Raw genomic sequence first — 60,948 nt, 5'->3', positions numbered from 1 at the left:
CAAAATCAGTGAAACACGATGTTTCTAGACGTATGACACACTGCAGCACTCATGCGTATCTGACTGCCTCGACAGATGAATTTGCTTTTTTCACAATGATTTGAATGCGGTTCTATACAACTGAAAACGACGGCAGACAATTATTTTTGCCTTAGCCGACTGAATCACAAGACAGTTTATTTCCTCGGGGGTCCAGCCGCTCAGAAATGTGAACATTTACACAGAAAATCCAGCATCTGAGAGGAGCGGTCAAACTGAAGCTTTTTTTTTTTTTTGCTTTTTTTTTTTTTTGTTTAAACCACTGTTGTTGAAGTAGCAGCAAAGTGGACAATAACAGGAGAAGACACAGCTCCATAGTGTTTTCTATTAGCACAGTGGCTGAGCGATCTTAACGCACATCAACACTGACTGTGTCCTCCTCCGCTGATGACGGGACTTCAACAAAAGAACCAGTGGTTTGGCACATTGAGTTTGACTCAGAGGGGAAAGTCACAGAGGCACAGAGTGATGCTCACAGTGGTGAAACTGTTACCGCTTGTAGTTTGTGGAACATTTGCACTGTTGTGAATTCCTGATGTCTTGACACCATGGGGGTGGGAGGTCAAAGGTCAGAAGTAGCCGGCTGGAGAGGAACCATCGCTCGTTTCTCCTCACTAGAGAACAAAAAAAGATGACTTTTTCCTTTTGGTTAGGTAACAAAGGACGACAGCTGGAGTTAAGAGGTAAACTAGTAAAGGCTTGAACATTGACAGCGCAGACACACATGGATTACTGAAGGGGCCTACTGGGCACATGACCAGAGACTGCTTACAGTGACTGACATTATTATTAATTCTCTTTGGAAAGTCAAACAATTCTGGCAAAAGTGTCCTGATCACATTTCCCGCCCCCCTCCCAACCCTTTGATACTGAGTTATCGGCCTGTTAGCGGTCACCTGTCTCCTATCTACCAGCGGTATCTACTGGCTGGTAGATAGGAAGGGGAGCTTTTTCCTGTCTGTGCCCAGGAGCCCATTGTCTCATAATCCATGCATCCATTATTATGTACTTTAATAATCATGTTTGTCTTGTTTAAGTTCCATATTGTAATCCATAGAGTTTTTACATTATTTCCATAAATGACCATACCACTGTTTTTGCATAGAATTTTTTTCAAAGCAAAGAAAGTGGACAGTGAGCACAGGATAATGCATGCAAGGGAAAAAGAGAGGTAGTCCTCACTGAAACTCAAGTCAGGTTCGGTTTTCAAATGTAGTTTAACAGAGAGACGTCTTTCTCTTTCTCTTGACTGTTTCACTCTGTGTCATGTATTGCAAACGGTCAACAACCCACACATACACGCTCATGCACACACATTATATCATGGGGTTGGGTCTTGAGATGAGGGTACAGGCTGGACCCTGAGTATCAGATGACCCCAATGACCTACGACACATTAGTCTCAATGCTGCCTTTGAGACCTAAATTTTAAGGAGGCAACATTTCAACCACCAAAGTCTCTTAAATCCATGAAGGAAAAACAAGCCATGCTGTATATACACACAATAGCAAAAATGATAAATAATAGATAACATAATATCATCTCCTTTACCCATTTTGATGAGATGGTGCTAAACACTGTACATATCTCACTGTATGTCCTCAATGGGCTTCATCTTACCTGAGGAGGGTATGTTTTAATGTAATCAGTGGATTACTTTTGGGATAATGAGTTTTTTTTTTTATATTATGTGAGCTCCTAATCGTAGGTAGAACTGGCAGCGTATTGTTAAGCCTGTTTTTCCTTCAAATGGATGTTTGTCTGATGAAGACCTTGTCAAAATGCTGGCTTTTTTTTTTACTTTTGGAAGCTTGATACATTCAGTGTTTGGACCCCCTCACTATATCCTCAGCCAATATCCTCAGCCAGTGTGAATCCTTAAAACCATGAAGTATGAACCCTTCTGTCCACATAATCTAGACTGAACCTGAATGTTCAGATCATCTCTCCGACCAGTGAAAGATGAGAGTCAAGAAGACAAATGGCTGTCAGGTGCGTTCAAGGCCTCGGTTTCCCTTCTGCCCTCACAATAGTTTTTGAATCACGCTTTCTTCTGTTGGAGGCTCGGAGAGTAGATTAAATCAGACATCTGCAGGCTTCCCACAGAGCCTGAGTACAACTGCTTAATGTGGGCTGAAGAACGGCTTCACATAAGCCTGAATGAGGATTTGATGGTTACGTAAGAAAAGTGCTGTGGAAGAGGGGATTCATGGAGGTTTCTCTGGCTGACACAGACGCAAGGACTGAGGGGGGAGTGCAGGGCACGGGACTCAGTTGAGTAATCAAAAAGATGCTGAACAGCTGATTCACACCATTATTTCATGCTGACTTGATTACTGTAACGCACAATTTACTGGCCTCTAAAAAACACTGAGAGACTTCAGGTTATTCAAAACTTAACGAGAACCAAGAGGAGAGAGCTTCCTGTAGAATTCCTTTTATACAAAGCCCTTAATGGACAACGACCAAGCTACATCGCTAACTCCCTTGTTCACTATTTGCCTTCAAGACCACTGTGATCATCTGCTGCTGGTTTAAAACATTTATTTTACTCCTTTTATTCAGTAATTTTATTTTCCATCTTATGTATTCTCTGTATACTATTTTAATTCTTATTCTTTTTATTTTTATTCTCTTACTGTGGGTTTTATTCTCCTTCTTCTTCTTCAATCTTATTTTATGTGATGGCAAATTGTGCTATTTTTACTATTATTTTCAAGTGGGCTTTATTTTACATCTTATTTTCCATTAATTTGAGCTTCTTGTATGAAAGGTGCTATACAAATGAAGTTGATTGTTATTAATATAGTATTATTATTATTAAACACAATGCGAGACGCCAGTGGGGCCTCAACCTAGAGCTACCACCACTGGAGAAAAAAAAAGAAATTGGTAATATGTGACAAATTGCTTGTTGGAATAGCGGCAAATGGCAGGCAGGAAGGTGTAAGCATGTATGGACAGTCAGGTCTCTTGGATCAAGGATTCACTTTTAGGTCATTCACACAAGTTTCATAATAAAATCAATAGAATAGTCTCTGGATGTCATTGGCTGCTTACAGTTTATGGATGCTGGGGCACAAACAACTGAGCAGCTCCAGCTGGGTCGTCTGAGACTGTGTGACACTGAAAATGCAGAAACACCCAGTGACCCCTGGATTCATCATGACTGATGTTCCCAAATTCACCCGTACAGCAAAGGCCCACTGCTTCCTTTGTTTTGGTTTTGAGAAAGAGTCATAAACAGGCCGAGTACAGATGTAGTTTTTAGAGAAAAAAAAAAAAACTGTCATAGTTCAAGAATATTGTTGTAATGAAGTTGACTCTTTTGCTTTTACATGCAGGCCTGTCTTTGTTTATCCATGTGGTGAGGCCTCAACAGAAATCAGAGGGACTGAAACAGTGTTTTAGCATTTTCACGGGATTTGTTTGACAATTAGATAAATAGAGAATCACTGCAGCCTCGACCTTTAACTCCCTGTACCTGAAAAAGGTTTTTATGCAGTTTCATACCAAGTAGACGTCCAGTTCAGAGTCTGATTGGCTCCTGCTGAGAGACGACAGAGGATCATCCAGAGCAATCGTTGAACTGGAGGCTCGTCGTTCTTCACTGCAGCATATAAAGACAAAGAAGCACGGTGTGAACACGTATTGACAGCTTGAACCAGTAGCTAATATTTTTCTGGCTTACACCTGAATTTCACACACATAAAGTACCTGTTTTCAAGGTCCTCGTCATCATTTCTGCTGGATTCCAAACAAACAGCAGAAGTTGGCAGGAGATCTGGTTGCTTGGAGGAACTGTAAACTGCAAAAAGCGGTTCCTACATCAGAAATATGAACTGGCACAAAACCTCTCCTCAAACTTCAAAAACGTTGGCCTTACATCACGTCAAATGCATTCCTTAAAGCTTACAGTTTCCCTCCAGGTTGTCCATGCTCTGGGCCTTCTTCCCCTCCTTCTTCTCCTCCTTCTGTGGGGACAGAAACTCCTGAGAGGCCGACTTTACGGCGTAGACAGAACCCTTCTTCCTCTTTGAAGATGCTCCTCTTAAAGCTGAGAGATGCAAAGAAAGAAAGTGTTAAAATAATTAAAATATGCAGAATATGGAATGTAGGAGATGCTGGATGTTAGAACGCCAACTTACGATGAATCTTTTTAAACACAGTCGAGCTCATGAACTTTAGAAATCTGTCCGCGTAAAAACTGGGCCTGTGAACTGACACCGTGTCCTGAAAGGCAAAGAATGCTGTCAGATACACACACACACACACACACACACACACACACACACACACACACACACACACACACACACACACACAAACAGGCATTCACTTGTGCAGAGACATACTGTGTGCATGTGGTCAGACATGCAGGTAAGGGGGATGATGTGAAGGTACATACCCCATCATGTACAAGAGCTTTCCAGGAGTGTTCCACCTTCTTAATAAACCTAAATAAAAATTAAAAACACGTCACTTATTGCTTATTTAGTTATAGTAATCATACTGTATGTCTATGGAGCACGGTGTGAGCCAACAGAATGATGCTACACTTTAAATTAGAATTGCTGCATTTCCAGTACATGTTAAAGCAGGAGACAAGAAACTGAGATGGATGATGGCAGGCAAACACAGAAGTAAGGAGAATAGAATAACAAAATGTAAAGCTTTGTTAAACTTATTCAGCGGTTCCACTTTAAAATATTATTTCTAGAAAAATAAATTAAGCAAAAGTAAATGCATTTTAGTCTAAGTTTTTAACATCATTTCATTGTCTGTTTCACAATTGGTTTTAAAAATGTATTCAGTTGGTAATTGATAATAATCCAACTCAAAAACAAGAAGTTCCTCTCTGATAAGCTCAGACACATTAGAGAGGAACTGCATGTTTCTGTGTTATATAGTGTGCTCACCTGTAGGACTGAAGGATGTCGATGAGTCCTAAAAAGATGAGAAGGTTCTCATCTTTATGTTTGGCAGGAATTCCACCCAATCTGAAAACGAAGATGTGTTAAAGGTCCAGTGTGGAGGATTTAGCGGCCCCTACCAGTGAGGTTGCAGACAGCAACCAGCTGAATACCCCTCGCCTCACCTCTTGCTTTCAAAGCGTGTTGGAGAACCTACAGTGGACCTGTTCCCTACCAGTTTATGAAGGGTTCCTTCTAAGCTAATGACCTGTGGCAATGACCTACTCTAAAACTAAAAATAAAAACCAAAACTCTGAAATGTAATGTTAAAAAAGTGGATTTTTCCATGTTACATTACAGACCCAACAAAGCCAAGAAAGGCAGGCGAGTAAAGTTTCCAAAGAAAAATAAAAAAAAGTGAAAAAATATTCTCACGTGTCGTCATCAGCCACCGGTTCAGGGTCCTTCACGCTCCCCTGGATCGACTCGAGGGCCGTGGAGTAGAGGACTTTCTGTCCTCTCCTGCTGTCACATCGGCTTCCTCTGCTCAGCGGCTTCCGGTCCAAAACGTGAATCCCCAGCAGCAGACTGTAGTCCATGATCTTAAAGCTCTCCAGGACCTGACAAGAGATGGAAACTGAATGGAAGCAACTCCTAGACACTGAAATGTGTGAAATGTCTTTTCAGCTACTAAATGGGTGGCCATGAAATTTGGTACACACATTCTAGCAACATCAGCAGGTCAGAACTTTAATTTGTCCAGTACTTTTGTTAATGAACAACAAGCTGACGTTCCCATCAGCCTCGGATGTACTTTTAATGCTTATTAGCAAATGTTCACACAGGCACCAAACCTGGATCTGCAAACCAACAGTGCACTGCAACATACATACTCAATTCCTCTGACTTAACACTGATGTCATGAGGTAACTCCTCCAAAGGGGTCAGTACAAAGAGGCCCAGTAAGAGCACATTACAGCCAGACGGGCCAGTCTGTGCTCCAGAGTCCAGCTGCTCAGCCTGATCATGAGTCAGGTGCTTCAGTCTGCTGGGTGTTAATCCTCCATCAAGTGGCCTCTGTTTCACACTAATGAAACAACAGGCAGGCGCTAATGAGGTCATCATAACAGCTCAAGACTGAGCAGAGGGAGCGTCATGGTTGCATAATGTTATCGGGGTGGTGATAACTGGCTAAATTCAGTTCAGGATGTGATGAGGAAAGATTTAAAGGCACTGTGAGAGGGCTTAGTGAAAAATCATCAACAGCAATTTTGGATTATTTATTTATTGCTTAAAGGCCCCCTCCAGTGAAAATCAAGTTTTAACCTTGTTAACATGTTCAGCTCAAGTTTTTCATATAGTACAAGTCATATCAAAGTGAAATAAGGACTCCTTTTGAGTTAAATGGCCCTATGACCATACCTCTAGCACCACTCTCAGGTCGCATTTTTCCAAAATTCTCCAAGATATCATCCAGACCATCAGCTATTAGGCTATTTTTTGCTGGGTCTTTATGTGTGAATATTTTATCTTTTAGACTTTTTCTCTTGTTGAACAAATTTTAGAAATGTGAAATTTCATTATGTAAGATTTTGCTTGTGAAATGAGGCACCACAGAATGATAAAATGTTGAATGACCTCTCAAGCAGTATATTACCCAGATTACCAACACCATGGCCATGAACATACCCGACAGTCCCTCTGCAGGGTCTTCATCAGGGCGTTGTAGGTGTCCAAGTCGAAGTGCAGGCCCTCGTGCATCTCATGGAAGTCCAGGTCTTTGAACGTGGGCGAGGGCTTGCTGCGCTCTTTCCGTGAGGCTCGACGTTTGTACGAAGAGCCTTTCAGGTCATACTTGTAGTGCATCTTCATGGCGCGCGGCAGCACATTGTTCATCACCACCACACGGATGGTGACGCCGGCGCACTGGATGCAGTAAAGGCCGTAGAACTTTGGCAGCAACGTCCTCGGATTCTGATTCAGATTCTACAATGACAGAGACAAAGCAGATGTTTTTCTTGAGGAGAAAATCTTAATACTATGTGCAGTCTATCTGAAAATGCAACTTTAGGGCAGTAAATGGAAATGTGTGGTCTGATTCATGGCCACATCCAGATGTTTCTCAGTAACTTCGGCCTAAATGATAATAAGAAATACACTAAGGAATGCTCTCAAAAAGCAACTTGAGTTGTTAAAGTTCATTTTGCTTTGCAGACATTTAGTAAATTAAATGCACATTTAGGTAAATAACCTACAAAAGTCAAAATACATGTGATGCTGTCTTTAATGTGAATGTTCCACCTGTTGAGGGGTGAATGAAATGACTATTTCTGATCATGAAATTACACTGTACATAGTTATGACAAGGGAAATGACCACTTGGCTTGGATTTGCAAACATTTTAAGAGGAAGAAACTGAGCGTAAACATAATAAGCAAACTCCACACACGACCTTTATGTCCAGACTTTCACTATGTGTACGAGTACGTGCGCTGGTGTGCATGTCAGTGCAGTGAGAGTTCGAGGAAGGGACTTACCATGTAGTAACCAGGAAGCAGCTTTTGCAGGAACTCGGCCTCTTTATGCTGCACTGTCTTAATGATGAACTCATCATCACTGGTGAGGTAGAACCAGGAACTGCTGGCACCGGGGTTGGACAGCTCGATCAGAGGCTCGTTACAGATGGAGTACTGAAATTCAGAATCATGCAACAGTCTTAGCGTGAGCAAGTGTGGCAATTAAATCAACTTCAGAAAGATGATTATGTGAATCTTCACACTGACCAGATAGTCGTCTGGTTTGATGCCAAACAGCTCTCTGAAGTAGCGGAAGGCCAGCGGCGCATACGTTTTCAGACGGAAATCAGGGAAGTGATGTGCTGGTGTCAGGTTGCTGCCCTCACTGGAGAACATGTTTAAGTTAGATTAAGAAAACAATGAATGTACAAAAACAAAACAGCTGCTGTCTGAAACATGCTATAAGCCTTTTTCACAGAAGACAGAAGCACAGGTGTAAAAATAATTCAATGAATGATGGTTGAATTCCATTTAACAGCTTCACTTTCATGTTGGTCACACTGTCGTGATGTACTGGGACTCTTAAATAGAACAGAGCGTTCATGTGACTATAACAAGTCAAAAATGTCTGCTGAGAAAAAAGACTGTCAAAGGAATGAGGTTGTACATTTCCACAAGTGACAACTTAGGCAACCAAGTTGGCTCACTTGTGTAGCATTTTAATCTTTGGGATAACCTGTGTTGACCAGGTGCTTGGATCATTGAACAAAATGTGCCCTGTATAATCATAAATGTGTAGAAATGAGAATACCTGGGCAGGAAAACGCTCTCCACCACTGAGAAGTCCTGCATGAGAACATCTCTGTCTGGTTTGGAGCTGAGATTACCCACAGCGTAACCGATGCCCAGCTGGATGGCTCCTTTCAGGACAGACGCTGTGGGCTAACAAACCATGACAGGGAAGAAGAAAACACATTTGTTTAAAAAAGAAACCAGCTAGTTACCAAAGGCTACTACCCTTTCAAAAAATTCTATTGAAACTGCTTTATTTTCTCCACCATGAAGGTTCAGTTTACTGTCTGTTAGCGTCATATCTGAACAGATATGAGTCTACAGCCATGCCAGCACCTCAGAAAGGCTGTGCAGCACCTATGCACACGGTGCTTTGAGTTACATGGAAACATCGGCATGCTAACTTGTTCAAAGTCTCAATGCTAACATGCTGTTGATTAACGCTAACCAGGTTCACCATTACCACCTTGCATGAGACTATGGATTCACTCCACCTACTGTGTACAAAGATGGAAGAAAGCTTTGAAACTTGTTAGCATGCTAACATTTGCTAATTAGCAGGGATTTTTTACTGACGATGGCGGTAGAATAAAAGATAAGACAGAAAATATCAACCTCATGGTGGAAAAATCAGGGAATGACCAAAATAATTAGGATTCATTGAATGTACAATTTCATGGTAACCCATCCATAAAGTACATACATAAAGTACACCATGGAGACATTCTGACTAAAGCATGAAGGCACCTAATGTAGCATTAATCCTTAAAATAAATCCCTGGAGTAGAAGAAAAACATGTCATTTTTCATTGAGCCTGTGAAGGAATTTTCCTCCAGCAAACTGAACTGCAGGGAAGCAGCCAAAAACTGAAGCTGATCAACCTAATCACCATTCTGCTCCCTTCATCACAAACAGCTCTGTTATGCAACACAGCTGACGAACAAAAAACACATTTAGCTTCACTTATCACATGGCTCTTTGTTTGACTGGAACTGAAATATTATCTGTTTACTGTCATTGTGAAGAACTTTTATGACGCCTTAGATTTTCACGTGTAAACGCAGAGCTTTTATTCATTAGAATTCGGCATTAGTACGCAAAGTATGTGTTTAAAGGATATGATTCCAGTCTAATAACCTTGGATTTTGTTCTATATGTTTGAATGCCTTTACACAATCGCTTACAGTTTTGATATCTGCAATTATATTACAACAGTGAATATCACTGTTTTCCAAAAAGAGGATGTTTTCCTTCCTGGAAAAGACTTTGATGATGAATAATGATGCCTGCTTACCTTTTTATGATCCTTTGACCCTTTAGAGGCTTTGGTTCCTCTTCCTATAGTGTCGGTTGACATCTTTTGGACAGAGAGAACTTGATCAGAGGGAAGCTCGGTTGTCCTTCCTCCCACTGAGGCTGACTGTCTTCCTTTTTTCCCCTCACCGATGATTGACCAGACGCAGTGATTTACCTTGAATGGCTTTCACTGAAACTGCATTCTCCAGGTGCGCCGCTCCTGTTGACAGAAATGGAGTTAGATGGTTTGCGGCATTTGCATTAATGTCAGTGCAAAGCAGAAGTTAGCGGGAGAGAAGCTGCACAGCTATGAGCGATTTCAGGACTTAGAACAATCTCTTCCACAGTTTGTCTAGCTCAAATGCTCCTCACTCCGTGAACGTCTTTCATATGGCTTACAGAAGGCGCAGACCTTTCTGTCCGGGGTGCTGCTGGTTGTGAGGGACCACCAGTGTTTGTCAGAGTCTTTAGCTCCAGAATCCCTCACAACAACCCTTAATCCTAATTAAGAAGGATTGGAAAACCATTACATACCAAATTCTTCTGTTTCATAACAGTACGCAAAGGACGCTCAGTACTTTCCTGCTTTATGTGGCTCTCAACTCCCGAAAAAAGTGAGAATGATGATCAAAAGAGAAAATAAACACATTCACTGCTAGGGTGCTTCATTCAGGAGCAGCTGTGGTGATTTTCCAACATTTCCCTTTTCGTATATTTGCAGTGGGATTGATTAAATAATATTCATGACACTCATGAGACTCAATTGTAACCTATTGGAAGCATGGGAGCAGCTCCATAAAGGTTTATTTTATTACAAAACAGAACACTACAAAAATGGGCTGTAATCAGCAGCATTTGTCTGCTCCAAAAAAAAAACAAAAAACAAAAAACTGGCAATCAGCACTTTAATGATAACAACCGAGAAGCTCTGCAGAGCTCTGCCAGTGGATGAGTCATAAAAACTGTTAAATTATTTAGAATGACAATCTAGCAAATTGATAACCTGCATCCATAGAGAAACAATTCAAATATTGAAGCATTCTTCGCTACAGATGTTCAATTAGTTCATGACTTCAACAGAAATACAATGGTTGTCCAGGCACGAGTCCTGATGCTTTGTTTCTTAAACATGCAGATTCGTTTCAAAGCATTGGATCCTTTCAGGTTGTTTTTGACCTTATATATGATTTGTCCTGTCTTAAAATCTACTCATTTTACACTGTGTTGCAATAGATTTTAGACATTTTTGCTTTGACAGAATTCAATATTTCAATTTCACTTTCAATTTCAACATCACCAACCACTATAAGCTTTCTTATAGTTGCCAGAAATGATGAACTCGGTCTTAAATCCAGAGATAGTTTGTTAGTTTGATAGTCTGATAGATCAGACCAAATCTTTAGTTTCAGTTACTTTTGCACAGTATCATTCACTTCTTTCATATTGTTCAAAGAACAAAATTAATTTGTTTATCTGCAAATAAAAATACATTCACCATTTATGTACAAAATAAACAATAACGGGCCCTCCTAACACTGAGCCTTGAGGAACTCCACATGTTCTCTTCAATCAAAATGTCTTTCTGTGTATGAAGTGAACTTGCAAACTCTAGCACATATCCTATCAGACAAACCCCTGTTTATTTTAAGTACTGCCTCAGGATGTGGTATTGTGGTCTGACTTGAGGGGAATGAAACAGTTTCATAATCATCATGATGCCAGAGCTCGTTTCTCAAGGATTTGCCTTGCAGTTCTCCAGGTCGTTTGCATAAAATTTAATTGGAGGCTGGAGAGATCAAGAAAGCTGCTAAAGATTATTCCTTTTTCTAAACAGACTTTGTGATTAGTGGTTCGAGTAGTGAATGGGGTTAATTATATGTACATAGAGTCTTTGACAGGGCATTTCAGATTTCCTCTGTAGCACTTTACACATTGAAAACAGAGTGTTGTAACAGCACAACATGGGTGCAGCATGCTGGATTAAGCATTCGTACTGTAAGTGCATTAGTTTGCATTCTGCATAGTTAGAAGGATTAGATGCATGACTTTCCATTCAAAACAATGGCTGAATTAAATTCTTAGTCTGCCTAATTGCATATTAAAAACACTTATAATACACCAGATAGCAAAATAATAAAGAAAATACAATAAAAGCATTTGACTGTGAATGTAAAACAGGTAATGTTGTGTCGTTTGACTGTGGACCTAAAAGGTTAGAGTTCAACTCCCACCTGGAACAACTGTAATAAATATGGACCTGCAAGGTGTTTTGTCAGAAATTGTCCAAACACTGACAAATATTGAAATATTTCTATTTAACATAGACCACTAACTTGAACTATTCTACATAAACCATTCATTTTCGTGTGTGTGTGTGTGTGTGTGTGTGTGTGTGTGTGTGTGATGTGCAATCTTCATAGTTTTTGTTTTTTTTGTGATACTGATACTTCACAACTGACACTGAAAACCATGAGGAGGTCTGATTAAAGGTTTTTAACACTGTCATCATGTAATTCTGTGCTTTCTGCACTTAAAATGACAGCTGCACATATGTCTGCGCCTATATGTATTGCCTGGATTAAATCTTAATCATGTGTAAACGTTTCTATTTAAGTTTCTATCATCATGGCAATCCACCCAATAATTCACTCAAATCCAAAAATGCCAACTTCGAGGTGGCATTAGAGGAAAAGTCATTAGGATTCATCCTCTGGGAACCATGTGTGCTGCCAGTCCATCTAGTAGATGTTGAGATATTTCAGTGCATAAGTAGAAATTTGACCTACTGGTGGAGCTATAGGAAAGGATCACCAACGTAATTAGCATTCATCCTCTGAGCACCATGACGGTGTGAGCCTAATTTCATGACAATCCATTCACTGAAATAGTTCACAAAAAGCCAAGTATGTCAACCTCATGGTGATGCTATAGGAAAAGTCAGAGGATTGCCACTGTCAGTAGGATTCATCCTCGTACATAGCAATCCGTGACATAGGTGTTGAGATATTTGGTCCATTTATGTGGTCCAGAGTGGAGGACCAACCAACAGCCTTCCTAGAGTCGTGCCACTAGCATGAGTAGTTAGTAGTTAATAATAGCTTATAGTATAGTAAATAGTGAACAGTCGGTCAATTAAGATAGGCTAAGTATATATATAAATATCAAACGCAGCACATACAGCCTCCAAACTGACCATTAAGTTCAATCAACATCTCTTGAAAACACGGCTTCAACACTGATCATTGAAACCTCCAGTACAGTGTAAAGTTAAGGCGTACAGGCTGGCAGGTGTTATGTAACTCAGGTGAACTCAGATGAACATTTCCACCTGCACGCTCTCGCACAGCATGCACGCTGCAGCTCTTTTGCATGCATGTAAATGGTGACAACCCCATCCAGCTTACTGCAGGCATTTTACTTTCTGTCACTGACTGAAGGGAAGTGGAGCTGATTTCCTCTTGTGATACCATCACCAGCTCATCTTCCTCTTGAGCGCCACACAAATGGCCCATACAAGCTGCGTGACACTTATTATTACTATTAATAATAATTCACAACAGAAGATAAACAACTACAAAGCGACAGCTGAGATGTAATTCATGAGGAAACAGAAATAAAAGTTAAACAAGTGGCTCAATCCTCACTTAATCATAAAGCTGACAGGAAGTGAAGGCTCTGTGTGTTCTTACCTGAACAGGCATGGTCGTATGAAGATGGTGGTAAACGCAGGTCAGTGAAACACTGATGCTGTGTAATGTAAAGTCTGTAGCAGACTGACTGACTGTGGTGAGATGAGGAGCAGAGTGCTGCAGCAACGAGAGCATCCTTACCACTTCCCCCTCTCGCTCTCTCTCTCTCTCTCTCGCTGTGTGTGTGTGTGTGTCTTTCCACCCACCTGGTGTGTTATTCCCTCGCACCGATGAGTCAGACTGAGCTGTTGTTTTTGATATTGCATTTAGAAGTCTGGGGGAGAACAATGTTGTGAGATCAACAAGCTATCGGCTTATAGAAGTCGATGCATTGCTAAAGATGGACTCAGTGGTTCCCATCTTTTCTGGCTTGTGAGCCTTTGCAAAAAAAAAAAAAAAAAAAAAAAAAAAGCCAGATACAAATATTTTCACTCCACCACAGAGACATTTCCCCACTAAACTTCTCAAGTGGTTCATTTACATAATTGTAAGGCCCAAAGACGTCACATGACCCATTATTTCACAAAAAAGCAAAGATACCAAAATCTGAATACAGACTTGTGTTGTTTTTTCTTCTTGCCTCAGTCATTAGTCATCTCACGACCCCGCAGATGTAACTCGCTAACTGCATGTGAAGTGGTTAAAGCTAGCTCCACCTTGAACAGCTGCAACACTAAAATGCTGTTTTTATAAACTGATGCATCAGTATTAAAAATCTACAAACTGTATAATAATATGTGAGCCATTTTCTGTAGAATGAGAACTTTTACTTTTCATACTTCCTGATTCTCAGGTGGCCACAAAAAACTTGTGCAGCATGTGACACTTGCCAAAGGGGGTGTTACTATATTTTTACAGTTTTATTGACTGCTGCAGTATTTTTACTTGTTGTTGTGGCTCTTTTGCGACTTTATTATTTGCTTATTTTTGCTCTATGAAGGCCCATACAGGTCCAAACTTGCCTGATTCAGCCGGATAAAGTTTGGGAGCTACAATCCAGTGTGTAGATACTCTTTTCCTTCCATCGCTGAATTTGCTATTCTCCTGAATGTAGGGTGTGATACACAAACAGCCATGTCTGTATAGATTCTTATTTACCTGGGTCATAATATTTCTATGTACTTCATAAAGGCAACTGAACTTGCTTAAGGTTCGAGAACAGTTAGAAGCACAAATATGTTCTAACTTGACCTTTGGAAGGCTTATAGTATATCACTGTATTTTATGATGAATGCTATGATTGGCAGTTCCTCCTTCTCTCCTTCTCTTCTATTTCCCCTGTTTGCTCTCTTTCTGTCTTTTTTCCCACAGTATGCCTATATATAGTGCATCTCTCTCTTCCTCTTTCTCTCACTTGAGCTCATTTTCATTCAAATGAGCTTCAATGACATAATTAACATATTGTATATTGTACAAATACTGCTCGCTGTGAAAACATAAAAATGTGGACTAGAACAAGAGAGAGATATTAGACCTGTACTTAGAATTCGCAGCTCTAATGACACATCTGTGGACAGTGGTGGGAGATGCTGATCAGATCAGTTCCAGGCTGCTCATTAGCCTCCTTATTTTACCCCCAAATGGTGGCAAAGCAGGAACATTTTCACAGGAGATCCCAGGCTGAGACCATTGCTCACTTTGGGGAGGCACAGTCACGTCGTGAGCTCCAAACAAACTGACACAGAAAAGGGGAAGAGACACACTGCTGTTATAGGATATGTAAGGAGCTTAACAAGACCTGAGAGTACATTGAATGGACATGTGCATCAGCTGCAGCCTGGCCTAAAAATGACTTCCAGATACAACATCAGTGTTTGCCTCTGAGCTCTGGGGGGTGCTGTTGCAGCTCTGGCATTATTGCTAAACCCTCCAGTTCTATTGGGATCACTTCATCTTCTCACTCACTGCTCTACGGTAATAATGTGTGCTCATCTGAGCTGTTGTGCACTATGTTCCTGTTGATTGTCTGAGAATTCACATTTTTCTTCCCCCACTTTGTTGCCTTTGTTGTTCAAGTTCCTCATTTTTTATGCACTCAATTTGGCATCACTGTTTATTCCTGAGAACAAATCTCTATTTCTCAGCCTTGGTCTCACCATCTCTTTCTGCGTCTTTTTTCCTCCTCAGCTATTTGTCGTTTTTCCTTTAAGTGTGCCAGAGTTCGAGTCGTTGGAGGTTTGTTTGGGAACACCAGAGGGGACAGGCTGCCTGCAAGTCGGCTGTCATGATGACTTGAGGCCATCAGATATCAGCTCAGTCCTCCACACGCAACCTTTGTCATATTTGGCTGCAATGTGAGGGTGCAGAGCTGCTGGTTTGGGTTTGCTGCTGCAAGATTTCCTGTTTCTCCCCACATCTACGTACTCCGCTGGGCATAGAACACTGTCAGGGCTTCTCAATGCAAATCCCCAAGGGATCAAAGAATGGAAGCATTTGTCATTATGTGAGACCGTGGCTCTCAATCCTTTAGACTTCAAAGCTAATGAGCAAGCTGAATACACGCACTGTATATACAGTTTTAAAAGTTGCTCCAGTGTTTTTTCTGTTGATCCCAGTCTAGTTATTTTTTTCATGTGAAAAAAATACACTGTTTTAATTTTTATTCTAATGCTTGAAATGCATTTTGTAACGCTTTTGAGTTGCCTTTTTGTTTAAAATGTGCTGTTCAAATTAACAGTAAAATTAGTGTGGCAAGTTAAAAATGTTTTGATAGACAAATAACTCTGAAATCAGCATTGCAGCTTTCCTTTAATCAGCTCTATAGTATTTTATTTAAGACTGAAGTGGAGTGTGGGGGTTACAAAATATTTACTTAACATATTTCCTTAAAAGAGTACTTCATTGATTTAGCCTTGCACTGCTTTAACATCATGTCAGATTCATGATGGACACTGGGAAACATGGAAACAAAACTCCATGTTCTTCCTCTTCTTTTTCAAAACCTGGCACCTACGTTACCCATAATGCAATTCAACCACCAACAGTTCAGCCAGAGATCCAGTGTGTTGTGCTGGTCATGGCTAATGTAACCTACGAGCTGCTAGCCTCAAGCACAGATGAGGAGCGGCCTTCAGAGGTCTGCTAAGCTAGCTTGTAGTTTCCACAACTGACTCTGACTCAAGTGACATCACTTGAGGAAATTTTTAAAGGTTTTACACAGCTCCCTCTGGAGCCCCAAAAGACTTTGTACAACATTTTTCACATATACTGTACTACTGCCCCAAACCTGTAAACTGACTTTGATGTATACAAAATTGGTTCCTCTTTAAAATCTGTGGTATGAATGTGCAAACAGAGGGAAATAAAGTCACTTGATTTAAAGGAATACATCAATCTGCTCTGAGGATTGTGTGGATTTAAGTGTAATTTCTAGAAAACTCATGAAACAGCTATGAGAACAAGAGAATCTTTCTATTGTCATGTATTTTTCTCGTTTTCTGAAAACTATCATTTTAAGGTGAATCTTACATTCAATGACTTGCAAAAATCTTCAGTGTACAACCAAATCTAATGACCAATAAGGCCTTTTACATAAAAGTGTCAAAAAAGTGAGGTTATGCCATTGTTACGCCACATTATGTCACGTCACAGCAAGTTGACTGCGAACAACATGAACCACTTGTATAAACACAGAATATATTTTCAGTGTTATCATAACCCACTGAAAGCATCTCCCACTGCCTTTAATGGACATGACTCAACATTTTGACAACTTTCATAGCTCATATTAACTGTGTTCTTTCCTGGCGTGTACAGTATATCCTGAGTGCAACCCATCCAGCTGAATCCATTGCACCGAAAGGCATAAACAAGCTTAAACTCAGTAATCATGATTTATTTTTAGATGATGAAACTCTCAGCTGTGTGTGTTGTTTGTCTGAAGGTTTCTCGGACTGGAGTGCAGGTCTGTTTATTTGGGTGTGCGTGAGCAAAGTATCTTCACGAGGCGTTTTACCACCATCGTCAATCACAATATTGTGGAAGTCAGAGCCACAACATGATGACTCAAGCAGAGGACAGTTTCCTATCTGAACCACTTTTAAACAGAGGTCATATTTTCGACACCACCGAGGATACATTTGTTTGTTGCAAGCGACAGGCTGCGTTGGGGAGTGTATCTAAAGTACATGTGTTGATTGTGGCACATCCTTCAGTGAGTTTCAGCGCAGTTTATTTTCTGAACTTTTCAGTCTCATTGAGAGAGGATTGCTTCAGAGTGGCTGTGTTGATGCAGCTGTGCTCATCAGACGCAGTCAGAATCAGAATCTGCCCTCAGTGCTGCAGGGAGCCTCCCAGACACCTAAAGCAAACAGAGACAGGGCACAAATAAATGAGTGCAACCAGGGAAAACTGTGAGACCGATGTGCAGCATGGCCTGACCGTCAGGCTGTTCTGAGTATCATTACTCTGCAGTCCTCACAAAAGAATCCAGTGCACATATCACCACCACTAAAAGAGCTGGAGTTTGAATTTAAGGTGCTTCTTCTCATCATTTACTTAAACACATAGAACATGTTACCTCACCTATGCTAATAATAATGATAATAATAATTTGTGTAAGAATTTCCTTTAACAAATGTTCTGTGGCTCCATGTAAATAGATTAAACACTGCAATTACACTTCTTTAGTCAGAGAATAAGATGTAAGCATCCAAACCAGAGGTACCTGTTTCTCTAGGCGGTCAATGTGCTGCAGGTGTCTGTCGATCAGTCTGTCTCGGGCCGAGACCTCTGAGGTCAGACTGGCGAGCCGTCGGGCCTGCTTATCAATGATAAGCTACAACACAACAAAAATATCAGACGGCGACAACAGTTAAATCTGTCCCGTCTACTGACTACAAAGCAGAAACTACAAATAAATAAATAAAGTTTCTGAAACAAAAGCATTTTTTGGCTTCTTTTCCTGTTCTGCATCAGCCCCCTTTGCTCCAATAACATTGAATCTTAATGCTTTATAATATTTTAAGCAACTTAAGCAAAATGAATCCAGCTCAGAATCAGAAGCCTTTACATGCCTTTATTATGGCCTTTTATTATGGCCTCACCAAGACGAATGCCTGTTTGTTTCTCTCTGTTTGTTTTTGCGTTTTTGTTTACCTTCACAGAGCTGACGTCGAGCTGACTTTGACCCCCTGACCTCGCCTCGGTCAGGCTCTTCATTCTCTGGAGGACCCGGTTCATCCGGTGCTGTGTGGTTCCCTGCTCCGTCTGCAGATCCTCCAGCCCCTTCTGCAGATCTTTGACCACCTTCCACAGCCTGTCCCCTCTGGCTCTCAGTATCTGCTGGTCCTTCCTCACCTGCAGAACACGACATCATATCACATTATTCACATTTTTTAATGATTTTCAATCAACTTTCAGAAGCTGACATATTCATTTTCATATTCATTTTATCCCTTTAATGCATTTTTTCCCTTTTTCTGTAATGTGTCTTAATTCTTGTTCATTTCATCTTCTCTGTCTGACGATGATGTTGATTGCACTCAATTTAATCGGAATATGTCGTAATTGTGCAAGCAAATAAACATTTTCAATTAGAACTGTAGTTACACAGCTGAGCATTCTTCAAACCAACAGAGATCTATTTCAATCTACAATGTCATGGTACAGGCATTAAAATCATGGTCTCATCAATCAATCTATCAATCACTACCTTTAATACAGGTTATTTTATAGGTCAGTTTATAAATAAAGAGGTTTAAAAAGAGAATATCAATAAAAGATTCAAATCCAATAATATCTAAGTTTCCACTTAAAGATATCAACACTTTCAGTATAACAGCATCAATGCATCAACAAATTAAGTAGAACTGATTTGAATATTTTACTCGTAGTGCATGAAGAGTACAGACCTACACAAAGTACTCAAACAAGATATACAGATATAATATGTTAGATTGTTCTTTGGAGAAATGTTGTTTGACTTTGAACCTCTTGGTTCACAGGGAGAATTGATCTTATAGGTTTAGGTTAATTGATTACTAGATCATAATTGGCAGATTTGATAAAGAAATCAATGTTCAGTTCAACATGCAAAAATGAAGGAAATGCTGTGGGCCTGTCGGTGACAAACCAGGGCTAAGTTGCTCATTTCAGTGGATGTTCTTTGTAAAATGCTTCTTCCTCACCTGCTTGTGAGTCCGTCCTGCCTGAAAACTCTGCTTACGGAGGATCTCCAGGCTCTTTGTGGCCCCGTCCAGCTCTACTGCCACCTGCTCTCCCTGTTGCTCCAGCCGCTTGGCATTCTCCTCCACCCCCTGCAGTAGGTGAGCCAGTCCTAGCGAGAGCATCCTCAGCTGGGACCTCGGGACCGCACCTGCCTCCTCTGATGTGGAGGGATCACCTGGTGGACTGGTAGTGTGGGCCTGACAGAGTCCCACCAGCAAAACAGACAGCTGCAGCACGTGGCTCACCCTCATAATCCAGGATTTCATCAGGTGGAAACTCTAAGTCCCTTTCTTCAGGTCTAAAGACAGGCTTTAGACAGTGTCCGCTTAAAAGTTTCCTGATGTGCATCAGATGTTCCCTGAGGAGGTCTTAAGAGTGCAGAAGGATAGAGGGATGAGAAGGAGGAGAGGCAGAGGAGACGAGGGGGGAGTTCCCAGACTGACGCAGAACTATAAAATTTAAACCGGAGCTCTGAATAATCTATTTAAAATCAAACATTGGTCCCACATCACATGCACAAAAGGCATTATTTAAAGATTCTTGTATGAAGGATTTACAGAATTCTCTGTTGCTCATAAATGCTCATGAAGTGCAGAATTTGAATTGAAAGCAGCAGGTTTACAGTTGTCACTGGACACTTTTCTCCTGATACAAATGAGCCTGTGTTGGATTTATACATGAAAGTAAAGCAAGAGAGACATCTGCTGGCTGTTTGAGGAGCTGCAATGAGCTTCTGTCTTGTTCTGTGAAGGGTGCTGTGGGTATAAGACGTCTCGTTCTCCAGCCATTAATTAATCATAGGTTACTTTTTCATTATCCTGACAGTGTTTGCAATGTTGCTATTATCTCTAAATAAACAGATTAATGGATGGATGTACTTTAATTACTCTGACATCAGGAAAACCCCCTGCCCGTCACATTCCTAACCTACAACCAATCATTTGTGGTCAGTTTTCGCTACCAGTTTTTCAGATTAGTAACAGCACATCGCATGAAGACTTGCATGTTAAAGGGGTAATTATCACGCAGCTCATTGTGTTGTTGTTGTTGTTGTTGCTGTGCAGTTGTATTCTTTTAGTCGACTATCAGCACTCCCTTGTTTTTAGGCAATTTTTTCAACAAAAACACTCTGAAAAACCTCAGTATTTTACCAGTCAAGTACCAAATGGCAGACAAAGTTACCAGCTAACTGATAAACATATATAACTGGAACATTTAGCAGGTAAGGAACATGATATTTCCCTCAGGAGTTGGTGGAGACCAAAACAGAACAAAAAGCAGAACACTTATTGACCTTATATTCATCTGGTGGACACAAACACAACACCAAATGAATGCTAATGTTGCATCAGTGCTGGATGTGTAAATAGGCAACAAGTTTGCCATGTCAAGTTAAGTGATGGTGTGTTGGTGCTGTGTTATTGCTGGTTTAAGTTTGACCAAAATTAGTCAAAGACTATTTAGTCAAACTTAACTTGGACTTGACAAAAACGGGCCGAAAATGTCCATGTTATCATCAATTAAAACTGACTAAGGACGCTTCAGTTAATTAAATATGACGAAAACTCGCATTGACTGTTGATCTTAGGAAAATTAAAAATAGCTGAAAAAACAGTATCTTTTCTGTCCATAGGCTTGTTTACTGCAGTGCCCAGATGGATACACAAATAAGAGAATATATATCCTGCTTTAGCTGCTAGATGCTCCATTTTCTTCAGTAGCTTGTCACCAACTTTGTCTGAACTAGTTTTCCTAATGAAGGTTGATCTATGAACTCAAAGAGGCTAAAAAGCTCTCTAGAGCTGCAGAGTTGGCGATCTATCTATCTATCTATCTATCTATCTATCTATCTATCTATCTATCTATTTTTTTTTCATTATTTTTTTTTTTATATTATTAGCCTATTCATTGTATTTACTGTTTACCAGCATGTTTTTTCACCAAACTGTCCTGCCAATAAAGCTTTTTAGAACTGAATTGGATTGGGACAAAACATGACTTCCTCCACTCAGACTGAGGCTGAAAGAGCTGCTTGTGCCAACGAGGGACAGACCAACAAACTGTTCTTTGAATTGTTTTGGAGTTGGGGCAGGCCTAATGCACAAACGACACTATGTCAGCTCATAAAGCCTGATTTATAAAGGAGAGAAAGACGTCAGTCTCAGCCCACTCCTTCCTCCTGACATTCAGGATACGCAGGAAAGCTGCATGGAGCCAGAGTCACTAAGCAACTGCATGAGTGAGGCTGTGGACCACAGTAGACTATACAGTAAGTCAACATGGTTTCATCATTTTAAAGGACATTTGAATAATTTCTGATAGTGATTAGTGGAGTTACGAAAAGAAAAGGGATAAAAGAAATGCATAAGGCTACTAAAGTCACTGTTGTCAGATGATAATTTTGCAAAATATTACCTTCTCAAGACAGGCAGCTTTCTTCTAATTTCACAGACTACTTTGCATTGTTTTCTGTGTTTCCAGTCCATATTGCAGATGTTTCTGCAAACTGTTCCATCATAGAAATTTCTTAATCTCTGGAGCTGCTTGTAATCTTTCTACTTAAAATGTACGACTAAACCTAAGAACACTAAAAGATGAAATGATGGAATATAAAAGACAGAAGCATGAAAAGTGACAAGATCTAAGTGCACTAAAGAAACAAATGCTTGTACTCTTGAAGAAAGCAGGGTTAAAATATTTTTAAAAATCATCACGAGCTGAGCAACACAGAGGCTATGATAAAAAGCTTTTAGGCCTGGTTACAGCTCGGACATGAGAAAACTCAACCTTGCTTTCATCTGCACCAAATTTTACAAATGCATCTCTTAGTTTAAAAGAATACTTCAACGTTGTGGGACATGTACTTATTTGCTGTCTTTCCAAGAGTTAGATGAGAAGATGGATACCACTTTAATGTCTGTGCTTTAAGTATGGGGCTGGAGCCAGCAGGCGATTAGCATAGCTTAGCATAATGACTGGAAGCAAGTGGAAAACAGCTAACCTGGAGTCTGTCCAAGGGGAAACATGTACCTATGAACACCTCTCAAACTCACCAATGAACATATTGAATCTATATGCAAACAAAAACGTAAAAATGAGAATTTGTGGTTTTGGGGGACTTGCTGTGGTACAGTAGCTATTTCTTGGGGTCAGGCTGGCTCTTTCCCCTACCAAATTAGGCTAATTGCCTCCTGGTCCCAGCGACGCACAGACTAGGACCAACTATTCCAGTCCGGAAGATCCTCTGAATGGTCTTAGTTCATCTGGAATAATCCAGGACAGTTGTTTTCTCTACTTTAAAAACAATCTGACAGATGCACTTGTTGAATCTAGGAGGCACAGCTATGCTAACTCAGACTGTGCCAGACGATGCGAGCCAGGCTACTTCTAGCTTCTGAAATCACAAAAAATATCTGTTTGGGCTCCATAATCTCAGGAAATGTTGCAGGATTTGGATCTGATGCTTCAAATGCATAACAAAAATTTATTTCCCGTTAGCAGGGTGTTACTTCTCAGTTGGGATCTGGAGAGGACTGCCAGACGTCTACAAAGATGATCATTCTGTTTACCTGAAGCTAAAGCAGGCAAAGACGGGACTAATGTGTTGTAGACTCAAGTGTCACATCATTCACAACTACCATCAAAACAGAAATGAGACATTTTCTTATTTTAAGTATGGACACATGCATGACTGCTGCTGCTGTTTGAGCACACAAACATCTTGTGTGTTCATACATGAACGCCTACATCTGTGTGTGATGTCTGAATATATAGAAATATATGCATTTGCCTTTGTAAGAGTGTTTGTGTGTGTGTGTGTGTCTGAGTGAGATGGAGTGCAGAGCAGTGGGGCTGATCAAAGCTCTGTCACATGATCTGATGACGCCCACAGGGCCCTCGTGGTGGCTGCAGGGTAGCTGGCATCCTGCACTCAGGTTGGAGCTTTTAGTATTGGTGGAGAACGACAAACACAAGAGAAGACCATAGTTATTTAAAGTTAATGTTAACTTGTGCTCACATTCAGTTTTCTTCAAGCAGTTGTCCGGAGCAATCAGCCAGTCATTTCCAGCAAACCTAGAGCCAACACAAGATGAGTGTGTTGCTCTTTCAGTTTATCTTTCAGCTGGTCAGCCACAAGATTTTTTTTATTAGTTTGTGTTTGACAAGTTACAGTCTGTTCAAGGGCTTCAGCCCTGCTGTGACACATTGTGTGCATTTTTGTGGGTTTTGTGACGTCAGGGTCGGTCCTCCGCTGAAATGAATGATGGTGAAAACAGGTGTGCATCATTAGGCGCTCTAAACAGTGAGGGAGAGAGGAGAAGGTAAAACTGTCTTGTAGTAAATGACTTTCTGTTACACTCATGGCTGTGCGCCTGTGCCCACACAAGAATTGGGATTGTCAGCAGTTTGAAAGAAACCCTGTATTAATGTTTGTTTGGTGTGCGCAGTGAAAGCTTTGTCGAGCTCAGCTTACGGTAACCCGAGCAGACCATGACTGCCACTGTCCTTGAACACATCACAATCCTTTCTTCTCTGCTCTGCTACTTGCATTGTTTCGCCAAGCAGCTATAAAACACACACAGACACACACACCCACCCACACACACACACACACACACACACACACACACACACACACACACAAAGCTAAATTAAAAAATCTGCTCTGGAGGTTTCTTGTAATCTTCATCAGCAGGTGGCGTTTCGCCAGTTTCTATTCTTCTTTGTTTTTTGATGTTTGATTGTCAGCTGGCAGGAACACGCATGCCCACACACACACACACACACACACACACACACACACACACAAATGTACTGTCAGGATAATAAAACAAGCTCTAAAATCCCAAATGAAAAACAGAGTAAATGGAGACACTGATAGACATTAATTAATTTATTTTTTTTACGTATTATGCTTCTTCATATATTCATATATTACCACTCTAGGGATTCAGGCTCATCTATTATGTTTATTTTAACAATAACTTTTCCCCACATATCTACCATTGTTGGTGCCATGTGCTGTGGGAATCCAGGAATTTAAACCTGTTCTTCCACCACGGTGCTCTAATGCTTCTAATACACCACCTCAGTCACCAGGTCTCCACCAAGTCAAGCATGATTTGACTTTGACTCCCAGGGGTTTGGAGGTCAGAGGCAGGGTGGCTGAACAGCTGGCGGGGGTCACATGCCGTGATCGTGCTTGGTATGTCATGCCTCTGTGGATCAAACATGTAAAAACTGAAACCCCAGCAAGCAGGATTGAGCGTGTTGTTGTAGTGTGATTCCCATTAAGTAAGCTCCAGCAGTCACAAGCACCACTAACCGCTTGGCGTATAGTTAAGCATGAGCCTCAGCATGTTGTGCTCACTTTTTAGCCTGGACAAGCTCAAACTCTGAACACAATGTCCCGTCAGGGATTGAGCAAGACGTAAGAATTTATCATGACAATCAGTTATGTGACATGAGAAACTGGGATGAGTGACGGGTTTAAGAGCCAGCAGTGGAGTGCTGCCATGAACCATAAATCAGACCTGATTGGGTGAGGACGGAGGAGATCATTTCTTCACTGCCGGCATCGTATTTCAATAAGCTTTACATCCAAGACAAAAACAGCCCAACAACAATCTGAACGTCAGCCTGCTGAGCTGATTATGTAAAACGCCTGACGTTCAGCTTCAGGCTCATGCTGATAAAAAGTGATTACAGCCTGAGAGCTCACTATCACGCCCGCAGGATCATCAGGATCATTTTCTGTCATGCAGGCGCATGCGGTGGTTTTTGATTGAAAACTAATTCAAACTCAAACAAACATCAGTTTGAAAATAAGGCATATTTTGTATTCACTTCTGAAAAATACCAAATTTTAGGGCAACAGCTCTCAAACAGCAGCCTGGATTTGTATGGAAGTGCCCTCATATGACAGTTATCGACTACTCTTCCTCCTCATCAGTTTCTTCTCTTACCCTTGCAGTGCACCCTGCAGTAACCTCCTGCCGGGGACATGTGTTGCCATGAGCAAACTTTTGCTTCTCATTAGGTGGTGCTCCCTTGCACCGTGAGTCCCCCGTCGGGACCAATAAAAGGCTGTTGTGGGAGCCAGGGCCTCGCTGACAGGTCACACTGCCTCTCTTCTCACTGCCGGAGGAGGCACAGATGGATGTGGCTTCATGATGAAACTCTGGAAGAATTGCTGGTATGTGGCAGCGGTATCATTTGGCATAACAATGCACCTTGTTCTGTTGTAACCCAGCACACTGTTCGATCATTTCCCAGCCCTTCACTTCATCGTCACTCCATATCTCATCATGACCAACACTCCAGTAGATTAATATACCTGTGTGTGTGTGTGTGTGTGTCATTGTGTGGCCAAGCTCAGCTCAGGTGTGAGGTCCTGATATTCACTCAGCCACTAATACTCACAGCCCTACACTATGTTTCCCCAGCACAAGACGACTACTAACCCCAACCCTACTCATAAATTCAGTGCCTAACTCCATTTAGGGCAATCTCTCCAATGAAAGGCTCAGGGAAGCAGCTGCGTGCTGCACTCTATGAGAGGTGGAGAAGTTAATCTGACGTACATTTTTCTTCTCCTCCTCTCACTGGTGAGACAAGCTGCAAGGGCTTACTGCCCTTGATCAGAGTCTGGATACCACCCTGACAAAAACTTAGAAATGATGATGTTCCGGTTCAGGTTCAGTCATGTCGGCTGGGCTGGCCTACTTGAAATGGTGATTTTGAGTGCTTTTGGTGAAAACACAGGCAGGGAAAGTATGCAGGAAGATCGACGGTTAGGCGGCATAGAATGGAAATCAGCCTTGCAGTGACATGTGGACAGAGCGTGCAAGATGAAGGCTGAACAATTGTGTGTCAGGGTAACACAAACTCAGTACTTCAGCTTAAATTAACAGTGTAGGGCTCGGGTTGGGTTCGGACATAAAAAATGGAATACCTGTTGTTTTCGGGTCAGGCTTGGTTACGACTCTCACTCTATACGACTTGTCTGTTTCATATATACGTTAACATTCTGACAGTACGTATCAAAGTGACATAGTTCACAATCATGTATATGAACTGAGTTTTTGTCATCAGCAGGGGACAGTGGTGGTCTGACTGCTAGCTAGATGAGTGCCAAGCAGCAGGTTACTGTTCAAGCTGTGTTTGTGACATTGGGCAACTTTCCAGCTGTGTTTGTAGCGACTAAACTGGGTATTCAAGCCAAAACGTGATCTTTTCCTAACCCGCAGCAACCGGTGTTTGTGCCTAAACCTAACCAGACCTTAACTACAGTGTTCACAACATAAAACTGGAATGGAATGAAACATAAAGTCTGAAAGCAGAGTTTTAACATATCTGTGGTTTTCAGAAACGTACAATGGCAACATTTATTCTGGTGAACAGACAATGGCCACCTTTGCCTTATTTCAGAGGATACGTATGAAAGGGAGTAAACAGTCAATGTACTGTATTTAAAGCATGATATGACCTGATTGCATATGACACATCCACTGAAATCTGGAGCTGAACTACGAATCAAACGTACTCCGTAGGCATCTTTGGTAGCCCTGTTAACCCCTTGTATTGACTATCCAGCTTTAGTTACATGCAAGCAGCAAACTCTTCAGAGCCACCTTTCAAGAATACTTGAATTAAATGTTCGATATTCAAGACATAAGTTTTCAAGGATCTATTTCTTTAACTTTCATGCATTTAACTGACTATGGATCCAAAATGAAACCTCCTTCATAAAAACAGCAAACCAGGTAATAGCGAGAGGGTCCAGTCAATGACTGGTTGAAGCTTGTGTCCCTGAATGCACCCACACCTGCTGTGAGATATGCCCACCCAGCAAAGTGAGGGGGTGATTATCCTTCGTTACTATCAGAGGAGCACGCTGTCATTTTTATTTCAGAGCCAGACTTCCTCTGGCCTCTCTGCAGTTCCTGATATAGGCGTAGCAGTTAATGAGGGAAATACCCAAAGTTAAACCGAGCATGGGAGCCCGAGAGGGGGAGACTGGGGGAGGGAGGACCGGAGAGGCTGGAACGTGAGAGAAAAAGTAAGAAGAGAAAGGAGAGAGATGACGAGAGGAGGGCAGAGGAGTGAGTTTTCCTGGAGGACAGAGTGCTGTCTTTGCTGTGGCTGTGTGGGTCTCTGGCATGATGATTTGGGACAGAAAACAAAAATCACATTGCCAGGGATTACTACACTGCTACGGCGTGTGCTACTGCTACTGCTGCTTCTGGAGCTGGAGGAACACACATACACGCCTGCTTTTTGATCCAGGGAGAGTGTCACTCTTTCTTCTGCCTGCTCTGATTTTCATTTTTTTTTTTTTTTTTTTTTTTTTTTAACACATTTCTAAGAGAGGACTTCTTCCAAGCTGTCAGACTGTGGATCACTCTGAAACAACTCTTTTGAGGCAAGATCAGTGGATTAGTGTGTTTGTGCTATGTCATGTGTTATCTGCTGTTTCTGATCAGGTGCAGAGCTTAGTCGACTGCTGAACAGGGAGTCTTAGCAATTTGTTCACAGTGGCTAAGTTCTTCACTTGTGCAGAGAGGATGTGGATGTATGACTGGAAATCTGTGCTTCCTTACTTACTGACGGTGTATAATCTTGTCAGAAAACTAACATGAGAAGATTCTGTGCTCAAACTGTAAAAAGTGAGAATGTGGGTGATTTTTTTCTGTTCTCGCCCTCAGCAAAACAATTTTACACTCTTGCTGTTATTGAGGATAAGGCTGGTGACAAACTATAGTTAATAAATAACGACCAAAACCACTGATGAATGTATCCCACCAACAAGTATTGTCTTTGTAGTCAAAGCCTCTGTGCCACTCAGCTGTGTTGTTGTCCAAAAACTATTAAAATCATCTGAATGAGCCACACTGTGGCACCGGGTGACACTTTCCTTTAATCTCACATACATCCTGCTGCCCTACTCAAATGTGAATAAATCTGCGGCTGAAAATAGTCCCTAAAAAAGCATTATATACTCCCTTGAGTATGTTTGTGAGCTCATTACTGAGCCTCTTTTGGAAATGATACCTAATATTTGTGAGGTGTTTTTAAAGATTGGACTTGGTGCCGCGTGCCACAGACGAAAATGATTGAAAGCACATTGTTGGTTTTGGTCTTTTCTTGAGATTTGTTGAATAAGATTAATAAAGAATAACACCAGCCTTGTTCTTTAAGTGGTTCTCGTTGCTGTATAACACCGTCTCTATTCAACAACAGCCATGATCTGAGGTTAAACCCCCTCAAAGGCTTAAAATAAGCCCCCTGGCAGTCCTGGAGTTAATCTAATCTTTTGGTTAATTTGAAGTAAAGAATGTAAACAAGTATACCTGTTGCCTAATAACTATCTTTCCTTATCCACACAACTGTGATTAGCAAAATAAACGCACAAGTAGGTTTATGAATTGGCGTGAGGTTTAGCTTAACCAATTAACTAGCAGCACGTCTCAGTTTTCAGTCTAGCAGGTGCAAAGCTGTCATGAAAGGGTCTTGTCTGTCCTCTGTCTGCCTCCGTCGTCCACATGCAGCGTTTTGCTCTTGGAGAAGGAAAGCATTTGCACTTACATGCTTATCAGATGTTTATCTGAGGTTTTGTAACTTCTCTCACATCGTTGTGCAGAGTGAGTGACAATTTGCAGCGTGGCCAGTTGATCTTATCCCGGAGAGTTAACTTTGGTTTCGTTTTGACAATAACAAGATTATATTCAAATGGGAAAGTGTGTTCACTTTTCCTTAGGACTGATGTTAACAGATAAGATATTATTATAATATAAAATAAAGTTCAGTGGGAGATATGAAGATGTTTAGTTGCCGAAAAGTAGTTTTTGCATTGCCGTGTTTTGTTAAATGTGCATCGGCTTTGAATGGAACCACCAGAGGGCCACGAATGGAGTCTCTTGATATTACCTTGAGTAAACATCTGGCCTCCCTCTTGTGCCTTCTGAGCTGACAGCAGTTCAATTAAACACACTGGCTCAGTTCAGCAGGAACAGGAGTCTAGTCAACACACAACATGGAGTTGTGATTGTGAAGTAGATCATCAGTTTCACTGAATCAGCTGGGAAAACACCGTCATAAGTTCTGAAAGATTCCTGTCTTTGTAAACATGAGTGGTCACTGCCCTCTAGTGGTTACAGTGAGGATTGTTCTTGAGTGCGTGAGGGTCCACGGAACAAACTTTTTTTTTGTTTTTGCAAAACTCCTCCTTCCATTTTTTTTGGCTGCAGATTTGCCTCAAGTACGTTGAAAAATGTAAACTTTTGCAGCACATTTCGGACAGACTGTGTACACTGTGTGCCGCAGGAAGTTAGCATAAAACGAATTAGACATGCTAGGATGCTAGCTTGTACATATATTTGCTGCCACTTCACCATAAAGTTGTCTTTCTGGCTGTTTAAATCAGCTGGGGTGGTGTCACTGTAGGCATTCGTGCATTGTACCTCATTCTCATGGCAGAGGACACTTAATTTATTAGAAACAAGAACACTACATCTGCTGTAGGAGAGGCTACAGCCAGCTACCTGCTCCTCTCATGTAAACTTTAATGTTGAGTTGGATGCTGTGTTCATGTTTATGTGGTTAAAATGTTCTTTTACACTAATGTCAATGAGGCTGTTTTACAACTTCGTCGTTTTTGTTTGCAGTCAGTGTTTTCATTTTGAACCACTCTCTACTTGTTTATATACTGAGTCATATTGTATTTTTATTATATCATAATAATATTATATAATATGTAATATACATTATAATACATATTATATAACTATATATTGAGTTATACTTAGTTATATTGTTAACAAACTGCTGTTATTCTTGTTTCTATATTTTGTTACATTTTTTAAACAATTGTCGTATATATTTTGTATTTGTCTCTATGTTTAAATTGCTATTACAACAGAATAATTTCCCAAATTGGGATCAATAAACAATAATAAGTAAGTCTAAGTCTCTCTGCCTGCCTGATTCCAGTGCTGGAAACTCAGCACATTTACTCAAGTATATTTAATTACAACTTAAGGTACTTTTACTTTACCTCCATTGTATGCTTCTTTCTGCTTGTACCCTACATTTCAGGGAGGAATATTGTAGTTTTCACTCCACTTACAGCACATTTGTTTAAAACTTGATACTGTGCATAATATCGACATTTTACAATCAAAAAATTTGATTGGTTTATAAACTATGACGTATTGTTACAGATTAAACCAACCAACAGTATACGAAGAACTTCAGACCTGCTGCAACATGAACTGCTGCCGACACATGAAGGCATCAATAATAGTAAAGCGATAATGTCACAGTATGAAAGGGGACATTCTCCATAACAAGGAACTTTACTCTTGTTTCTGCAAGTTCATTTTGCTGATGATACTTTTATTTTCAGTAGGGTTGTTTTACACTGTCGTGTTTATACTTTGATTGAAGTACTTATTGCACCACTGCTGGATTCAGTCAAAATGAGAGTTACACAGTGAAATATGAAGACAACCACATTGTCTCTGCAGGGCTGTACGAGAGGTGTCAGTTAAAGGCTGAGCATGATGAGCAGGGAGCCTGCCAGCCTGGAGAGCCTGTGTGTGCTGTACCAGTGATGACTACATCATGGTGGACAAGCACTGGGACAGCTGCATTGACAGCAAGATGTCGTATGAGAAACACACCATGCAGGCACAACTTCGGCAACGCTTCCCTCAGCAGGCAGACCCTCGCACCTACTATGGATTCAGGTCAGAACCACACCAGATGACCTCACAGACATCATGCTCACCAAGAGTCATAGCCTCAAATCATTTTCTCTCTCCCCAACAGGTTCTATCATCAGCTGGATTTCTCCACAAGTGGCGCTCTTTGTGTCGCCCTCAGTAAGGCCGCTGCTGGCCGAGCGTACTGCTGCTGCAAGGACCGCGCTTCAAGGACTGGATTGAAAAGTCAAAGTCAAAAATCTTGCTCACGCAATTTAGTCTCAGAAAGCAGAAAGATGTGACTTCATGTCAGAAGAAAAGTTTGGAATAAGTTTCTATCAATATGCAAAGTGTTTTGTTTATCTGAAACCAAATATAACCATGAACTCCAAAGCTTTCTGACCACAAACCCATGTCCATGATGCATTCAATGGCACTCCATTGCATCTTTGTTTAAGTTATTAAATCAGAATGACGTTTTAGTCATTTCAGGGATGTTTCAATAAATATTGTGCCTTCCTCCACTGCTGCTCCTCATAACAATAATTAGCAAAAACCATCTCTAAACATAATAAAGACTGATGTCTTGACTCTTCAACCTGTGACCAGAGGGTGTCTCTAGACATTTTTCTTGTGTTTTAAAGCAAACCAGCTCTGCTTTGTAGAACACCACATGATTCATGGCCTGAAGGTGTTGTGCCTCCACACAGAGGAGCTGCTTCTTCATACTGCAGATTATATGATTCAAGTTTACTTTTGAAATGTATTTCTTCATCTTTAAACTGTTTAGTGTCTCTGTTATATGTAAAATATTGGATTTATCAGGTGTTTGTGTCCACAAATGTGTTATAAAAAACAAATGTTTCATTTCTAAATAACTAAATCAAACCTTTTCAGTAAGTACTTCAACAGCACTGACTGTCATACTTTCACATGTAGGAAGAGATCCAGTGAAATCTGTAACAATTTTTATATTTTATAAATTAATCATTACTTTTACATGTTAAATCTTAATCTGCCAAGTAACTTGTAACTACAGCTGTTACGTAAATGTAGTATAGAAAGGAGAATTTATGCCCCTGAAATGTGGTGGAATAAAAATAGAAAGTAGGAAAAAATGGAGCAGTACCTAAAAACTGCACTGACTTTAAAAACATCACTGATATTCAGATCTTCTACTGAGATAAATTGCTAATACCGTAATGTGAAAATACTTCATTATACAAGTAAATGTTCCAGCTGTCTTCAAATCTTACTGAGCTAAAAGAAGAGAAATGTAAAAGTAGTGTTAAAAGTAAAAGTTCTCATCATGCAGACTGTCTCCTCTGAAAGACTCACATGACATAATTATAATTTTGGAGTATTATTATTGATGCATGAACATGTAAGCAGCACTTTAATGTTGGAGCTGGTCCACTTGAAGCTAAATTTAACAACTTTATATGTTGCTGAGGAGTTAAATTCATGTAAAATCCATATCTGCAGAAGTAACTGTACCTGCTCCATAAATGTTTTGAACTAAATGAGAATAAAATGCTCTATACTATATGATGTTACTCCCAATAAAAGTGTCAAGAGTTTAAAAAGCAGCTTTCTATCAAAGTGTGTGACAGGAGACCAGTAACCAGACAACCAGACAGTTGGTTCTGGAATAGATCAGGGACAGCTAACAGTGGGACAATCGTCTCTGCTCCTTAAGTGGATTTCAGAGCAGAGGTCGACCGTGCCGTCAAGGAGATGGAGTGGGGAGAGGCGGTTTCCACTCTCGAGGCAGCCATCTTTGACCTGATGGCCAACCCTCCACCTGCTCCATCGACACCTCCTCCTCCTGTTCCTGTTGGGCTGGAACTCAACATCTCCCCTGAACCAGTAGAGCATCAGGGTGGAGGATATGGTGGGTGTTTCCCTCCAGGAGCATTTCCTCCGGTGGTTGAGCAGCAAAATCCATTCATGGAAGCTCCCACCATGAACTATGGACCACCACTGTTCCCAAACAACATCGTGCAGCCAGTCAGTCAGTCACCTGCTCTACCATCAGGCTTATAGGCAGGGACAGGTAAGCTACTGAGCGTAGATGAGGTCATTAGGAGTAGATCAATATCTGTATTGATACACATACAGATACAGATGAAGGCTTAGACACATTTGAATCTAAAACCTTAAAGATCAGCTCATCTTTCAGTCACAGTTGGAGCTCAGTTTTAATCAAGTCAGGACTCATTCAAAGCTGCATGAATGCTTTAATAACTGGTTTAGCTTTTGCTGCTGTGGTCACATGACCTTCCCATGAAAACACAGTCCTGACCTCTGACCTCTGTGACCCTCAGCAGAGACATTCAGACATATTATGGCTGTATACCTGCGCATGGCAGATTCTCCACGTGTGTATTCCTCCACAGAGGTCACAGCAGCTCATTTATAGGGGGGGAAATCCTGACACCTGGTGGACATATGACAACATTGCAACTCATCTAATCACCTGGTCTGTGTGTGTTTGTGTCTCCAGAATAATGATGTACCAATGGTGAGGCTCCCTAACAGATTCACCCAAAACCTGCGCTGTGTTGGACAGCTGTAAGTAACACACACACACACACACACACACACACACACACACACACACACACAAACACATCAATGCAAAGACACACGAGTGAACACAGAGACTGAGCTTCAGTTTGCATCATCACACACTCTTTCAACTGTCTGCGTCTGTCTGTCTCTCTTTATTTGTGTAGAAATGGAGAGCTGCTGTATGAGCTCCCACAGGTTTTCCCTCCACCTGCCTTTGCTGCTGCTCCACCCAACACCTCCAACTCAAAGTAAGTTTGCTTTGGACTGTTTGGATCAAAATGGATGTTTTTGTTTTTTTTTTTCTGACTGGCTCTTGATCTGTGACTGTGGTCACCATCAACAAGCCAGACTCTTCATCAAATCACAAACCAAACATGTTTGTGTAACACGAGTCTCACTCTCTCAGAAAGCGTGAAATCCAGCAGCAGGACGATCGGCCGTACGTCAGAAAGCCGCCAAATGCCTTCATGCTCTTCATGAAGGAGCAGAGGCCAAACATGGAGGCCGACGTCAGTGTGTGTTGACATTGTGCTGTCGTCTGTCCACAGTGGAAGTCTCTGTCGAAGAAGGAGCAGGCCAAATACTATGAGCAGGCCGAGAGAGAACGACACACCCGGCAACACCCGGAGTGGACCAGTGGGGAAAACTACGTAAGTTCACTGAGCTCACACATCAGTGCACGAGAGCGAATGGAACACAGTCACTGCAAAGACTCTTCATCAGCTGACACCTGATGGTCTGTTTATTTTGTTTACAGGGCAAAAAGAGGAAACGAGACCGGAGAAAGGCACCCAGGACATGTGTCACGGAGGCTCCTTGCACTCAGAGAGGTGTGATGGTGCCCTGTCACCTGTAGACGGTCCAGGTGCAGCTGCCACACACACAGGCTCCAGTGACCACGCCTGTGTAGGAGGTCAGCCCTAATATCTGGTGGGATGCTTCAAGAACATCGTCCACCTAACTGGTCTTACTCGCTGGTCCTCAAATCAGTTAATAAATTATTATATAAATACTTCTGTAAAAATAAAATCTGATTTTATCAAGTTGTTTCTAACAGTGGAACACATAAACAATGCACAAAACCAAAATGTATGTCTCTGATTTACAGAGATAATGTTTTTTATATTGAACACATAGAAATGTGATTTCATAAATGTGATTCTTAATCTAATTTGATTGAAGTGGGGGCTAAAAAACGCTGCCCCTTAAAAACTAACGAAAAAATACTGATGTATTTATTGTTATGCCCGCTTCCTGTCCTCTAGAGGGCAGACGTCTTCTTCCAGTGCATCTACTCCGCAGTAAATCACACGAAGAAGACGAACGGCCAGCAACAACACAGTTTGACAACTTCCCATTGGGGACGGGAAGATTTCCATTTAGGAGTACTATGAAAAACTAAATAAGTTCGTCAAGTTACTCAGAAGCATGCTCAGCCTGGACACCATTGAGACTCAGATATCAGCTGTGTTGGAGAGTCTGGTGAAAGCGGCGGTGACGGAGCTCAGCTCACTTCTGGACAAGTGCTCGGCTAACACTATGGCCGCTCAGCACGGCTGTGCTCCGGCTCCAGTAACTCCTGTGAAAAACAAAGAGGAGAGCGAAGTGACTCCACCGGAGGGGAGACAGCAGTTTAATAAAGCCATAACGGTAACACACACACACACACACACACACACACACACACACACACACACACACACACACACACTTAGCTACGCAACGGTTGCGCAGTTGCTAAAAACATTTCAAGTCATATTCAATTTGAACTAAGTTACGTAGGTTTGTCATGTTACGGTACTATAAACTACACTTCCCAGGGAGAGTTGCCGGTTGTTGCCATGGAGAGGACGCCAGAGTCCCAACAACCTCACTTGGTGTTGCTGGGGTTTAGGGTGTCGTTGCTTTCAGTGCTGGTGGCAGCAAGTATTGGCTCACAGCGACATAACCAACTAATGACACATTATTCACTTGAGTAAAAGCTGAATAAAACCCCCTTGTCTGAATTAACCTGTAGATGATTTTTACAATCAATATTGTTACAGGTGCTTTTTTTTCTCCAATTCCCTAAATGATTATTTTTCAGTCCGTCAATAAATCACTTCATTGACTAATTGTTTAAGCACGACTCTCGTTGCTCTTCTTTCTTTCTTACCCATGATTTCACAGAACCAGTTAGCATCCCTCATGGAAGCCTGGGCCAAAGGTGCAGTGGAGAAAATATTGATAATGCTGAAAATCTCCATGAGTGAAGCTGTGGATGGTCCCGCAGCAGAGGAAGAGCAGAGGGCTGGGCTGAGCGGCGAGATGAAACAGACGAGCGTGAAGCCGAAAGCAGGGCGTGTGGCCGGAAACAAAAAGCGTAAGTCAGTTAATGGTTTGACAGGCTTTGTGGAGGCTTTTTATGATCACACACTGGCATTTTTTTTGTTTGTTTTTTAGGTTTTATGTTCTTGTTAATTGACAGAATCAGTGTCCAAGAGGTCATGTCAGAAGAGAAAGAAAACTGAGGGAGGACTCAAACCAGTGATAAGAAAGGAGAATGACCATATGTATTGCAGAGGTATTTACACAGCTGATATTATTTCTTTATTGAAGTCCATATAAAATGCCAACCAGAAAATTCATGTCTCTCACTTATTCAGACTAAAGGCTGCTCAGTATCAGCATGTGTTAAAACTCATATCTACATTTCTAATGACAGTAATAATGATGTTACTCATGAGACGAAATCCATTATCCTCCAACCAGCTTCCATGACGGAGATGTGTCTTCCCTCTGTGCAGTTCCATGGATGAGTTAGCAGGACAGAAGTCCTGCCTCGTTGAAGTTCTGATTGGATTGGATTGATTTTGTGTTTTCAGAGGAGCAGCATACTGAAGAACCGGCAGCAGCAGCAGCAGCTGACTCAGAATCAGTCATCAAACCTGGTAACTACTGCCTGTTCACAAACCAGCAGAACAGATGCTCCCTGTGTGTGTGAATCACATTCACATGTAGCATGTTAATGTTACAGTAGGGCCTGAGATGCATGAGAGACAGAAGTTGGACAGTTTCAAACAGCCACATTCTTCATTATACATGCTTTGAATGTGGTATTTGAATACACAATATTAGGGCAACATTTTCAAACGAGGCTTATCTCCTAAATTATTGCAAGTGCAGGATCCTTAGTGCAAAAACACAGTCTTGCAGAATCTCATGCATGTGCACAGAGTACTGGAATTATTTTTGACATTTGTAGTTGTTGTTTTTCTCTTTAAAAAATGTCATCAGTTGTTCTTTTAGGTCATTGTTGTGTTCCGCACTGAACCACTCACACCTCCTCAAAAACAACTAATTGCTTACTGTGTCAGTAGCTTAAAAAACTGAAGTCGATGACAAGGTCGTAATTGAAGGTTTCTTGCTCTTTTACCATGATGAAAACAAGTTTTCCTCTTACAGACTTGTTGGCCACTTTGTTTGAAATCCCCTAATGAAGCTTTTTGTTTGTTTGTTTCAGCTGATGAGAGTATCTGTGGATCCCCATCTGAACCCAAAGCTTTGTTAGCAGAGCCCATCTTAGAGCCGGCCTCAGATGTAAGCGAGGAAGATGACATCCAGGAGGCTGCAGACCCTTCAGGCACCACACTAAAGATTAAAAAGAAGAAGCCCATGGGACCATTCAGATGTCCTTCTTGTGACAAATCATTTGCTCTGAAGTGTTTGATGGACAGACACTACTTGACTCACTCCAAACCTCACTTCTGCTCGGAGTGCGGTAAACGTTTTGCTGGACTGCGAGGGCTCGTCGCACATTCAAGACGTCACACTGGAGAGAAGCTCCACAGATGCTCAGACTGTGGGACAGAGTTTGCATACAAATCGACCTTTGACAGACACATGCGCCAGCACAGCCTGGAGAAGCCGAGCACCCACACGTGCACCCTGTGTGAGAATCAGTTCACCGGGCTGTTGGCGTTTCAGCGGCACAGGTGTTGTGCCTTACAAAAGACGTTTGTCTGCTCGCTCTGCCCGGAGACCTTTGAGTGCAGAAAGGGTTTGGCCGATCACGAGAATCTACATACGGGAGACAGAGATTTTGTTTGTGAAATGTGCGGCGAGGGTTTCTTCTCGTCCTCGTCCTTGGCCACTCACCGGGTGACTCACATGCAGAAGGAAAACTACTGTGACGTGCTCAGCCTCGAATGCAGCAACTTGAGCATCCTCAAGAATCACATGAGCAAACAAACCGGGGAAAAACTTTTCTCCTGCGAGGTCTGCGGGAAAGGTTGTAGCCACCAGAGTGCCCTGAAGCACCACATGCTGACCCACACGGGGGAGAGGCCGTACATCTGCGAGACCTGCGGCAAGCGCTGCAGCCACGCCAGCGCGCTTCAGAACCACATGAGGATCCACACCGGGAAGAAACCGGGGCAGCAGCCGGTCTGCAGCATGTGCGGCAAAAAATTCCGCCGCATGATCAATCTCAAATATCACATGAGCATCCACACGGGGGAGAAGCCTTATACCTGCGATCAGTGCGATAAAAAGTTCAGCAACCCCAGCAATCTCAAGTTACACATGAGGGTTCACTCAGGGGAGAAGATGTACGGCTGCAACATCTGCGGCAGGAGGTTCACTCACTCCAGCAGCCTGAAGCTGCACAGACGCTTCCACACTGGGGAAAGACCGTATCGGTGCGTGGTCTGCGGGGAAGGATTCAGATACAACGGCGAGTTCAAGAAACATCAGGTGAGTCACCTGCCAGATGGAGACGGGCTGTCAGAAAAAACAGCAATGAAAATCTGAAACATTTCAGTGCTGCACCATCACTTCCTGCATGTTAACATATCGTACATGAGAGATCAGGCTGGCCAGTGTGACCATAAAGACTGTGAGACTTGTCACTTGTTAAAGAACACGCACCTGGAGTGTCCACATACTTTTGGCAGTACAATGTATACCAAGTTAGAAGATTCTGTTCATCTTGCCCACTCCTAACTTGCATTATTGTGAATGTCTCTGACAACATATGGCCTATTTTGTGAACATCTTCTGAGATGGACGGATTCTTTGACAAGTTAAAGTATTAACTTTAAAAAGAAAAAAAGTAAACACTGGGTTCAATTTTCTCGAAAATAAAACAAATCTTTCAAGTTTGATCTCTGTTGTCTTAATTTGTAGCTGTTGATTGCTGTCTTTCTTGAAGCAGTGCTTGCTTTCGGGTTTACTTTCATGTGAGTAATTTCCTTTGTCATTAAACAGGGGAAGGGGAGGAGGGGGTGATGAGGTCAGTAAAGAAAGCTAAAAATCTTAAACTGATTTCCACATCATTGTGCCTGAGACCTTGTAGAAACGTACTGGGCAGATGCAGTGACTTAAAACAACACTGGGAGTTTGGCAGGAGCTGGAGTCACAGATATAGCCAAGTTTGTTGAAGTTTTATGATGAGCGGTAGTTAAATTTATACTGGATGCGTATCCCTGGATCTAAATATTCTAATTAAGATGGAAGCACAAGAGGATGTGTAGAGTGTGACTCACTGTGCTGGACTGGGGTGCGAGGCAGACCAGTCAAGTAATTACCGCAAGAGTGAACACTTATATATTACAATATTTGTTTAGTCCGTCACTGTGAAGTGTTCAGTACTACAGCTGGTTTGAAATACAGAAAACATACTCTCCCTGATTTGTTTACAGTGCCCCTAATCCTCAAATTTCCTCCCATCTTAGTGTTGATTTGCTACAGCCAGTAGCCATTTATCTTTAGCATAAAGACCATAAACAGGGGAAACAGCTAACCTGACTGTCCAAAGGTAACAAAATCCACCATGTTACTAATTGACATGCTGTATCTCACTTGTTTAATCCACTTGAAAGCTAAAGACAGAAGTCACCTGGCCTCAAAATAGTGCAGCACAAAAATTCAGGCTGACTCCAACAAAAACTACGAGTCATCCACTAGATGGTGGTAGAGGATCAGCATATATGAAACTGCAGTCATGCCATTCAGCTCAATGCCAGTTGGCGGAACGGGATGATGCCTCAGAGACACACACTGTCATCAGGGCTGCTTACTGGAAGCCATCCTTTATTTTGACTTTATTTTCACTAAATATCTTTTGGATAAACATCTAAAACTTTTGCTGCTTCAGATTTCTTGTTTCAAGAGGATGTGAGTTTACTGAGAGAATCTATCTGGTACGAATCAACTGGTTTTGGGGGATTTGAATGGGAAAACTGCAGTTTGAGTCACAGCAAAAGCAATACAAGCAAGGGCAATGCACAAAAACAGCAACAGCATTTTGAGGGAACCTTTGAAACTGGATTCGATGTTATCAAGTCATTACCTGTCTGTCCAAAGGAAATGCTGCATGAAGAAATAAAGACAGCTCGAGCTCCAGAAAACTGAAACAAAACCTTTGTCCTCACATGAAAATCGCTCTGTGAGGAGCTCATCGTTGCTTGTGGCAGCGCCAACTGTTTGCCTGTGTGACTCCGTCTCAGACTGCGCTAAGCAGGTCACACACTTCTAATACCAGTTCATTGCATTTAGTATAACCTTCAGGCCGACTGTGCTTAATGCTGCTAAGAATTCAGTGTTTTTCCAGAGATTAAACTCCCGCTGACACTGAAGTGAAGTTCTCTTTGCAGGAAGTTTGTTTAGGATAACTCTGTGAGACAGAGACGCACAATTCCTCATTTAGTTTATGATTAGAACTGTTAAAAAAAATAACCCTGCAAAGACAGGATAGCAAATAAATAGACAAGAGAGGCGAGAAAACTTGGCTTGTTACAGCAACCTACCATTTAATTAATACTTAAAACTAATGTATGATAAGACAAACTAAGTGCTTCCTTTGAGTTTCCACTAAACGTTGGCTAGAATCCAATCAATTGTTATTTTTTTTCCGCAACATTGCTGAAATAAAACATTTTTAATAAATAATGAAAGGTTAAGCCTTAAGAGAAACAGAACAAAACAAAAACGTGCCAGAGATATGAAATGCTCATCCAATTTGTTCTCTGGTTGCCGTCCTCCTCCACCCTGCGGAGCTTTATTGAGTCATTAGGCTCTTTATTTTGGCTATTCCAAAAAAGTTGGGATGCTGCGTAAAACGTAAATAAAAACAGAATGCAGTGATCTACAAATCCTTTTCCACCTATATTTGCCTGAATACAGTACAAAGACAAGATTTTTCATGTTCAAACTGATGAACATTGAAGTTTTGTAAGTGTACACTCAACCAGCAACAGGAGGACACAACATACATGATTTACTAAAACAATCTGAAGTGTGGACTCATCAGACCACAGCACACTTTTCCATATTGCATCAGTTCATATCAGGTGAGCTCAGATCCAGAGAATGCTCCAGCATTTTAGGGTTTGGGGTTGGAGCTGGTGAGCATCGTGGAGCCTTTAGCTGTTATAGAGGCAGCTTTTTCGTTCAGGAGTCTGCTGCCCCCATGCATTGCAACAAGTTCTGGTATCTTAACCAAAACATAGGTTTCATAATAGTAGCAGAGATGTGTGTTAAAGGGTTCAGAGAGGGTATCCTGTTCATTCCAATGAAAGCTGCTCACTGGGTACATATGCCAAAAAGATCTTTCAGGCTTATCTGGGCTTCTGTGTACTTGAGTCCATAGAGCATGTGCTTTAGAGACTTCATCTGGCTGATCGGATTGACTTCCTGCAAGCTACCCACACATAGAAATGGCATAAAAATAATTGACTGATTTTATTGATTTTGATTAAATTTTATTGGATTCAATTCTGGTAATACAGTTTGTCATTTCGTAGTGTTTGTGACTGCCAGAGACATTTTTACAACCATTCCTTTAATAATCATCAGGTATTTGAAAAAGACTTTTCCAGCAAGTGTGTGTGTGTGTGAGACGTGATACTACAATACCAAATGTGGCTACTCTCCCAAAATCACCTCACAGCCTAAGTGCTATTCCAGGGGCCCGTATCCCTATAATGGACCACAGTGCACCATTGATCTGTTTGCATTCAGACTGAAGTTATTGCTTCAGCTCATTTCAGAAACAGGAGCAGCATCGCTACCTTCAGGTGAACCTGCTGCTGCCTGCCAGACTGACCTCCAGCAACTTTCATTTCTCGTCCACTGTGGCTCCCTGCATGTTGTCTAACCATGATTAATGGAAGACGGTTTAAGAGGTTACTACCCTGACGGTCAGCTGGAGCCATGTCAGTGTCAGTGACAGAGTGTCACTGGCTGCAGAGTGATGAACTGTAGGGACGAAGAAAAGGCAATCAGCATGCAGAGGTGCTTTCCTCCTGATCGTTCGATCCAAGGTCCAGATTTAGTCAGACAGGTAATCATACCTTAACTGTCAGAGCTCCTGAACTCTGGAGGGACCTGTCTGTAGAGATCAGGGCTGCAAATACCAGTTCTTCTTTAAAGCCTCTTGGAAAGACTCCTCCAAATTACTGTTGCCTTCTTAGTGATTGCTTTGTTATCTTATTATTGTAGCTTAATATGCACCTTTTGCTCACCACAGTTTACATTTTTATGATCAACTCTATTTTTTATGTTTTTATTGACTATTTCAGCCCATTTATCTGATATATTTGTTTTATATTTGTTTCAAAAGTTGATTGATGACTGGATGGATGAATGTTGGGATGGGTAAAATGGTGGATGGATGGTTGGATGGATGAATGGAAGATGGGTAAAATGATAGATGATGGATGAATGATGGATGGTAATGAATGAATGTGTAATGGATGGATGGATGGATGCTAGGATGGGTAAAAGGATGGAAGGATGGTTGGATGAATGGCTGGATGGTAGAATGGGTACAAGAATAGATGGATGGATGAATGGATGGATGGATGATGGGTAAAAGAAAGATGGATGCATGAATGAAAGGTGATAATGAATGAATGTACAATGAATAGATGGATGATAATGAATGGATGAATGTTAGATGGTATGAGGATCGATGTATGGATGAATAGATGGATGATCATGGATGAATGAATGGGTGGATGGTAGGATGAAAACAAGAATAAATGGGTGGATGATGAATGAATGAATGAATTGATATTGAGTGGCTGGATGAATAGATTCATGGCTGGCTGGGTCTTGTATCTGCCGTGTTGTCACAGGCCACAGTACCAGATCAATGTCTGTCACCTGACTGGACATGTGACTATGAGTGTGAGAGCAGAATGTGATCAATCAATTCTGGGGCCACAGCTCACTGACATGATGACTCTGACCTTGGATAGACACCATTAATTAAACTCTGTCGAGCTCTTTATCACTCACTGCTCCCCCTCATGTGGACGGCCCATCAGTCAGCGGCAGCAGCAGCCAGCTGTCAGCAGTGAGCAGGATAATGTGAGTGTTCAGCGTGCTTACACCACTGCATTATGCAACATTACTAAACATATGTGGGTCGAACTGTTAAAAGTACATCGAGCTTAGAGCTGAACTGGTGTCAGTGATGACGCGGACTCACAGCTCACACCCATTCAATGACTGCTGAGTCTGCAGGAAGTGAGGAAGGCTTTACAGTGCTGCCTGAAAACCAGGATGATTTTCACACACAGCCTGATGATCATAGGATGAAAAAATACAACCCAGATTGATGAAAAGTGATATTTTTTTAATCCTTTTTGACATATACTCAACTGAAAAAGTATTGTAGCATTGGATGAGACCGATTGAGGTCAGATTGGGTCAGACATTGGATGGAAATATATCAAATATTAAGGACCATGGATGAGGATCAAGAGCAAAACAAACAACGACCTACTTTTGACTGAGCCTTGTGATTTTCCAAAGAACAGTGTTAGTATGTTTCTCTGGCTTAGGGGCCCCCTGACCCCTGTGGACCCCTGGGCCTGCGCCTGGTAAATCCATGCTGTAATCCATCCATGTGTTTAAGTAAATAAGTATTATTGATAAGGGTTTTCATTAAGTATCAAATGTGAAGGTATTGATAGCGAAGAAGAAGCATACATTTGTTGTTGTTGTGTTTTTTCCTGTTCCTAATACATTTGTTGGCCTTGTGAAGATACAATATTTATTTCATGTTTAATGTGGAATCAGAATCTGCAGAGTTTATCACTAGCTGTCAGATAAAGTACATTGTGGACAACAAATTTCACACTGAAATGTAGGAGAGAAAGTGCACAGTTTCCCAAAATGGAAATTTCCAATCACATCACACATTATTGAACAAAATGTGTGTGTATTTGCTTTATTGTCACAAACCCAGTTCTAAAAATTCATTCATTCATCTTCTATACCTACTATCCCTTTCGGGGTTGCGGGGGGGCTGGAGCCTATCCCAGCCGTCAACGGGTGAGAGGTGGGGTACACCCTGAACCGGTCGCCAGTCGATTGCAGGGCATCATGTAGAGACAGACAACCATTCACGCTCACACTCACACTCACACCTAAGGACAATTATTAGAGTCACCCATTAACCTAATGAGCATGTTTTTGGTCTGTGGGAGGAAGCCGGAGTGCCTGGAGAGAACCCACGTGTGCACGGGAAGAACATGCAAACTTCACACAGAAAGGCCCCCGCCCGACCCGGGGATCGAACCGACGACCTTCTTGCTGTGAGGCATGCGCACTGCCTGCTGTCCCACTGTACCACCCGCAGTTCTAAAAATATGTATGAAAATTCCCATTAAAACCAGGCGCAGAGCTAACTTCTGCAGTATTTAACCAGTCAAGTGCACTGCAGTAAAACCAATAACAGCTGAATGTCGGTGATGAAGCCATCTAGAATCAATGGTTTTCTAGCAAGTGTGCAGCAGCAGCAAATGATGAATTAATTTTTCCTGTGGGTCCTCTTGATGAAAGGAGGGTTCATTTTATTGACTGACAGGGAAAGGTCAGAATGGGGGAATGCCACCCCTGGGCCTTTAAAGATGGAGTGATATTTCGTGTGAAGAAATCAAAACAAGGCCTCTAAATGGAGTCAATGGGGAACGGAGACCCAGCTGCACTATTGACAGGAGAAGAAGAAAAAATGAAGGAGCTCACTCAGAGACGAGAGCCACAGAGGGATCAAGTCTGACATTCTGCCTGTCATTTAGCTGATTTCCCCCTTGGCTTTCATTTCCTCTCACCCGTGGAAGACATATCATCTCTCATGCAAGGAAATACGAAAACATACAAGAAACTCCGGGAGCAGTAAAATCATGAATAAATATAGTCACAATACATGCAAAAAATAGTCAATAACCTATCATAGGAATATGACTCATGCAATGTTCTGACCACTCGCAGGGTTATGGGGCCTAGTGGGTGATGAGGGGTGGAAGGCATTCAACATAGCCTACTATTACATACCCTCAATCTATAGTTTCATTAGTGTTTAATCTCTCGAAAATAAGAATCATTGTGTTCTTTTTACCTTAGAATGAGCTCTTTATTTCTACAGAGGGAGCAGGTCCTCTTTCATGGAGTGGTGCATGCAGCATGCTCATGATGGCAAAGCTCCCATGTTTGTCATGTTCACCATCTTAGTTTAGTGTGTTAGCATGCTAACATTTGCTAAATAGCAAAATTTTCCCTGATTAATTTTTCACTCAAATGTCATGGCAATCCATCCAACAGTTATTGAGATATTTCAGTCTGGACTAAAGCAGCGGACCAATAGTGTGAGGAAACACAGTTCTACTGAGCATTAAGGGGCAGAATTAATATGTGACCTCAAATTACTGATCTGTCTGTTACTTATTTCACTTCCTCTCTCTACTCGCTCATACCCTCTAAACATCTTTGACCAGAATCAAAATGAAAATGTACCGAGTACATTAAGTCTACAGCAAGAGTGGCAAGGGGAAATTCTATAAAAGCCATTAATTTGAGGGAATTAATTCATTTGAGAGATTTGAGAGATACTTAAGAGAACAGAATTAGTATTTTGAGTTTTTTGAAAGAAGAAAGGAAGGATTTGTAAGGATTTGTAATTGTAGAGAACAAAGTAGTAACAAGAGGGAACAATAAAACAAATATCCCCTCTAACTCTTTTATTCGTAATTTAATGTTTATAAGGAAATGGATGTTAAATGTACTGTACAGTTAACAGACTGCTTACGTTATACTCACAGCAGAGGAAATGTGCCTCGTTACAGAACACACTGTACAGCTGATTACAACATATTCTTATATATGTATCCTGTATACCTTGTATCTACTGTAGAAAGGATGGGATGTAGTTCCTCATTCAGACCTGGATAGTTGGTTCCTTTTTCATTTCACATGCAACCAGAGACATTTTATTTCTCCTTTGACAACAGTTTAGTAGGTTCAGGGAACTCCAGAAATGCTCCTGCCATAATTTGTTTCTTTTATTATCAGTTATCATTTTTTGCAGTGGGTAGAAAGGACAGCTTTATGATCTCCATATATTAAACTACTTTTCAGGGTCCAAGGACTGTCCAGTATTTGACCCATAAAAGTATTTCAGTAACAGCCTGAAAATAATAAGTGGAGTTCCCTCAGTGACTGTTTAATAAAGCTGCTGTAACCCGACTACCCTGTAATCATCAGCCTTGATGCCGATTGATTATTCAGGGCTGTTTCACTTATACATACCATACAATTCTATACACCTGCATAAATCATTTAAGAAAAAGAAGAAGAAGAAGAAGAAGAAGAAGAAAGAAGCCTTTGGCCCTGAGCCTGCTCTAGGGAAGCACTACCTGAGGAGCAGAGGCTCGCAGAATCACTATCATCTTCTAAATCACTTCTTGTCTGCATTGTTTTTCACTGCAGTTAATCAAGTTCCTTTATTCTTTATGCCATTATTCATTTCTTCCACCTCTATACTATTTAATTATCTGGGACTCAGTTCATAAAAATGCCTTTTATTAACCATGCAGTCTTTCAGGGTCACTTATTTCACCATGTATAAGCCGTATTGGGGTATGACAACATATAAAGATAATTCCTCGAAACCTCACAGTAGGACTTTCTCTGGAATTTCACATTTTCTTTTCTTTCTCTTTCTCACTGCATTCACAGCATGAACGTGTAACTTTGTGCGAGCGCATGTGAGCGTGCCTGCATGTGTGACTAATCTACCTGCTCTAATGGCACCATTAGAGTGTTTCATTGGGGCCCAAATAGGCTGAGGCCTGGTCTTAATGGAGCCTATGCGGCTCTAAACTGAGAGCACAGTCCGGTGGCTGGAGAAGGACATTTCGCTCTCACAATAATAAGGTATAACAAGATCTGCAAAGTGTTCAAATGGTAAAATCAATACTAAACTGAAACGTTGCCATGGACACGTGGAAGCTAGTGGAGGAGAGTGGAGAGGCGCCGCTGATCTGGAATATTGGGGAATATTGAGGTTGAGTGTTGCATGGTTTTATCTTCAGTGATGGAACAAGAAAAATGGCTGATCTGAGAGTGCAAAGAGAATTTAATATCTGGCCTCTTCAGAAGAAAAAAAAAAACCTTGTGGTGTGTTTGATAAGATTTAAATGGATTCTTATGCCATGTCCTCTAGGCAAAGGTCACTCTGTGTTTTCGAACATTTTCATGTAGTCGGTGTTTCTTAAAGACTTGACTGCGTGGACTTCAGTTACCTCCACCAGGTGGTTTATGTTTTTTTTTTCTTGTTGTTAACAACTTGTTCTGGGCACAACAGCACCACCATGTGGCCATTTAGAAGCTCTTTATGCGTTTCCTTATGACTCCTGAGCCAATCTATAATTAGAGCTATGGCCATTGTCATGCAAACATATTTTCTACAGGTGTGATCGCCTCCTTTTCAACCATGTTTGCTCATTAAGTGGTAGAGCATCATGCTGCCTGTGTTGATGTTCTTTCTCTATCGGGGCAGCCTACAGCGTTTTGGATCATTATCCTAGGGTCTGTTCATTAGATGTGAAGTTGCCCAGGGCACTGTGACTTGACAGGAGAATGTGTCTGTTCAAGTTTAAAATGATCATACAGCTTCATGGATCTAGTTGTACTTCATAAATGTACCGGACAAGAGGAGAAGTTTAGACTTGGAAAGCAGAATTAGAACTGGAGTTGGTCCCCAGGTGCCGCTCAGTGGCTGCACACTGCTCCTAATACTTAAGATTTGTTAAATGCAGAGAATGGATCCCTACAGGGATCAACAAAGGGTTAGGGGATAATTTCAGGGTAGTCAGATGCAGCCCTACCCAATCCTGCCATCGACGAGGGGGTTGGAGACATTTTGGAGCATTCCAACAAGCAGTTCATTTGAAGTATACTAAGGCCTTTACACCACAACCAAGGCTTTGCTATGGGCTACAGTTGCAGATTGATTTTGTATTGATAAAGAAACACCGGCTGAGCTAACCCTGCATGCTTTCCTTCACATTGCAGCCAAGTGTGTAGCAGCACTGCTGTATGTCTTACTTAAGGGAAAAATGAGATGTATAGGTGCCACAGCGTTTACATACAACATCAACAGATGCTCAGGGATCAGCTGAAGAAGTCCACACAGCTCTCAGACATGAACAAGACCTACGTTACTGTGGAGAAATTAATACTGTTGATTCACTCGATGAATAAAGAATTACAAAAGGACATGGAAGAAGCTGTTTATGTCTGTCAGGCTGTTGACCAGATTTAGAGGTGAAAGAGTCATTGGAGAGCTTTGTTTTCTCTTTTTTTCCTGCTCAGAATGTCAGGTACTCCGTTAATGAGAAAAACGTGGATGTCAGAGCCTGAACTCTTGGGCAGTTTCTGCCCGTCTCCAAGGAAACAATTAAGACTCTCTCTTCATGGACAACCACAACCCTTGCTCTCAGTATGCAGGAAATTTCTCCATGTCTCCTCTCCATACATATCATCTATTAGAGGTATTTCTGAGAATCAGAGTATGATATTTGGCAAAGCACAATTAATAAGTTCAGTACAAGACTTTGTGGTCTTTGTTTTTCAAAATCTGTTCAGTATTACTCCATTTAGGAACAAAATGTTAGCATTTAAGATAAAACCATTGTGTTTTTGTGTGTTTTCTGGGTATTCTTCACATTACCAGCGCAATCTGTGCATGGATATATCCAGTTGTTTTTGTTTCTTGTGGTCAGGATTATGCAGTTAAAAAATGGAAATTGTACTGTTTTTGTATGTGGGCAAGACGGCCTGAAATGTGAAACACTTCTGTTAAGCAGCATTCTGGAGGTTAACACCCTGTTCATTTTCTCAGACACCGTCAGGGGACAGACAGCTGAAGCACTTCAAGGCTGGACATGAAACTCTCCCGGTTGACCTGTCCGTGTAGAAGGTTGACAAAATTGGACATGAGAAAATATCTGGTTCTTTGATAAGAGTCAGAAGTACAAGTCTGTGGACATAAAAGCTTTTCAGGAGAGAAGTCTCCTTAAAGTTCTGTTCTGTGGAAGGACCTGAAGCTAACAATTACACTTTGTAGAAACCTAATTACACATTCAGCAGCTAATTTGAACTTGGTACATGTATGATTCGTGACTGCCTTCTTGTCCTTGAGTACGGCAGTCAAGGCTCATGGTCATCAGCAGATAGGTACTGTATATAAGTACAAATCTGAGGTACTTGTACTTGAGTCTTTTCTGTTCATGCCACTTTATATTTCTACTTAAATCTCAGAGAGAAATATTGTTCTTTTTACTTCACTACATTTTACCTGAACACAAAAAACACACTGTTTCTAAAACATGATGTTTGAAACTACTCAGCAGTTTATTCAAGCACACCTGAAATGATCATTTGATTAATCAGTTGACTGACAGAAAATTCATTTGGAACTATTCTGATAATCGTACACATCAGTAAGATAGATAAGATAATAATTTTCAGGTAAAAAACACATTCCATGGTTCTGGCTGCACAAATATGAGGATTCATTGCATTTCCTGCATTGAATACTTTTAGTTTTAATAGTTTCAGTAATTCTTTCTGATAGAAGTAACCTTTTCAGTGCAGGCCTTTTAGGCTACTAGAAGCAGATCATGTTTACAGTGTGGTATTTAAACTTCAACCTGAGGAAATGATCTGAATGCTTTGTCTGCCGCTGGTTATCATAGTGTTTACAGTCATCTTCCACAACAAAATGACAAAATGTTGTTGACAAAACGCGTTCACTGTTTTTATGCCCAGCTAGCAGCACAGCTCTAATGATGGCAATGTCAATCTGTCTCTGTTGGACAGTCCAACATTTTTGACGAGACTGAAGAAATTCATGGTCTGAGAGGATTTAGTGCAGTGCCCATTCAAAGCATGCCTGTATGATAGCATTTTACTCATAGCAAGTAGCAGCACAGCCTTCCAAAGCCATTAGCATGGCTATCGACTCTTCATCCTGCTTTCTGCACTCCGCTCCAGCATCAGGTCCACCTCTGCTTCATTAGCATCTGCTGGATTCTCCGTAGTCACAATCGACCAGCTGTTCTATACAGAACTCTGTAGCCTGAAGAGCAGTCAGACAGGAGAGAAAGCCATGTCTTTCCCTGACTCCCTTGTGTCTTCCACTCTCTCTCTCTGTCTCACACAAACACTTTCTTTCTTTCCCTCACACTTTCCGTTCATTCTACACCATTGTGGGATCTGTCTCAAGGTTATCCTTTAAGCACAGGTGTGCGTATGTGTGCGTGATCCTCAATGAACCTGTTGTATTGATTGAGACCGCTGGGCGAACCTGTCAGCAGCCTTGAGTCCTGGTGAACAGCACAGGGACATGCAGCTGAAAGGAGATAGATTTCTGAGTTTACACTGTGTTTATCCACTTTCTTCTTTGGGCTTGCACTCTTTGGCCGCATGAATAAAACCCTTAAATACCTCCATTATCCTTCACAGTCCTTATTTCACATATGTTGAATGTCAGTTAATTTAACATTAGTTTCTGTTCATTGGAAAGCAGGAATTATTCATTCAAAGGCGTGAAAAATGTAATTCATGCTTATTTCATTACTTCAAGAGCACAATTGATTAATTTGTACAAACATGCTTTTTTTTTTTTTATCCACAGCTACTTTCACTTCTTATTCTATAACTACTGGACCATTTCATTATATATTTGATGAGCCTGTAAATACAGTTATGCGTTATAGTTTTAATGCATAAATTTGAATACAGTCATTATTGTGGAATGTCAGAGTAAGTTAAGTTCTACCTCTTCCAGGCATTTCACAAACTTCTGATTCAGTCACGTAGCTTACCTGCAGTGAGCACACGGCCCGGTTCATCCTGGATTGTCCTGATTTCTATCCGGATGCAACAAGCTCTGACAAATATCTGTAGACCACTGAAATGCCCTGGTTTTCAACAAACTGTCTCCATTTTAAGCACAATTAAAATAATAATTATAATTCTGTAGTATGCTTATTTTCAGTGCATAGACGTATATCAAGTTCTGCCCCGCTCATTATTAGCCAATAATGACCGATGGTGCATGAACACATACATGTGTTTATGCATGAACACACTGTAAACTTAAGGATCCTGGTTTGGGTATTAAGACCCAACAACCTAAGCCTACCTCTCTTAATGACCACAGTTGAGTAAAAACAGACTTAAAGTGGTCTGACAACTAGTGAGGAACAAGACAAAAAATGAAAGCTAAAAAAAAGTGCCATAAATGGCTGCTGTCATGTTTCGTAGACTCCTTCTTTGATAACAGAGCGTGGTCTGCGCTATCTGCGGTGACAAATACATTACATTTCCTGTGGCAGCTTCACAATAAAACCTACTGTGTATTTCAGCAAAAGAACACATTGACTGTGAAGCAGTTGCAGTAGGAAATGTTTGGTTTCCATCAGCAGTAACTTAACACAGTTGTGACAGTGTAAAGAAAAAGAACAGTGAAGCTGTTATCAGTGAAATAAAAATTGTGTTGGTTTACATGCCGGCATCTTTTATATGTTATAAATTATATACACAATGACTATTGCTGTTGATTTCACGAAATTCCTAACAATTATATGTACGTGTGTGTGCATGTGTGTGTATATATATATATACACATATAGAAGTAGATATAAATATAGGAGAGAGACGGAAAGACATGCAGGAAAGGGCCTCAGGCTGGATTTGAGGATTCAACCTCTGTACACAGGGAACGCGCTCTGCCAGATGAGCTGGGGGGCATCCCGTAATATGTGTACATTATTAAACTGCACCAGTTGTGTGCTGAGATCGGTACTTTCTTGTGATGTTCTTGTAATGTAAATGTCTTGTTATATATAACTAAATAAATAAATAATTAAGAGGAACACAGTGAACTACACATTGCATATTACTGTGGAGTGAATTGCTCTTCCCACAGGATGTCTCACACTTTTCTGTGTTGTCCACCCACATGTTTCCATACAAACACTTTAATTGACAAGACAACAGATGCTCTGCTTGCTGGACCAGAGGTTTTCAAATTTCTTAAAAAAGTCTGAAAAATGGCTCTGCCGCATATTTTGACTTTGTCCCTCAAATACTTAAACAACATCAAATTGATATTTTCCCTGTACTTAACACGTTGTAACACCGTTAATGATGCTGGCTAATAATAAACTAAAGTAATTATTGCCGGTGATCAAAACGCGTGGTGGTTGTCACTCTAATGAGCTTGTGGTTAATAAGTAAAAATTGTTTCTTTGTGTGATTTTTAGTGCTTGAATTAGTTCACCACAGCTCATTCAGCCGATGGTTGCATGTAGACATATGAACTAATTAGCAGTTAAATTAATTTATTGCTTTGCTTCACATCAGTTATGTTGATCTAAGCTGAACAGGGAACAGCAAGAACCAAGGTAAGCAGGTAACTTTTCGTCCCTGAAATGTCAAACTAGCTCATTTTTTGGACTGTTATGTGTATTTGCAACATGTTTTCTAAATGCTGTGCATGTGCTGTTTAATTGATGAAGATTTTTCTCAATTTGCTTGTGTCTTGTCAATTCACATGTGCGTTCTTAAGTTGCAGTGCACTGAGCTCTCAGGGCCACTGTAAATGAACGCATTTCATGTGATGTAGAAGAAAATACTGGATTATTAGTTTGGTATGACTGTGTCAGACAACAGTTGACAGAGTGGCAGTTCAAGGTGTTTTGGGTGGGTACTTGCTGCCCCCAGTGCTCAGGTCCGGCTACCAGTGAACCTGTTTACCTGTGGAATGTTCCAAACAGGTGCTTTTGGAGCATTCCACTGCTTTCCCAGTTTTAAGTTGCTCCTGTCCCAACTTTTTTTGAAAGGTGTTGCTACAAAGATTATCTTGCTGAGCTCCTTCTTGGTTTAATCTTGACCCACTCCATTTACTGGAGTTACGCACTGCACTAATAGTCAATTTTAAGAAGTTATGTATTGTTTCAACCCATTGATAAAGTGAAAGTACCACACAGCTGCTTCCTGCTTCCAAAAAGAAGCTTTTCTTGGTTTCACAGCGATATTAAATTGAATTGCTCTCGATTGTTGATGTCACCTTGGATCTTGCAACGTGTGTTTGTCATTATGTTCTGACACAGTAGGAACACTGAATTCAAACTTAAAATCAATAGATTAATCAATTATGAAAACAAACCATAGTAGCAGCTCTGCACTGCGAGCCATTTTACAATGCAGTGGACAAGAGAAACAGTTCTCTTTATTACTTTGCCACTGAGGTAAAATCACTTTACTAAACCCTCCTCAATTATTTATCTGTATTGGCGTAACTTTGTGGAAATTGGTTTGTAATTTTTACACAAAGGCCAGCATGTGGTGAGTGGATACATGACAATGTTCACTCTCCCGGCTGTGCTGCCAATCGTCAGCAAGGCTTTTGTTAATCCATACATCACAGTGGGACACGAATACGGCTGCTGGCATCAGGAGAGGCAAAGACAGTCTCCCACCGTCTCTGAAATGAGAGATGCAAAGCGATGTTGTCTCAAAATTAAAAGACAAATTGTCGGCGCCTTAGCAGGAGCGAGATAAGCCTGTTAAACAAAACAACAGCGGCTGCACGCGCCCGTGATGATGAGCTTTACGGATAACAACTGAGGCAGCAGACATGATCTATCAAGGACGGTGTCATAACTGGAGAGCTTTCTGAGATCTGCCAAAAGCACATTATTTGGATGTGTGTATGTGTGTGTGTGCGTGTGTGTGTGTGTGTGTGTGTGTGTGTTTGTGTGCGCTGATTTGATGTTTCATAGTGGCATGTGTGTGAGGAGGCTGTGACAGGAGTTACAGAGAGAAAGCAGGCCTGCAGTTAATTTTTGGTAATTAATTTTAATTACCAAGCAGACAGGCGTCGTTCTGATAGCAGATGGAGGAGTCTGGTGGCCTGACGTGGTGCGATTCACTCCAGTGACTCGTCTGACTCCTCCGCTTCCTCCCTCAACACCTCCTCCCTCCCTCCTCTCTCCCGTCAACCTGCGGGGTCACGGGGTCGCGGTCGGAGGAGACAGGCGTGAAACGTAAGACGACGCCGTTATACTCCGGCGAGGACTCCTCTACGATGTGAAGATGTAATCAACCCCTGACAGCTGCTCAGAAAAAGACAAACAGTGGGTTCTTAAATCTTCATTAGTCAACAGTAAATGAGGTTTGTTTTACACTGCAACACACACACGCGCTGACAGAAACACACACAAACTGGCCATGTGCATATCCATTACGCCTCAACTGAGAACCATGGTAATGGTGCCTATTGATTTCCTTTCTCTCCTCGACTAGTCAAGCATGTAGAGTTTGGATGCTGGGTAATGAAATTACCTTCAGTATGGAGGATGTCAGGAAAATGTTACAGCTGGAGAAGAGGCCCCACAGTGAGCGTGTGCGGTAAACACAGCACCTGTTTGCATCGCCTTAATTCACGGCCAACGGCAGAGCTTCCTGTCTCTATCAACTCTTTTTTTTTTTTTTCCTGCTCCCATCAGACACCTAATTCATTTATTATTCATCTCATCAGTAGCGCTAAATGATGTAAATGACCTTCTCTGAACTGTATGGGAGTCCATTTGGACACTGTCAAACACCATTAGACATTCAGCGCCCGGCTGCTCGAGAGGGTCAACTCTCTTAGCTCGCCGCTGACAGATAAAGCATGACTGGGCTTTGTGCTTATGAATGGATCCGGGAGCCATGCAGGTATGGTTATTGTGTGTGTGAGTGTGCGTGTGTGTCCTCTGCGTGATGTGTGCTTTTAAACCATATCAAAGGTTTAGATGCGATCTCTAATGGACACATGGGGCCAGAAATGGCAAAATGGTGTGAGCCAGAACTGAAGCCGTGACATACAAGAACATGGCTCAGTATGTGCCTGGGACATTTAATTCAACAGGAAGTGTGTGTGTTTGCTGTGTTTGGTCCCCCCTAAGCTCACCGCTCTGAGTCAGTAAACACAATGCCGCCTTTAATTAGCTCTGTGGTTCTAATTGATTCAAATTCCCTGCAGCGCAATTATGTGATTTCATAGACATGCTTTCCTTTCTTTCTTTCTGCCTCGCTGCTTTTTCTTTTTTCCTGCCATCTCGCCGTCTGATTCCAGCATTATTTACACCTAGACAGACTGGATGCTCAGGGAGGAAACACTGTCACTCCTCTGCCGGTCATGGTCCTGGTGCGTCTGCAGCACGACAAAGGTGAAAGGTCATCTGTCTGTTTCTGTCTGTCGACCTGCAGCTGACAGTGAAACTGCTCTGGCGAGGCCTTTCACACATGCAGTCAGAAAAGTTACATTTCAAAACAATTCAAGGTAAAAATGAGTGATTAATTTCTTTTCATACTATTTAAATGAGAAAGAAAGCTGAAAGTAGTGGCCAGCTCTGCTTGATGGCAAGAATGCAGGTTAAAAATTGCTAGCAACAGCAATGTTAACCACTTGCTCAACGGGTAAACAAAACAAGGAAGTGAATGATGCTGAAAGTCGTTTGAGTAATTTCCATGGATGTTTTGATCAGGGGTATTCTGTGTTTTGGATGGACGGTTCCTTTAAGAGTGGCCGCTGGGATGAAGCTGAAGTGTGCAACCAAATGCAACAACATGACGGCCTATGAGGAAAGACTGTTCTCCCATATGATTCATGGCCGTGGAGACTATAAAGACACACAAAAGACAGAGAGAATGGGACGCAGTAGGATGCAGGCAGGGGGGGGGATAAAGGCAGTATTGTTTGCAAAGAAAACCTGAGAAATTCAAAGCAAAATGTAACACAGTCGAACTGTAATGGGACATCGGATGTAAACCACTTGCAGTTATCATCTGTTTGCGATCCCACTTTCGTTTCCAGTTTTATTAAGGGTCAAAATTAATACTATATACTACTAATTTATCCAAGTTGTGACAGGTTAGTGGAAATATACTTTTTTTTAGCTGTCAGTTAGCAAGCTCTTAAGTGTGACCAGGCATTTATGTCTGTTTGCATGATAAATTGTAGCTGTGATTGATACAGTTTGTCACTTACATTTATATGAATGGAGTTTCACGTCAGTAGCAGTGCTGCTGTGTACATCTACTGCAGGCTGACACATCAACAAGGCACCCAGGCTTCATCGGTGCTGATGCCAATCTGTGTGAACCCTTTGTGGGTCTGTATGTGTAATCATGTGTGTCAAACACCCCCCTCATCATGATTCTGTGAGGTATATGCACGTGCCCAGCAGCGCAGCCGCTCGCCGGCCCGGCATTATTGGGAGGGAAAAGGACGATGATGAGAAACCATTTCACTCCATTGAAATAACACTCAGGAAAATTACTCTTTGAACTTGACTACAGGCTTAAGAGCCTCATCACAGAGTCATTGCAGCCAGAATGGAAGAGTAGCAATAAAGAATCATCACACATGTTGAGACAGCTCATGAATAACAACGAGGAGCAGGACACAATCAGGGTGACGGAGTCTCAAACAATGGGGGAGGGAAGGAAGTCTTTATGTGACTTCTTCATTTGTCTTTTCCACTCCTCACACGTGTACACAGATCACTAACAGAGTCAGCACGCCGCTGGCTGAATGTAAAGGTCAGGAGGTCTGCATCACCGTGGCACCTGATGTGGAATTAAAAGATCATTGATTTAACTTAATCAGAATTGACTGAATTTCATCTGACAGATAAACGAGGCAGAAAGACACTGAGGTAAATCTTAAGTGGCTACAATGAGCCTGGAAAGGGAGTCAAGTAAGAAAAGCACGTGTTAGTTGTTATGGACACACCTGGTGTTGGAAACACTCCTGCACTCACATTAGTTTATTTGCGCCTCGTTTAGTTTATTGATCTTTTGACTTTATATGAATTGCAATGGCATCGTATAAACATTAGCAAACAGACAAATAATGACACACAGCAGACGAAACCAAGTGACCCCCACATCATGGGGGGGATTAGGATTTCTAGTTCAGAGATTTAGTTTATTTCTTTAGACTTTATTATGTTGTGGGTGTTGTTTTGCTTTATTTGTATTTTAGTTTTATTTGTCTGATCAGACATGAAATATGATCCCCTCTGTGTTCAGTTAGGTCAGATTTGCTTCAGTTCACTCGGTGTAATCTGTTCACTTCAGGATCAATTAGCATTGTCTGATTTAAATTCTCTTCAGCTGAACCTGTGACTCCTCATGCCAGCCAGCTCAGTCCCTCACAGGCATAACCTGGTAATAATAACCCGGGTACAGCAGAGTGTTTAAGTGTGCAGCAACAGCAGCAGCTGTTGAAGAGCAAAAGAATAATGCAATACATTTACTGTTATGTGTTGTACATAAATAAGAGGAAGAATCTGCAACCTCTGTAAAGCTGTACTTGTGCACAGCGGTGCTTTGAGCTTAATGCTAACATGCTCATAAGGACATCGCTATCACGCTAATGTTTAGCGGGCATGTTTGTCATGCTCATACAGTAGTTTAGCACGTTAGCATGTGCAACGTGCTGATGGAAATGTCAGTAAGATTTATCTACTGGGGACTGTTGATATCTGAAACAAATTTCAGCACAATCCATCTAATAGTTGCTGAGATATATCAGTCTGGACCAAAGTGGTGGCTGACTGACTGACTGACAGACTGACACATCCATTCAAATTAATATGCAGTATCATACATGCTATTTAATCTATTAATCTATTGTATTTGTAAATGTCAAATCAATAAATATCAAGTTGCAAAAGTCAGATCAGAAAGATTCTCAGCATCACATCATCCGCCATATGTGATATAAATGACAGAGATTAGTGTGCTATAACCCAGGCAGTTATAAATCCTCTGCAAATGTCTTTGGTGATTAATGAGATGGTCTGATTGGCAGCGCTGCACAATTGTCCAGTGATGACTCAGAGGAAATGAAAGCGGTCGCTGACAACAGAGCACACTGACCACTCCCCCTTCTAAAGCCATTTTAAGAGACTTTTGGCTCAGCTTCAGCACAAAGCATTCCTTTCGTACACAGCCAGCATGCATGGAAACACTTTTAAAATCATCTTATGATCTTCTACTCTAAATATTGCTTTTGCCATCACCCATTCCAGGAGAGTAATTCTAAACATTTAGCTACTACTGTGGAAGAAGGTGTATGTTTTCTCTTCATAATCAGCGAGGGGTTACAGTCTGGGAGAAGACATGCAGATGATGATGAGAGACGTTTATGTTCAGTATCTGCCCCGAATGACCTTGTTTTAGGTCAGATGTAGGGGGTGGCTAATCTCTTTATCAATCTGCATGCAGAAACACAGCTGGGCCAGCCGTATCCCAGCATGCTTCAGTTCACATTTTTCTGGCCAAAACCAACTGATTCTGCACGTAGTCAGGAATAACTCAGGCACAGCTTGACATTTGGCATAGGGAGAAAAGATATTGGATTTATAATTGAATTAGTATGAGGAGAAAAAAAAAGTTTCAGGGAACTATTTTGCTGAAACACAATGACTTAGTGCAGCTTTCCCCCCATTTTTAATTTGAGAAAAAAAAAAAAAAAATCACTTCAGTGCTTTATTAAGCCTAGCCTCTGGACGTGTCTGCAGTTTAACTTGACTAAAATGTGGTGTTATCAAAATAAAAGGTCAGATTACTTAGCAGTTATTTATTGTTCCTTCTTGAATTTTTAGCCCATAGCCTATGCTTTGCAATGGGGATATTACATTGTAATCCAATATTATCATTAGATGTATTTATTTTTAATTATCAATATATTTCATTAAATGTCATATTACATATAGCTGCACAACATGGTCGAAAGTATGTGGACACCATTTCTCCTTGTTATTCCAATGTGGGTATGTAGTGTTTGGGTCAGGCCATTTGATGAGGAGGGAAGTGACATTGAGCAGAGGTGGATAAGGGGAAGGCCACATGTTACATTTATTATTTTTTGTTCTGACAAACTTAATAAAGGTCATTTACAGATCTGCTCGGAATAATAATTTGTGTGTTTCAAATGCTGGAAAATCCATTCTCGGTGCATGTGAACTGGGGCTTCCATGTCACACTTGTTTATGTTGCATACTGGATCACTTTTGCTTCGAAGGGAGTTTTGATGTTACAAACCCTGCTGGTTCATCCACTGAGATTTAAGGTAAGCACAGAGAAACGTCCCATCTCACTTTGCACAGTGATGCTCAACCATCCAAGTGCAGTAACATCTAGAAGCTGCAGATCTGACTTTAGTTAAACATAACAATTTCAGGAATGGGATTAATCTGCAGATGCTCTGGTTGAAAATGAGACCAAACTTTTCAATGGATGTCCGTTTTTCAGCCATGACGGTGGTGCAACAGACCTAGTTTTTAGCCTATAGCCTGTTGCTTTTTGCTTTGTAGTCCAGAGTGGAAATAAGATTCCAAACTGAAGCAGCTTTTTATTACTTGCGGCCCTCACTGGCCAGCAGGAGTGAGGAATCAGCAGTCAAGGAGGGTATGAAACAGAGCAGCCAGTATGTTTTCCAAAAATTGTGAGGCAACACACGAAGCAAAACATTTATATCACTGGCTTTGAAGGAAAGAAAGAATTAGCTTACTGTAAGAACAAAAAAGGGATGTAAATACTTGTTGAAGTTTTATTGTCGGGGAAAAGCTGAATGGACCACAAAGTCCAACTTCTCTTAAAAAGTATAAAAGTACTTCTTTTTTGTTGTCTTGGTATTTCATGTGTCAGCAGATGGCGGGCCCAGAGGGAGCTCAGTGTGTGCCTCTGAACGACCTGTAGCATTTCCTAACAGCTTCATTTAGTTCCAGGCATGGTGTCTGGCTGGGTGCCTTAACCTGGCTGGGCCCTTTAGGGCTGCCAAGACCCACAGCACCAGCCTTATTATTCCCCTCTTGCTCCGACTGTGTAATTTGATCAAGTTATTCATAACATTTCAGCTGACGCCTCTCCCTAGAGTTAGCGTGACATTGCTATTTGCAAAGGATAAATGCATTATAGGATAGCCCACTGCTAGGAAATTGAGCATTAATATTTGCTCTTGATGTGATGTATATAAACAGACAGATTTGCAGGCTCTTTGGCTCCTCTATTGACAACCCACGAGGGAAGGTGGTTGAATAGTTGGGGCCGATTTGAGAGACGGAAGATAGGATAATAATAATAACAATTCATGTTTGTGTTTTTATCTGCTGGGAAGGAAGCCTGCTGCTTCCCGTCTCGGCAGTTTGCTTCTAGGTGAGGTGGTTGGCAGCTATCAGTGGGGTCCCAGTAGCACATCAGTTGTCACATTGGACTAATTTCACTCGGAAAGCATGCAGATGCAGCCAGAGAGGGAAAACGCAGATGAAAGCAGTAGTAGAAGGACGGACCACTGGGACCGTCCTGGAATTCAGTCAGGCCTGGTTAAATCGATGCAGTTATATCCCTCAGAACACCAAAACCTGCGAGGCGCTGAAAGCTTTTTTTTCAGAGGGGTTTTCAAGGCTCCCAATCTCTCTGTGAATCCATTCAAATACAACAATAAAAGCCAAAATACGTCCCCCATACATAACAGCCCTCCCTATGGCCTATGAGGAATAGAAATCGCTCAGTCCTTGGGGCCTGCACACCAGTGTTACTCGCTGCGATCTCCATTTTTCATTTAACACTGCCTCCTGCAACGGAGCCCCTCAACAAAGTCACAGTGTTAGGTTGGCCTTACTGTGCAAATAATGCTGTTTGACAAAGATCTGTGCTGGAGGGATGCAGTTTAAAGTATGTTGGAGTGCACAATAGCTTCAAGGCTAAAACTACAATGAACTAACCCTTCTTCTGTAAACAGTTGTTATTCTGCTATCAATATGGAATTCAACTTCTGATTCGCGTTTTTCATGAATTTAAAAATTGAGAAGGCCATTTAGATGTTGAGGCCCATAAACATTACTCACATACAGTAA

General features: G+C 41.4%; 4 protein-coding genes across 6 annotated transcripts; 2 read left to right on the top strand and 2 right to left on the bottom strand.

The window, feature by feature from the left end:
* Positions 1-239: 239 nt before the first annotated feature.
* On the bottom strand, positions 240-13,392 carry pip5k1ba (phosphatidylinositol-4-phosphate 5-kinase, type I, beta a). Its single transcript, XM_076758514.1, has 14 exons — positions 13,248-13,392; positions 9,557-9,778; positions 8,281-8,411; positions 7,737-7,854; positions 7,491-7,643; positions 6,643-6,939; positions 5,389-5,573; positions 4,960-5,040; positions 4,449-4,497; positions 4,189-4,273; positions 3,957-4,097; positions 3,758-3,848; positions 3,554-3,650; positions 240-653 (listed from the first exon to the last, which is right to left on the bottom strand). Exons 2-14 carry the CDS (start codon positions 9,617-9,619, stop codon positions 651-653), a joined length of 1,494 nt encoding a protein of 497 aa, XP_076614629.1. The 5' UTR covers positions 9,620-9,778; positions 13,248-13,392; the 3' UTR covers positions 240-650.
* A 2,600-nt stretch (positions 13,393-15,992) lies between these two features.
* Positions 15,993-19,794, bottom strand: LOC143338181 (uncharacterized). Of its 2 annotated transcripts, XM_076758403.1 has the most exons (4): positions 19,376-19,794; positions 18,345-18,545; positions 17,914-18,024; positions 15,993-17,547 (listed from the first exon to the last, which is right to left on the bottom strand). In XM_076758403.1, exons 1-4 carry the CDS (start codon positions 19,679-19,681, stop codon positions 17,491-17,493), a joined length of 675 nt encoding a protein of 224 aa, XP_076614518.1. In that variant the 5' UTR covers positions 19,682-19,794; the 3' UTR covers positions 15,993-17,490. The 2 variants fall into 2 exon arrangements, with proteins under 2 accessions (XP_076614518.1, XP_076614519.1); XM_076758404.1 differs by lacking the exon at positions 17,914-18,024 and having other exon boundaries at positions 16,004-17,547; positions 19,376-19,756.
* Positions 19,795-21,583: 1,789 nt separating this feature from the next.
* On the top strand, positions 21,584-34,778 carry LOC143338478 (uncharacterized). The gene is made up of 7 exons (XM_076758907.1): positions 21,584-21,688; positions 30,988-31,165; positions 31,248-31,771; positions 32,060-33,694; positions 33,859-33,942; positions 34,243-34,344; positions 34,452-34,778. The coding sequence occupies exons 4-7, from the start codon at positions 33,642-33,644 to the stop codon at positions 34,528-34,530; spliced, it is 318 nt and encodes a 105-aa protein (XP_076615022.1). The 5' UTR covers positions 21,584-21,688; positions 30,988-31,165; positions 31,248-31,771; positions 32,060-33,641; the 3' UTR covers positions 34,531-34,778.
* Positions 34,779-35,002: 224 nt separating this feature from the next.
* On the top strand, positions 35,003-38,831 carry LOC143338477 (uncharacterized). Of its 2 annotated transcripts, XM_076758905.1 has the most exons (5): positions 35,003-35,344; positions 35,864-36,056; positions 36,162-36,257; positions 36,559-36,624; positions 37,197-38,831. In XM_076758905.1, exons 1-5 carry the CDS (start codon positions 35,123-35,125, stop codon positions 38,483-38,485), a joined length of 1,866 nt encoding a protein of 621 aa, XP_076615020.1. In that variant the 5' UTR covers positions 35,003-35,122; the 3' UTR covers positions 38,486-38,831. The 2 variants fall into 2 exon arrangements, with proteins under 2 accessions (XP_076615020.1, XP_076615021.1); XM_076758906.1 differs by lacking the exon at positions 36,162-36,257 and having other exon boundaries at positions 35,019-35,344.
* Positions 38,832-60,948: the final 22,117 nt, after the last annotated feature.

The sequence above is a fragment of the Chaetodon auriga genome, chromosome 19 (genome assembly GCF_051107435.1).
Source record: "Chaetodon auriga isolate fChaAug3 chromosome 19, fChaAug3.hap1, whole genome shotgun sequence".
Lineage (NCBI taxonomy): Eukaryota > Metazoa > Chordata > Actinopteri > Chaetodontiformes > Chaetodontidae > Chaetodon > Chaetodon auriga.
This window is presented reverse-complemented; position numbering and strand designations above follow the sequence as displayed.

What these genes read in the sequence shown, in the direction of transcription:
- LOC143338181 (XM_076758403.1), bottom strand. Translation starts at nt 19,681, where the DNA reads ATGAAATCCTGGATTATGAGGGTGAGCCACGTGCTGCAGCTGTCTGTT. An exon ending in CAGGACGGACTCACAAGCAG is followed by an intron (nt 18,546 to 19,375) that starts GTGAGGAAGAAG and finishes CGTGTTCTGCAG; the next exon opens with GTGAGGAAGGACCAGCAGAT. An exon ending in TCGACGTCAGCTCTGTGAAG is followed by an intron (nt 18,025 to 18,344) that starts GTAAACAAAAAC and finishes GTTGTGTTGTAG; the next exon opens with CTTATCATTGATAAGCAGGC.
- LOC143338477 (XM_076758905.1), top strand. Translation starts at nt 35,123, where the DNA reads ATGCTCAGCCTGGACACCATTGAGACTCAGATATCAGCTGTGTTGGAG. An exon ending in TGTGGCCGGAAACAAAAAGC is followed by an intron (nt 36,057 to 36,161) that starts GTAAGTCAGTTA and finishes GTTAATTGACAG; the next exon opens with AATCAGTGTCCAAGAGGTCA. An exon ending in AGAATCAGTCATCAAACCTG is followed by an intron (nt 36,625 to 37,196) that starts GTAACTACTGCC and finishes TGTTTGTTTCAG; the next exon opens with CTGATGAGAGTATCTGTGGA.
- pip5k1ba (XM_076758514.1), bottom strand. Translation starts at nt 9,619, where the DNA reads ATGTCAACCGACACTATAGGAAGAGGAACCAAAGCCTCTAAAGGGTCA. An exon ending in GAGAGCGTTTTCCTGCCCAG is followed by an intron (nt 7,855 to 8,280) that starts GTATTCTCATTT and finishes CATGTTCTCCAG; the next exon opens with TGAGGGCAGCAACCTGACAC. An exon ending in GACATCCTTCAGTCCTACAG is followed by an intron (nt 4,498 to 4,959) that starts GTGAGCACACTA and finishes ATTTTTATTTAG; the next exon opens with GTTTATTAAGAAGGTGGAAC.
- LOC143338478 (XM_076758907.1), top strand. Translation starts at nt 33,642, where the DNA reads ATGGTGAGGCTCCCTAACAGATTCACCCAAAACCTGCGCTGTGTTGGA. An exon ending in CTGCGCTGTGTTGGACAGCT is followed by an intron (nt 33,695 to 33,858) that starts GTAAGTAACACA and finishes TTATTTGTGTAG; the next exon opens with AAATGGAGAGCTGCTGTATG. An exon ending in CCCAACACCTCCAACTCAAA is followed by an intron (nt 33,943 to 34,242) that starts GTAAGTTTGCTT and finishes GTCTGTCCACAG; the next exon opens with TGGAAGTCTCTGTCGAAGAA.